The sequence below is a fragment of the Apium graveolens genome, unplaced genomic scaffold (assembly GCF_009905375.1).
Source record: "Apium graveolens cultivar Ventura unplaced genomic scaffold, ASM990537v1 ctg566, whole genome shotgun sequence".
Taxonomy (NCBI): Eukaryota; Viridiplantae; Streptophyta; class Magnoliopsida; order Apiales; family Apiaceae; genus Apium; species Apium graveolens.
The window spans coordinates 11,139-83,227 of NW_027419044.1; the positions used below are offsets into that span (position 1 = coordinate 11,139).

The 72,089-nt window shown below is 36.1% G+C and overlaps 1 non-coding gene across 1 annotated transcript; it reads left to right on the forward strand.

The window, feature by feature from the left end:
* The first annotated feature begins 30,705 nt into the window (after positions 1-30,705).
* Positions 30,706-30,812, forward strand: LOC141702760 (small nucleolar RNA R71). The gene has a single exon (XR_012567252.1). It is a non-coding gene; the product is annotated as a small nucleolar RNA R71 (small nucleolar RNA).
* Positions 30,813-72,089: the final 41,277 nt, after the last annotated feature.

Genomic DNA, 72,089 nt, shown 5'->3' on the forward strand with positions numbered 1-72,089 from the left:
TCCTTTTTGACTAGATCATTCATTGTCTTGAAATTCAAATGGGATAGCTTCTTGTGCCATAGCCAACTCTCAACTGAACTTGCTTTGCTGAAGAGACAAGTAATAGATTCTGCATCTGTAGAGTTGAAGTCAGCTAAGTACACATTCCCTTTTCTAACTCCAGTTAGAACCACTTTGTTGTCTTTCTTACTAGTGACAACACAGGCTTCAGAATTGAAGGAAACTGTATTCCCTCTATCACATAGTTGACTGATACTCAGTAAGTTGTGCTTGAGACCATCAACTAATGCAACTTCTTCAATGATGACATTCCTTGTTGAAATCAAGCCATATCCCATAGTAAACCCTTTGCTGTCATCTCCAAAGGTTATGCTAGGGCCAGCTCTCTCTTTAAACTCTGTGAGCAGGGAGAAATCTCCAGTCATGTGTCTTGAACAGCCACTGTCCAAGTACCATAGATTTCTTCTATTTTCCTGCACACCACAAAATCAATCAATTTGATTTTGGTACCCAAGTTTCCTTGGGTCCATTCTTGTTAGCCTTTCTCCTAGACTTCATTCCTCCTGCATCTTTAGACTTAGGTGAGTTTGAGTCAACCTTGGTCTTAGATGTGGTTGGTTGAGGTGTAGGGTTAGTCACAACATTATCCAGCACATTTATAGAATTATTAGGCATGGATTGTGCATACATGTTATTCCACATTGGCATATTGTATGGCAATTGAGGCATACTGAATGCAGCAAGATAAGGATTGTTAAAATATGGCATGTTTGCAAAATGTGCATAAGGATTTTGTTGAGACATAACAGGCATAGCATGTAGAGGTGATGCAGACATATTAGGCATAGAAGAGGGTACAGTTATGGGAGTCTTCTTAATGGATTTACAATTAGCAGATAGATGATTAACACTACTACAATGCACACAGCTTTTTCTAGGAGCATACCTATCAGGTGTGTAATTGTTATGTTTGTTAACTCCTACCTTCCCATTTCTGTTGGATTTCCTTTTGGATTCCTTTTTATCCTCAACCATCTTGAGCCTATTGTTTAACTGTTCTAAGGTCATGTGCCCTACATTCACCTTTCTGACATCTTTGGATGTGCTTGCTTCTTCTTTGACAAAGTTCTTTGAAGTTGAACCAAACTTTTTGTTGAGTTTCTTTAGATTTTCTCTTTTAGAAACATCTGCCTGTTTTAATTGAGGAACCTTCAACGGATGTTCCTTTCCTTCCTTCAACGGATAACTTTCATCATCCGTTGATTCCACATCCGTTGACAGTCCATCAATTAATTCCAGTTTCTTTTTATTTTTATCCCAGGCAGTTTCACAGAATGATTCAATTCCTTGGACTTTGGCAATTTGAGCACTTACATCCCTAGATGTTTTCCAGGCTTTAATCACCTCTTGCTCTTTCTCTAATTGATTGGAAAGTATTTCTACTTTCTTAACAGATTCAGCTAGTTCATTCTCAACAGATATACAATGCAATTTGGTTTTCTCTAGATCAATCAACTTATTTTCTAACACAGTATTTCTATTGCTTAAAAACAGATTGTTCTCTTTAATCCTACTATTTTCTTTAGAAAGAGATTTAAGAGACACACGCAAATGATACAATTCAGTAGACATGTCATTGAAAGCATCATTGCACTCTTCTTTAGTAAGCTGTGTTAAATCAGTAGTGATTACCTGATTGCTTGATGAACTAACTTCGTTTTCTTCAGAATCAGCCATGAGAGCAAGGTTGACATAATCCACATCTTCATCCTCTTCATCTCCATCAGCTGCCCAGTCCTTTTCTTGAGTAATGAAAGCCCTTTCCTTCTGTTTAAGCAGATCAAAATATTTCTTTTTGTAATCTACTTGTTCAAATTTCTTCTTTTCAGAGGTTGGCTTTCTGCACTCACCTGCAAAGTGTCCACTTATACCACAATTAAAACACTTGAACTTGGATTTGTCCACCATGTTCTTATAGGGTTTAGTGGCTCTAGTGTTTTTCCTGAACTTCATCTTTGCAAATCTCCTGGACAGAAATGCAAGATGCTCATCAATACCATCAGTGTCATCTTGACTGGAGTTGTCTTCATTTTCAGCAACTTGCCCTTTACCCTTGTCTGATTCTGGATTTCTTACACCATCTTTGGAGCTTGATGTAGATCTCACAGTTTCTTGTCTGCATTTCCTCTCATCTTCAGCTACCAATGCAACTGAACTTCCTTTCTTTCTCCCCTTCTCCAATAGCTCATCTTGTTCCAGCTCTAGTTCATAAGTCTTCAAAATTCCATACAATCTTTCAAGAGTGAAGTCCTTATAATCCTGAGAGTTTCTTAAGGAGACAGTCATGGGTTTCCATTCCTTTGGCAAGGATCTTAAAAATTTAAGATTTGAATCCTTCACCTGGTACACTCTTCCATACAGCTTCAGTCCATTCAACAGCTTTTGGAACCTATTGAATGTTTCATTTAAAGATTCATTTTCTTCAAAATGAAAGTATTCATACTGTTGAATGAGAAGCTGCATTTTGTTTTCTTTCACTTGTTCTGTACCTTCACACAGTAGTTGAACTGTGTCCCAAACCTCTTTGGCAGTTGTGCAATTTATCACATTATCAAACATATCCATGTTAAGACCATTAAACAAAATGTTCATAGCCTTCTTATCCTTGTGGACTTCTTCTGTGTCTTCCATTGTCCATTCTGCTCTAGGTTTTGGAATGGATTGACCAACAGCAACTGTGGCTGTAGCAACTGTTGCTACTTTGTGGGGAATGTGAGGACCATTCTCAATGCAGTTTACATAACCTTCATCTTGGGAGAGTAGATGAAGGTGCATTTTCACCTTCCAATGGTGATAACTGTCTTTGTCAAGAACTGGGATTTTTACTCCAATATCCTTCTTACTCATCTTTGTTAGATTCCAAGATCTTTAAACTCTTTGTATGTCAAGAGCCTGCTCTGATACCAATTGTTATTCCTAGTGGACTAACAATGAGATTTACAGAAGGGGGGTTGAATGTAAATCTCAAAACTTTTTCAAGTTTTGAGCAGTTTATGAAAGTTGTGTGTTCAAGACGAACAAGTGTGTGAATTGCTTTGAGCTAATGCAGACAGATATATATTCAAACACAAAATGTAAAGAACACAACACACTTTAAAAACTTTTCTGGTGGATTTGTTGTTCCACCAGAGATGGTATATTAGAAAATCTGTGTTCAACAATGTTGATCACAGCTGCATCCTAGTACAAACTAGATGAATTTTCTCTCAAGATATTTCTTAACAGCTCTGGAAAATCCTCTCTAATTACTAGCTTCTACTTGGTTTATATACTACCAAGTGTACAAGTGAAGAACAATATAAAATACAGTAAGATCTTCACTTGCTTCTTTTCCTGTTCACTCCAGTACTTTGTTGACTATTGCATCTTTGTACCAGAGAAGAACGGCTGCTTTTTCTGTTGATCCTGAAATTCGGCTACCACATCTCAGTTGTCTCTATCAACCCATGTGCCTCTGTCTGTAGGTACAACTACCTCTTATCAACGGCTAATCATCAGAACATCCGTTGAAACTTTCATCCGTTGATACACTCATCCGTTGAAGGATGTTATCCGTTGAAGGATGTTATCCGTTGATGACTTTATCCGTTGAAGCTTTAGAGACATCCGTTGAAGCTTAGCTTCTCATCCGTTGAAGGTCTTTAAGTCATCCGTTGATACCACTTCACTTATACAAAATTACAAGGCATGAAGTATTTACAATTGGCCTTCCTATCTGCATATCATCTGGTAGTCAACATGACTTATAGTTTCTCTCAACTTCCAAGAATTACATTTTAAATACAGAGACTGAAATATGCTACAACACTAGACTTATTTCTAAGTAAAGCTGCACCATCAACGGATAGCCAAAGTGGTCTTATCCGTTGAGGCTACAGACACTAAATTTCTACTTAAGTGTTTTGTTAAACATATCATCAAACTAATGCACATATATTCCTAACAAATCATATCTCTCAACTTCACAGACAGCTCAACCTTCATCCTCAACACCTACTATGAAGCCTTCATCTTCCAAGCCAAAGAGGACAAAGAATGTTCCTCAAACACCTCAGAAGAGAAGGAGGATTGTTTTGAGAGATGAGTCTGATAGTGAGGAATAGGTTTCTACATCAGAACCTGTTGTCAAAGAAGCTGAGAAAGTTTCTTCTCAGAAGGATTCTGGAACAGGGGGCTCTAAGCTTCTCAAAAGGCTTAGAAGAATGACGTCTGCCGAAACTCCCAAGGAATCCCCACCTTCAAAGAGATACAAGAAACAGAGAGCTAAAAGGCCAGTTTCAGATGATGAGGACGCAGCCGCTAAGGAAGGAGATCAGGAATCTCTGATCTTACAAGAACCAGAATCTGCTGAAGCCACTGCTTCTCCATTAACTCCACCTCAGGAAGCTGTTACTGAAATGGCAAACACACCATTTGTGTCTCTTGTTCAAAAGACTGTATCTTATGTTGATCCAGGCACAAGTGTTGAAATTGATATTCAGAACCTGGTTGTGCCTGAGGTACTTTACTTAGAAGCTCCAACATCAATTAATCCATCCATAACATCTGTTACTGATGCTACTCAAACTCCAGAATTATCTACTACACCTTCTCTGCATCTGGATGATGATGATCAGAATATAGGTGAGCATCAGGATATGGATGTTGATCAGAACTTGGAACCATATCAGCACTTAGAGGATGATGCTGAAGCCTCAATTGCTTCTCATACTGTTGTTTTATCAGAAGATGCTAATTCTGTAAGTTCTGATGCTGCAAATGCTGATAATACTGGTGATGCTGCTCTAACTGCAGATGCTGATGAAGCAGGTCCTTCAGGACATGCACCTCAACAAACTGTTCCTAAATTTGAACTAGTTAAGAAGTTTGTTACAAGAGAAGTACCAGTGCCTTGGAGTGAAACTCCTGCAGGACAGGAGTGGACTAAGGAATGGAACTCAGTTACCTGTGTTCCATCTGCAAAGAATCTTGCTGAGCACTTGATAAAAGCCGATGAGATGTTAATTACTGATGATTTCAAAACACAGCTTCGAGTCACTGCATTGAGTACTAAACATCTACAAGGTCTTCATTCAATTACTCATGCAGAGATACATAAAGTTCAGGAAGAATTGATCAAGCAAGAACAAGTTCAGAAACTTGACAAGAAAAAATTCTTCCAACCTACCTTTGACAGAGTTGCTTATATTGAGAAGACTCAAGAGAAACAACAATCTCAGATTGATGATATTTTGAAAAATCAAGCTTCTCAGCAATCTCAACTTAATGAAATCCAAGCCTCAATGGAATTGCTTGTCTCTCTTCTCTTACCTGCTGATGCCAAAAAGGGGGAGAAAGTAATTAAGTCCAAATGCAAAACTGATAAGACACTGAAGGGGAAGGATGATGAAAAAGATGACCAAGGAAACTATGGAATGGGTGGAGATCATAGTCAAGGTAGAGGTTTCTCATCAAGAAAAGCTGAAATCACAAGTCACAGGACAAGTTCTGATACTGGAAAAAGAATTACTTCTGCTACTGGTAAAAGGATAAGTTCTGATGAACTTTTAGATCTTGATGAAGAAATGTCAAGACAGTTATTTCTTCAGGAAAATCCAGGAATGGACTTGGAGAGTCTAATGGAAGAAGAAGCCAGACTTAAATCAGAAAAAGTCAAATCTAAATCTGAAGCTTCTGGTAAAAAGATACTTCCAACACTCAAAGGCATTGTGATAAAAGAAAGAACAAATCCTGAAGCAATCATGGCTAAATCACAACTGTAGATAGATCCAAGGTCCAAGGGCAAAGAGAAAGTTGGTGAACCTATCAAGGTTTATGTGCCTCCTGTGAATGAAGAAATTACTGATGAAGATGCTGATCTTGCTCTGACTTCAAGAAAAGTTTTTAAAACAACCTCTGACATGGCTCAAGTTGTTCAGAGTCAAGAAATAGTTAGTTCTGATAAATCAAAGACACTTCAACCAGGATTCACTAAAGCCAAACAGACTCAACCTTTGAAGACTGCTGTAAGTGGTTTTGAAGCAAGAGTGGTTACTGGAAAGGAAGCAAGAGATAAAACTGGATTGGTAAGTGCTGATGGAAAGAAGAATACAGAACACTACCAATGATCCAACTTCCTTAAGTGAACCAGGTATTGGAGCAACTCCTGAGAGATTGAATCAACTGGAATCTGTACAAATGGTTTACCATACCTACTTGAAAGAACACATTTTGTTGTACTTCATGATAGATGGTAGGGTTTATCATATAAGGGAAAATGCCATTCCACTGAAGTATTTTGAAGAACTGGAGCATGTATTATTCTTACTTCAAGTGAATGACAAAATAACAGAAAGTGCTGCAAACTATTTGAGGAATCAGATTTAGAGACAGAAAAGGCTTTATTCTGTTAAGTCTGACAGCACATATCTTCAAAAGTATAGAAATCACAAGGGTGATATAGTTGAGATGAAGCCCAACACTACCAAAATTATAACTACATTTCTGGGTTACAGGGCAGTGGAATTCAATCTTGAGTCTGACAAGGCATATTTGATCAGACTGGATCAGGATATAAAGAAATCTAGAATTAATGATCTCAGGGCTGCAATCTTTCAAATTGGTGAAGATACTGCAGAACTTAAAGATGCTAAAAAGAGGATGATTGATGAACTCAGATATGCTGAGAGATGTTGGTTGAAGAACTATCTCAGAACAACTCCTGACATCAGAGAGATCAGAAGATGAAGCCAAGTCAAGATTTACAACTGTTTAAATTCTGATATAAATACAGACTGAAGTTGTTATCAGAAGTTAGAGATTGGTAAAGCTTTAAGGACTGTAAGTTGTAGTTATCTAGTCAAATTCTCATGCATTTGTACTTAATGTTTTTGACATCATCAAATATCTGTTAAACTTGTATATTATGGTAATTTACAAGTTGGGGGAGATTGTTAGATATATTTGATAATGTCATGGCTAATGTGATTTATGTTTAGTTTTCAGATCTTACTTAAACAGGATAAATCAGTACTTACTGGAAGTCAGGACTTAAGGATATCAGTACTTATATTATCAGGAGATAATCATCAGAAGATGGATATCAGAACTTAAGTACTGAAGGACGTTCAGATAAGGAAGGCAGCTGGTTAAAGGAAAGAAGATCGAGACAAACATAAGAAGAGATATGCATGAAGATGGAATTCTATGAAGAATGGAATACTTGGAAGAAAAGATATCTGATTGATATATTTTAGGAAGCAGAATTATATTCCATATCAATTAGCGATTATCTTGTAACTGTGTAGTATATAAACACAGACATAGGGTTTACACTATAAGTGTTATCACAATCGAGAAGATTAATTATTGTAACCCTAGCAACTCTCGTGATATTTGTTCATCACTGAGAGAGAACAGTTCCATACTGTAACAGAGTTTATTGTTTCAATAAAGTTTGTTTTCTGTTACTTGAGTTAAAGTTCGATTTGATTGTACTATACACTGTATTCACCCCCTCTACAGTGTGTGTGTGACCTAACATACTAATTCCCATCAACAAAAACATCAAATAATCAACCAAATAAGAACCCCCAATTCGAGTATAAATCCAAAAATCATGAAATTAAAATCAAGAAATCAAACAACAAAACCGATTACATAATCAGAAACTACGATCAACAAGCTACAAAACGACTACTTACATGATCAATTTGGTTAACAGAATCACCTTCAAATCTGTGGTTTAATTCCTGCCCTGTTCTTCACCAACATTCTTGTTCTTGATCATTTTCTGATTTTTAATTAACTAATTAATTAATAATAAAACAGGTATTTATACTAATGAAAATAATACCCCTAAATAAAATTAAGGGGCTAATTACACATCTAATAAAAATATTTGGCCCCAATTTTTATAATTTTTGGGTATCAATTATGAATTTTTAAATATCCAATAAATACAAAATAAATGCCAAAAATTCCCAAAAATTGTGAATATTACAAAAAAGCAAAGAAAAATGACGCTTGATGATTCCATGATAATATAAAAGTAAAAATGTGATTTTTGTGGGGGTTTTTTACTCCCGAAGGGGTCCGGAAAAGTCGTTTTTCACGAAAAAGGTAAATTTGTAAAACGTCTAGGGGTTCAAAATAGCGATATGGTATAGGTCGTTCTTGACAAAATAGGGCCAATAATTTTGTTTGAAATATGGGCTTTTAAAAAACTGTTTGAGCTGTACGGATTTTGATATAAAACCTATAACTTATAATAAAACAATCAATAAATACCTGAAACACATTCCGATCAAAACAGATAACACGTAGCACATAGCAGTTAGGGTTTTATGATTCAACACACTTAATCACATAATATTACACATAATTATCTTTATTAGAGTATAATACAAGCGTAATTTTCTCAGTTGTTACAACATTGTCTTTAAAAATCAAGCCGTATCCCACAGTATACCCTTTGTTGTCATCTCCAAAAGTAATACTTGGGCCAGCTCCTTCCTTGAACTCAGTGAGCAGAGTAGAATCTCCAGTCATGTTCCTTGAACAACCACTCTCTAGATACTAAAGGTTCTTTCTGTTTCCCTGCACACCTTAAAATTAAATCATGTTGATTTTGGTACCCAAGTTTCCTTGGATCCTACCTTGTTAGCTTTCTTTCTAGGTTTCTTAGGCTTGTCCTCATTGGCTTAGGTAAATTAATTTCAACCTTGGCCATTAGAGTAGGGCTTTGAAAACCATTCATATTTGCACAATTATCATGCACAGGTTGATTAACATGAAATGGCATACTTTGTGTAAATATGTTATTCCAGTAAGGCATGTTAAATGAAATTTGAGGCATATTAAATGAAGCATAGTAGGGATTTTATGCAAATGGCATATTAGCAAATTATGCATTCAGATTCTATGCAGGCATGACATTCAAAGGCAATGTAGGCATGTTGGGAAATGAGGGAGGTGTAGAAATGGATGCAGGCATAACAGATTTGCAATTAACTAACAAGTGATTAACACTGCCACACTTAACACATATTTTTCTAGGAGTATATTTGTCAGGTGTGTAGTTGTTATGTTTGTTAATACCCACTTTTCCATTCCTATTATTTTTCCTTTTTGAGTCTTTTTTAACCTCAATTTTCTCCAATCTGTCATTCAATTGCTTAATTGACAGATATCCTACATTAGCTCTTTTGTTTTTCTTGACTTGACTTGTTTCTCCTGTAACAAAGTTCTTGGAAACTGATTCATATTTTCATTTAATTTAGCTAGCTTGACTTTGCTAGCTGGCTTTATTTCACTCGATGGATGTGGTTCTTTGTATTTCGACGGATAAATCTTTTTATCTTTCGACAGATAATATTCATTATCCGTTGAATCCACATCTGTTGAAAGTCCTTCTACCAAACTAGGATCCAGTTTCTCTTGATGAAAGACTCTATACCTTGAACTTTGATAATTTGAGTATGGACATCTCTTGATGATTTCCAAGCCTTAATTACCTCATGTTCTTGTTCAAGTTGTTTTCTTAAAATCTCCTCTTTCTTTAAGGATTCAGTCAGTTCTTCCTTAGCAATTCTACACTCTATTTTCAGTTTCTCAAACTCAACAAATTGAGTTTCCAACACAGAAATTTCACTTAAAAACAAATTATTTTCCTTAATTTTTGTGTTTTCCTTAGTGAGAGATTTGAGTGTAACACGCAAGTGATATAATTCTGTAGACATGTCATTTATAACATCATTACACTCATCTTTAAAAAGGTGTGCTAGATTAGTAGTGATTACCTGATTGCTTGAAGAACTAATTTCTGCTTCATATAATTTAGCCATCAGGGCTAGGTTGATATAGCTGGTTTCTTCATCTTCATCTATCCCATCAACAACCCAGTCATTTTCCTGAGTCAAGAAAGTCCTTTCCTTTTGTTTGAGCAGTTCAAAGTACTTCTTTTTGTAGTCCACAGGCTCAAACTTCTTTTTCTCAGAATCAGGGTTTCTGCATTCACTTGCAAAATGACCACTCAAGCCATATTTGAAACATTTGAATTTGGATTTATCCATCATGTTTCTATTTGGCTTGGTTGCTCCAAAATTCTTCCTGAATTTGATCTTGGCAAACCTTCTTGACTGGAAAGCTAGATGTTTATCTATATCTTCCATTTTATCTTGACTAAGATGATCTTCATGCTCAGCTACTAGCGCCTTTCCTTTGCCTTCACAAACCCTAGAGCTTGGTGCAGATTCTACAGCTTCAAACTTCATCTCTTTCCCTCTCTCTTGCTCAGCTACCCGTGCTATAGATCCTCCTTTCTTCCTTTCTTTCTCTATTTTCTCATCTTGGTCTAACTCAAGTTCATAAGTTTTTAGAATCTTATACAGTCTCTCCAAGGTGAACTCCTTGTAATCTTGTGAATTTTTGAGAGAGACAGTCATAGGCTTCCATTCCTTTAGTAGAGATCTAAGAAACTTCAAGTTTGAATCTTTTTTCTGATGGACCCTTTCATGCAGCTTTAGTGCATTCAATAGTTTTTGGAATATACTAAAGATGTCACTTAAGGATTCACTGTCTTCACAATGAAAGTGCTCATACTGCTGGATTAAAACTTGCATCTTGTTCTCCCTCACTTGTTTAGTTCCATCACATATGATTTGAATTGTATCCCAAATTTTTTTAGCAGTTTTGTAATTGATGACATTGTCAAACATATATCCAGATCATTGAACAGAATATTCATAGCCTTTTTATCTTTATGTACATGCACAATGTCTTCATTTAGTCCATTCTACTTCTGGCTTTGGAACAGTTTGCTCATTGCCTACAACACCATCAACATCTGTAGCAGCTCTTCGAGGAACATGAGGGCCTTTCTCAATGCAATCAACATACCTTTCATCTTGAGAGAGAAGATGCAGGTGCATTTTCACCTTCCAATTGTGATAATTGTCTTTATCACGTGATCTTTACTCCAACATCCTTCCTGCACATGTTGTTAGTTGCTTTGATCTTTAAACTCTTAGTGTGTCAAGAGCTTGCTCTGATACCAATTGTTATTCCCAAACAATCTAACAACTAGAATTACTGAAGAGGGTTGAATGTAATTCTTGGTTTCTTTTTGATTTTAAGAACTTCTCATAAATATAAATATATCAGTGTTTGAATATGCAAAAGTGCGGAATGAAAATATAGATGTATTCAAACACAAAGTAATTAAACACATGGATTAACAACTTTCTGGTTAATTGAAATTACCCACCATATATATATATATATGATGAGAACTCTATGATGCAAAAATGCACACAGCTACTTACAAGTATCATACACTTAGAATAAAGAAATTCTTAACAGATACAGATTTTTCTATTTCTCAGCTCTTGCTTGCATAATTTTCAACTTACTACACCTGGTTTATATATCACCAAGTTACATGATAAAAAGAAAAACTAATAAGACAAAAGTGTCTTAGTCTAATTACATGCTTCTATATTTCTCCATCCAGCATCTTTGTATTTCTTCAAGTTAGCATGGAAGTGGAAATGCTTCTTTGTTCTCTAAAACCTATTAATAGGCTTCCACATTCCATTTGCATACAATCAACCCATCTGACTGTCAAGTCACTGTCAACTGCTTTTTGAATTTGATCGTCCGTTGAAACTCTGTTGGATCATCTGTTGAGACTTTGTTGGATCATCCGTTGAAACTCTAGTTGATCATCCGTTGAAACCTTGTGGAACATCCGTTGAGAGTATTTTCATAGTAGTTAACTCTATTTCATATATGCAAGATTACAAGGCATCTAATATTTATAATTAGCCAACCTATTTTGCATATCAATCTAGCAGTCAACATGACTTAGAATATCCTATAAATTCTAGTTCTCTAAGGCATTACAATATGCAGGAATGTGCTACCAAAACTTATTTAAATATAAGCTACTCTTTCAACAGATGACAGAGTACATTATCAGTTAAAAGCTATAATTGCATTTAGTCAAATCTACTAAGGTGTTTTTGTAGCATATCATCAAGTCTACAACATATTCCTAACAAGGAACCAACTTCCAAACTTTATTTCTTTCAAACTGATTTAGCTTCTCTTGCATAGCAGATATCCAACCAGGATCAAGTAGAGCTTCCTCAGTTTTTTAGGCTCAATTTGAGATAGAAAGCATGCATATAGACATTCATTAGCAGTTGCACTTCTAGTCCTCACTCCAGTATTTGGATCACCAATAATTGCTTCTCTTTTATGATTTCTATCCCATTTCTTGGTGTGAGTTTGTTGACTTGAGTTTTCTGCATCTTCTTCATCATTGGCATGACTTGCTGAACTTTCTCCTCTTTCTCCCCTTGATTTTGTGCCATCAAATTCAGGTGTTTGAGATGAGCTTCAATTCTCATGATTCACTTGTTCAGTTGACTCTTCATCCATTCTGTTGCTTGTGTTGACTTCAGTTTCATCTTCAGAATCACTATCAATTTTGAAAATTTTCAAATTTAAGGGCCTCAACTTCATTTTCATAGAGTCATTCCAAGCCTGGACACTTGTTGTTAGGTAATGAATCACACACAGAGGGGGGGGGGGTGAATGTGTTTTTCTAATTTTAGGCTTTTCTTGAAAGTTAATGGTTGAACAAAGTAAATTAAATCTTGTATAGAAAAGTGTTCATGCAGAATATAAGCTTGCAGAAAATAAAGAACACAGATTTCAAAAATCACTTAATTTTTGTATTAAAAATTAAGATGTTTTGCTATAAAATTTCTAAGCTCTTTGAAGTTAAAGAGCTCAGCTTCTTCTCGAGAGTGTTACAAGAATTTTGATCTAAATTGTTACTTCTAACTAGTGGACCAGTGTTAACTTTATATCTCAATTAACTGCCGGTTTACACAATGGATAATAAACATGCTATTAACTTTTCTAAACTGTCACTTGTCATTTCTATTTATAGAAAAACAAATCTTCCATTTCTGGCTTAGCATATCTTTGGTATCCCGTGTTTACTTTAATCTTCCTCTGTCAGTTAATCTTTGCCATTGATCTTGCACACTCTTCAAGCTGCTTTTTGTAGACTTGTCAATCCAGCTGTTAGATTATTTGTTGATTGTTTAGCTTGGATATTAAACTGATCTGCAATTCTGTACTTTGAGACTGTACTTCGAGATCTTCAGTTTGAATTAATAGAACACTTGATATCTCGATAAGTACATAGGCTTATCGAGATCTCTAGCACTCCATAATGAGTTTGGCTTGTAGATGTCTTCAGCTTGTCGAGATCTCTAGTCTTCATATCTTTACTTTGACTTGTAGATATCTCTGAGTTCTCGAATGAATGTAGACTTGTCGATAACTCTGAGTTCTCTAGTGAAGGAATGACTTGTCGATATCTTCTTGAGTTCTCGAGTAGCTTTCTTGACTTCTCTACTCCCGGTGGATAATGCTTATCCGTCGAGTAGACATTGCTTATCCATCGAGTAGAAGTTGCTCATCCGTCGATTATACATTGCTCATCCGTCGAGTAGATGTTGCTGATCAATCGAGTAGACATTGCTCATCTATCGAGTAGAAATTGCTCATTCATCGAGTAGATATTGCTCATCCGTCGGTACTCTCCGGAGTTTAAATGACTTCTCGATAAGCCATTCGGGAGTTCTCCAATGACTTCTCTATAACATTAAATCTGTGACTTGTAGAGATATGGACTTAGAACATTTTTCTCCAAACAGATTTATTCAACTCCAAGCTTCTTCAAAATTCTTCTGAGGCATGATCTTCTTGATCTTCTTCCAGATAGAATCCTTAGGCTTGATACTATTTTAGGAAAAAGAATCCCATATGCTCCTTTGTATTTTTACAGACTTTAAGTGTTACAAGTACAAAATACAAATTTAGATAACAATACAACTTACTTAGGGTTGACAAGTTGTCTTAGTCTTGTTAAAGTACAGACATATCTTTTACAACAATCTCCCCCAATTTGTGAGAAGATTGCTTCACATAAATTCATGCCTGTTAACAAGACTAACCCCAAGTTTAAAACTGATGGAAGATAAGATTAAAATATTAAGCTTGATAGAATTACAACTTGTACAACATAAGATTCACCAGGTTCCAAGATTACAAGAATCAGGTAAAGACAGTTTTTACATCTGCTTCTTCTCTAAGTTTATCCTTCAAGTGATCAAGAATTTCAAGTTCTTTTATGATGAGTGTTCTACTTAGATCTTCCACAAGTTTTTGCCTTGCTGCCTTAGGGTACTCCTGGTCCAGATACTCTAAACTGAATCTTGAGAATCCACCAACTTTGATGTTTACTACCATCTTTAGAAATTATGTTCATTCCTTATGCTTTCAACTCTTCTGATCTTTTTATAAACATATCTATTTCTTCATCATGTTTCCTTAATCTTTCTTCAGCTTCAGCCTTATCTCTTTTCTTTGTTTCCTCCGTTTCAATCAACCATTCAGCCAAAGATGATCTCCAAGTCCTTGTAACAGTGTCCTTGCCTTTTTAACAAATTTAACACTCTCTTAATTTTTGCAGGAGTCAAAGAGTCCATTAAGTCTTTGTTTAGAAGAGTGAATGTACCATCCTTAAAATAGACTCTAACTTCTCTCATGGATATAACCCAGACTTCGACAATTTCCTCAGCTGGATTTTGGAAATGGTTTTCATCTGAGATGCACCAATTTAGAGGTAGAAAGTCAGATTCTTTAAAGGAATTACAGATGGACCTTTTAGTGACTTCCACTTCCTTTACAGGCTTGACTTTCTTAGGCTTTCTCCCCACAGATTTGAGTTTGAATTTTAGTGAAGGTTTGGCTAACGGTAGGGTTGTAATTTTCTTGAGATTTGTGAGGCTTGAGGTGATTGGAATTTTTAGGAAGGAGTTGGCAGTTTGTTTGTAAAGAAATTTTGGCTTAGGTGTTTGGGAAGATTTGAGGTTAGAGATAGTTGATGTTGTGGGTTGATCTAAGGTTTGAGGTGGTTGTGTTTGGATTTTTAGGTTTGTTTGAGTTCCTGAATCATAATGAGGTTTTCTGCTCTTCCTTTCCCCTCTTCTCCTCGTGTCTTCATCTTTCTTGTCATCCTCATTCTTCTTCTCTCCACCCCTGCTTTCAGATGGCTTAGTAGACTGACTTGAATTTAAGCCAGAAGGATTTTGATCATCTTTCTTCTACTCATCATCATCCAAATCATCTTTGTTGATTTTTGTTTTGGGAAAGTTTGCTTCTGCATTATCCTGATATCTTCTCAATAGTTTTATCATCTCCTCATCTTCAACAGTTTTGTTCCTTTTTACTTTCAGCTCAGTTTCAAGAGTCATAATGAGCCTTTTGTTTGCCATGACACACTGTTTAGGAACTTGAAAATGTTTTGAAATATTTGGTAGTAGAACAAATGTATGCCACTCCCTTGCTAGGCTGTAGATAAGCTTCTGGGAAAGCAGCTACTTGTGCATTCTTCAATTCTGTTAGCAAGAGAGTATCTTCATGAATCACAATTCTGACTTTGCTTATCAAAATGTCTAATTCAGATGCCCTCCTAGAGATAAGACAGTTAAGGGACACCTGCATATATCTGTCTACCCCCGAGTCATTGATGTTGACCACTATCCTTCTTTCCTTAAAATTGTCTTTAGCTACCAAGATCACTCTTATTGAGTTTATTGTCGTGTCCAATATTTTCTTGTAAGTGAAGAAATTTTCATTGAGAGAAACTCTGAGTGCCTTAAGCAGTTCATCAAATTCTCTGCTTAGACTGGGACCCTCAGTTGCTTTAAAAAGTCTCTCCATTCCAATATCAACTTTTCGACTTAAGCTCTCTTCAGGACTTTGGACTTGTTGTTGAGATGACCTTGACTGTGCCAACCTAGCCTCTATCTTCCCTTTAGTCTTGTTGACAGGTATGAGAAGGGGAGTATGGATTCCAGGTCTTACTTGTTCAGGCATAGAAGGTAGTGGTATGTTGAGTTTACCCATGATGGCTCCTAAAACTATGGAATTCTGTATTTGAAGATGCTTATGGGAGTCCACCAGAGTTTGGATGTCTGTTTGTTGGCTCTTGACAAGAGATGTCAAAGCCTGAACTTGTGCAGTGAGAGAGGAGTTGGAGTCTTGCAATGCTGTGACTTGATCCTGTAGAGACTGAATTTACAGATTTGTTGAGGTGGATCCAGCTGAGAAGAGCTGCTAGATTTGCCAAAGTATTTTTCTACAGCCTCTTTGATCCCTTCCATTAGCAATGCTGAAGGCTCATATCTGCTTTGGTGAAGTTGATCCAGCTGGACCTTTGTCTCATTTGAGTGAGTAATTTGTTGCTGGATCACTGTATGGAGATTTGTGAAGGATAGTTTGAGGTTTTTGACTTCCTTCTCAATAGAGGCAAGATCCATCCTAGCCATTTGCTCAGAAAAATGCTTGAATTTTGAAGAGATCTGCTCTTGAGATGGTATGATCTTGTCCATTTTCTCATTCACCAGTTTTCTGATTCTGTCTTCATGACCAGTGAGCTTGATTTCAAGAGCCTTACCAAACAAATGAAATGCTTTGAGCTGAGCTTTGTATACATCTGTAATGGCATCATAGACAGCTTCTAGACTCAAGTCTTTTGCATTGCTGCCCAGAATAGTAACATACTCTTCTCTAAATCTGGCCAAAACTTGATTCATCTCCAAGGCAAAGTCCTCAGACAGCCATGCATCCACATTCCCATCTGGCTTAGCATCATTGACAATTTTCTCCTTTTACACCTCAACTTCTTCATTATAGGCAAGCATAATGGCTTGATAATCTTGGTTGCTCATGTTTGAAGTTAGAAGATGCTGTGAGATGTTGGCCAGTCCAGAGATCTGCTCTACTAGTAGATCATCTACATGAGTTGATTGTTAGGAGGCAAATTCTTATAGCCACTGAGAGAGTATGTGAAGTTGTTGAGGTTGAGAGCTTGATGGTTCATCAGAAACTCTAGTGACTGAGATCACAGTTTGACTCACAGATTTCTCTGTGGTTATGATAGTGTGTTGTCCTCCACTTGTAGTGGGAACCTCCAATTGAATTGGAGGGGATTTGACTAGGTTACTGTCATGTGCACCAGCCTCAAATCCTTGTGTGTCTTGCAACACACTGGCACTTGAATGTGCTATGCTTGCCTCCCCTATGACAGGATCATGGGCAATTGTACTCCTAGCTTTAACTGCAGAGGCAATTTCTGCTAGGGTTATGAGGGGAGTTGTTCCTTCATAAGGAACCTCCAATTGAATTAGAGAGGATTTTGATAGCTCTGTTGGGAACCACGGACTTAGGGTGTTACTACGTTTTACGATAAAGATTGCGAAAAGAGGATTACCTTGTTAATGGTTGATTCCACGCTCTTCTATTGTATTCCCAAATTCCCTGGAGCGAAGTGTGGCCTCCGTCTTCTCAAGTTATCCTCTCTTCTTGCTCCTTGGTGGCTACGATATATTTTCACACAATTCCAAGCAAGAAGAGAATAAGAATATATATAGGCTACAATAGGGACCATGGATAATTAGGTTGGGCCTTCTAATTACATCTTGAGCCTAGCCCAATGTAATTAAATATTAATTCAATCCACTAAAGAATTAATATTTGCACTACCTTTCCTAATACCGTAATTTAATTAATTCGGTTCCAATATTATTTGCTTATTAAATTCTCCATGTTTAAAATATCATATGTCCAGTAATCAAATAAATTACTGATAATTTATTTAATTAATATCTTTTATCCTTGATCATCCACTCAACCTTTATTTAATTATGCCAGAATAAATTCCACCTGCAGGGTTTCACATAATTAAATCTTTTTGAGCTTTCAAGGGGACATCATTAACCCGAATATTATCAGGACATGGATTCCTTCAATAAATAATATCCACCATGTATATAATTCCATCACCCAAAATATAATGATATAATTCAAAAGAATTATTTCATATATAAATCAAAGCATGTAAATGAAAGGAATATGTCCTAAGTCCAATCATGTATTAGGATTTAGGAATAACTTTTATGTAATCTGTTTTGATTTCATTGATATTAATAAAGACTTGTTTTATTTTTATTACGGGCTTTATCTATTTAAGTGTTTAAATAAGATATACCATAGTTTAGAGTAAAGCTTTTTATGGATTATGATGAGATCATAATAGTGAGACCTAAAAAGATGATAACTCTAAACTTAAATAGTTCCTGGTCATAGGATTACTAACTGGTAATTAATAATCCGCAAAGATCGGTACATACTATGCTTGCTTCATTATGAAGGATGTCTGTTCTCATAGACATTTGTGTGGTGACACTATAGCTAGTATGTAGGTGCTTATTATGGAATAAGTTCACTGAACATGACTCGCACAGCTGAACAACTGATGGAGTTCACTCACGTGTCAGCAGTTGTTCACATAGTGATAGTTGTACAAGTATCCTTAGACTTGAGGTCATCATAGTCATCTTGTGTACACTGAACTATGCTTTGGTTTAGTTCTTAGTCTCCAGGGACAATTATTAGGGCTCTTCTGGGTATAGGAATTTGTACACGAAGATAGTGTATGATCAATAAAGGATCTACCCCTTCCACTGAAGGAAGCGAATGTTCAAGGCAGATCCACTTATGCTAGTTCAGGATTCTCTGGCCAGAGTAAATGAAATTAGAAAGGAGTTTCTAATTTGCATAGAACTACGCATAGTAAATGGTAAGTAAAGTGATTGAATTAGATAGGCTTGACACGAGATCCATGCCTTGTATTTAATCGGGACATTGTAGGGTAGAAGGAGTTTATTGTACGGTAACTATTCACTGAATAGGTTCTTGGTATTCTAAGCAGTGAATTCATATTATCCGGATAGTCGCGATATGCTGAGAAGTATCCCTCACGATGTAGAATAAATGTGATTAATTAATTAATCATATTTAATAAATTAGAGAATTTATATAAATAATGATAAAATAGTTTTATTATTTTTTATTTCTACTACCGGCTTAATATTGAACCTACAGGGTCACACCATAAAAAGAGAATGATTTAATGGTGGAGGAATTAATTAATAATGACTGATAATTATTTATTTATGAAATAAATAATTAATTGGAAAATTTAATAATTGATTGAATGAGATTTAATTGATTATAAATTAATTAAGAAAAGTTCTTAATATTATTAATTAAGGATTTAATTTTTGGAAATTAAATCAAGAGAGAGAATTATTTCTAAAGTGTTTAGAAAAAGGATTAATAATTAAAAGGTGTTTTAATTATTAAAGAGAATAATAAATGGGATAATAATAATAATATTTATGGGAAAATTTCAGCTGAAAATTTTGCCTATAAATACACTATTATAGACCCTATTTTATTCTAACCCACATCGAACCCGAAAACCCAAAAAGTTTGGAAAACCCAATTCTCTCCACCTCCTTCCTCCTCCTTAACATCGTTTTCTTGGTGGATACCGGTGGATTGCTTCACACTTGAGGAGCAACTGCTAAGGATCTCTGATCGTTGTCTCCGAATTATTTTAAAAGGTTAGATTCGATCCCTCGAATTTTTATTCACGATTTATATGCTTTTATTTGGATTTTTTATGTGTAAAAGTGTTTTGTCATGCCCCCGCTGCATTTAAAATCCAATAATGGTATCAGAGCATAGGTTGTATGAATATAGATCTATGGTAAAAATTTCAGAATTTTATGTGCTTGTATGAATTAATTATGATTTTTACAAGTTATATCATTGATTAATTTTGTCTGATGAGAAATCGTTTCTCAGAATAATTTTGAATGTTGATCTGGATTCTACAAGTGTTGTAGATCATTTGGGTATTTTTTCATAATTTTAGGATGTATAGATTTTTTATTATGAATTTTTGAAGTTCTTGTAATTAAAATTCATAATTAAATAAATCTTATATATATATATATGAATTGTATGTATGTATATATCTGTATCTGCTGTGCTGGTTTGTATTTGCTATCTGTGATTGCACGGGAGAAAGAGACAGAGAAAGTCAGATCAGGCGGCGGCACGGTTTCCGAGAGAAAAGGCGGCGGCTGCTGCAGAAAATAAAAAAAAATGGGTGTCACGCATTCCGGGAATGCGTTACACACCTGTGGCGCATTCACAGAATGCGTTACACCCTTTAATGGCTTAAAAGGGGTGTAACGCATCACCGGAATGCGTTACAGGGCTTGTAACGCGTTCCTGTAATGCGTTACAGCCCGTCTATTGATTTTAAAATTGATTTTCTTGGAGTTTCGTAACTCCGTTTTGGGCGTGCAATATACCGTTGGATTCGTTTTTCCGAGACGGATCTAATGGAGTGATCAATTTTAGTTTATATAAAATTTTTGAACTGTTTATATTTCATGAAGTGTTTTAAAGCTGTTTTTGATCGTTTGAATTGATTTTAAATGCTTCATGTGATACATAGAGATGTATAATGCTTAGACTAATATGCTAGATGATATAACATGCCTACCTTGATGTTTATTCATGTTGATATATGTGATATATGCTTAGTTTATCATGCGATGATAGATTTAGGTGAACTTAAATGAACATAAGGCGTTTGTTAGACAACCTAGTATAGTGAAATTGTTTCATAACCTTAATAATAATATTATGAATACAATCATGAGATTCTTGTGTTTGTGAAACACGTAATTGAATATGAATTTTCGATATGAGAGAAAGGATGATTCTGTCAACAACAGATTTCTATCTGTAAGAAAGGGTTATTAAGTGACACCTCTTGACAATGCTCCACCCGATCTGGGAATCATCTGATTATTGATTATTGATTTGAAATATTTAATTTAAAAGGAAGAATCTCTTTATAATATGATTATGATTGTAACGTAATATAATCCCTCTAAAATTAAATAATATCAAGCAGTAATTGGCCAATGATACAACGGGCTTGTGTCGGTCATAGCCTTCCAACATGATAGAAAGTAGTTCTTATTTTTGAATCATTGTCGGTTCGTGCTACAGCCGAGGGCTCTGATTTGGAAATAAGAAATACTTGTCTATTACATAGAGATGTGTACATTGAATAAGAATCTAAAGGTCGGTACGTGCTACAGCCGTGGGCCTTTGGGGACTGATTCAACTGTACGGAATGTTGGGTTAGACTTGACTTAGAATATTGAGTTTGTCGTGCTACAGCCGAGACTCAATTATTCAAAAGGCTAAAGTTTGATTAGGGAATAACATGAGATGTAATTGATAAGAGTTGTCTGCCTATTGAACATTACATGGTGGTTCGTGCTACAGCCGGGGTTGTGTAATGAAATGTAGGATCCCTATTCCCACTAGCATTATGAATGCTTAATTTTTTCACGTAGGGGGTTGAATAAATTAGATAAACTAGTGGAAGCCACTTATGAATAAAGACCCGATTCATATAGTGTTTTTAAAATGAAATCGAATATTTGCTAAGTGTTGTTATGTGTTTATCATTTACAGATTTACAATATACATTATGTCTTCTGCACTATCACTCAGGAGCATACTAGATTCTCATAAATTGATTGGTCCTAATTATGCTGACTGGCTTCGAAACTTGAGAATTGTTCTCAGGATTGAGAAGCTGGAATACGTGATTGACTCACTGTTAGGGCGAAAACATGCACTAATATTCACGCAAGTATACGCGTTCGCAAGTAATATAGAATACTTTCTAGTTCGTTCCCTCAGAGACTCAGACTAAGTTATTGTCTAATTAAACTCACTCACCAATGTATGATTACTTCTCAATGTTACGATAACACTTAAAATTGTTGATTAAATATTAACTATAATTAACGACTTAATTAACCACTTAACTAATACTTCAATTTATCAATAATAAAACACTCATGAGATCACAACTTCATTATTACTTCCTTCTATAGCCATTGTTATTACCTTTAGCATGTGACAGTGATGACATTAATCGAATAACACGAAACTGATAAAAGCCAACTTTCATTGTACTAATACCATTCTACCAAGCATTCACAATTAAGATAGAAGTTGAATAGTCATCAATTACGTTGAGTTCCTATATGTCTACAGAAATTGACAACACAACGATTTAAGCACAAGTTATTCCTTTTGATTACATAGGGCAAATAAAACTGTTAGAGTTACCCACTAATCATGCACAACGTACATGAACCTATGCTAGCATGGCAAGTTCTAAATCTCAAGATCCACCGTCGCTTCACAAGAGATTAACACCCTATCTTATATGTTCGCGACGCACATAAGACGAATACGCACAACCAATACTAGATATCATGCAATCATCACACACTAAAGTATTAAACAATTAACTAAAGAATTCCATAATAAATCCGTTGCAACCCCATGATCACGATTAGCCCATAATAGAACTTATCGCCATCATGGGTTCATATGAAATCATGATAAACAACACAAGAAAATAATAACTAAACTAATTATATTAAAACAAAGTACGTCACAAGAGTAAATAAGTCAAAGCAAGAAAACTATCATCCAACATTACAACGAAACAAGAATCACAAGAATATATGCCCCCCCTTCGTCGCGGTGTGCTAAATCGGTCTTCTTCCTTATCTCCTTTACTTCTTGCGCAAAAACACAATCTAAAACATAATCTCCTTCTTATTCTCTATGAAAACGTCTCAAATCTACTTATATAATAGTCCCATAAAACTCAGATTACATAGAAGTTGGAAGCCAAACAGAAGTAGAAGTCTAAAATAATTCAGCTTTTCCCCGACCCTGCGCGGCCGCTCAGAATTTCTGCGCGGGCGCGCAAGGCTGCTGCGCGGCCGCTCAGCATTGCTGCGCGGGCGCGCAGGACCCTACTAGAAAAATTCCAGGTTTGCTCCGTTTCTTCGCCGTAATCTGCCCGTTCTTTTCCTCTCTCAATGGTGAACACATGCCAAGGCTTATTCTTGATGATTCCTCCTCCGAAATGCAACTAATACCCTGAAATGCATAAACACTAGAAAAACGCATCAAATACACAAAATACTTGATTTCAAGACACCAATTTAAGCCATTTTAAGACATTCTAAGTGGTATAAAATGCCACTTATCACACCCCCAAACTTAAATCGATGCTTGTCCTCAAGCATCACAGACTCAAAAACAAATAAAAATATGTATGAATGCAATCTATATGAAAATGCAACGATCCCCCTTACTACAATTAACCAACCAAATTGTCACGTCTCAACGAATGCAGTTAGACACTAAAGATCAATTAACTCATGCAAACGGACATACAGCCAGAAACGTGGTGTGTGCAAATGCTTAACAGATATGCTTCAGAACTAGACCAATTACTATGACTAGACTATCCTCAAGGCAATCCTATGATTATACAAAGAATAAAAATTCTAGGCACAAAGTGATATACAACACTACAAGAACTCTGGAGCTTACTACGGAATCGTGCTTTTTATTTACAACTCAAATGCTTATTTGACCGTGCAATGAGTGAGGTCCACAAAAGACTTATACAATGCTATCCATGTAACGAGCGTTAGGTTAGCGGATCCCAGACTCTAAAAGCCTTAGGTCACTAGGCACAAAGTCCCCTAAGAACTTAATAACTCGAATACCAAAGAGCCCACTCTTGATCAATTATGCAAAAAAAAAATTTTTTTTTTTTTTTTTTTTTCTGAGCAAGTGCGTTTCGCTCCATCTTGCTCAACCCTAGACTACTCGCATAACATGCGAGCCGGCTACTAGCCATTTGACGCCTAGCCACAACTAGCAACAAATTCCATTTTTACTCCATTTTTTTTTCTTTTTCATGCCTTTACCACTAAGAACCTATTATCAAATTCTAAGCATAATAAATAGATTATCCTCGAAAATAATCAGATCATAACAACAATCTAGCCCTTAAGCATTCTCTAAGACTTAGTGAAAATACAAGTGCTTCTAGCATGTATATCAACCTACACAACTTAATATCACTTTAATGCTATCACTACACTCGCATCAATATCACAATTCAGTCGATAAATCATTGCAAAAGGGATCATGGTATATGCGTGAGCTATATGATATGACAAACAAATAAAGCTATATAAAAAAAACTATATGGCAAAAATTATGCAACTATATGAACTAACTATCATGAATATGCAGCTATATGACACACATAAAATATTCCTTAACTACCACCCCCAAACTTAAAATCTTCACTGTCCCCAGTGAAGGTAGTAGAAAGGAACACAGGGTATACCTACTCAGAGTCATCATCATCATCACCCTCAGTGGGTGGAGTATCAGGCGGCGGGTATGCAGAGTCCTCACGAAAAACTGGCTACTGGATATCAGCTCCAAGGCCTCGAAAAGCAGTCCCTAACGCAAGGGTGAGCTCCTGAGCAAACCTGCTCTGCGTCTCATACATGGCATCCATCCGCCGTGAAAGCCTCCTATACTGGGCATCACCCATCCCAGCACCCTCCTGAGCTCTCGAAGAACCAGCCTCACCACGCCCTGGCCTAGCCATAGTAGCACCTCGTGTTGGACGCCCTCCTGGAAGATGATAACCCAGCCCATGCTCCTCAGGCTCACCACCGGTCCACTCCTGCATCCCATTCAGAGTGCCGGAATCTATCGGAGCTGCTGGCAACTGCAACTGCTCATGAGCCGGCTAGTTCACTCCTACTGCTCGGCATAGCTTCGTAACCGTGGATGCATAAGGGATGTTCATATGCTTTGCTCCCCTCAAAAACTTCAGAATTCCTTGGTAGATAAACTCACCAAGGTCCACATAGTATTCCTCATTCAGAATTCCCCATAACAACTGTGCTCTCTCAACTGTGACCTCGTGTGCATGTGAAGAAGGCAAAATATTAGCACATATAAATACATTCCATGCACGGGCATACCTGTTCATGGCGATCACCGGAAAGTGACGATACTCATTATTGGCTGGACTGCGGTTCCAAACTGTGCCCGGTCGACAGAGAGTCGCACAAATCAAATCCAAGTCAAAATCCTCAGCAGTCTTTTCATTCCAGTTCTCCTCATCGGGCTTCCTCTCTCGCTGTCCAATCACACGGCGAATCGCCGCAGGATGATAATCAACCGTAAGCCCACGAACTACAGAAAACCCATTCTTTTCAGCCTTCACATTCGCGTAGAACTCGCGAACAACACTCATCGGTACTGCTTCGGGTGACTCACAAAAAGCTATCCACCCCTTCTCTGCAATCATGGGTAACAACTCACCATCCCTCCCTGATGGTAAAAACCACCTCTCCTTCAGAATCGGCTTCCCCAACAGCCTAGTGTACTCCTCCTCCGCAGCTCTGTCAGTTAACCGAGGCCTTGCAGCAGTACCCCTTGATGAATCAGCAGTAGGAACTGTGCTGCTGCTGTCAATAGTGCGTGCTCTCTTGGGTGCCATTGATTTGTGAATAAAAGTGTGTAAGAACTGATTTTTGATGTTTATGAGAGGGTTTAAGTGTAGGAAGTTTGTGGGAGATATGTGGGATAAGTGTATGTATATATAGGGTGTGGAGTAGGTTAAATTAGATTAGGAGTGGGGTTGGGGGATAAAATCATGGGGTAATGGGAAAAGAATTCGTGGGTTTATGGGCTGTGATGGGTTTTTGTGTTTTTGTTTTTTTTTTCTGAACTGTAAAAAAATTTTCTGGAACTCGACCCCTGCGCGGCCGCTCAGCATTTCTGCGCGGGCGAGCAGCAAGCTGTGCGGCCGCTCAGCATAGCTGCGCGGGCGCGCAGAGGGTCTCTGGAAAAAAAAATTTTCAGCCCCTTTTTTCTGATTTTTTTGTGTTTTTGGATAGGTTATTAACTTCTAAGGGTTCCTGTAACAACAATTCATGGGTTGCCTCCCACACAGCGCTTCTTTTTCGTCATTAGCTTGACGTTCCGTACCTTTCTCAAGTAGTCAACAACATGGCACTAACCACCTCTCGGTTTGCCATGTCCCTATAGTAGTGCTTCAACCGCTGACCGTTAACCTTGAATGCTTGGTCCGAATCATTCTCAAAAATTTCCACCGCTCCATGTGGAAACACAGTTTTGACAATAAAAGGTCCAGACCACCTTGATTTCAACTTCCCAGGAAAAAGTCGGAGCCGAGAGTTGAATAACAGAACTTGTTGCCCTGGCATAAATAACTTAGGATGTAGCTTCCTATTGTGCCACCTCTTCACCTTTTCCTTATACATTTTGTTATTCTCGTACGCTTGAAGTCGAAATTCATCAAGTTCATTAAGCTGAAGCATTCTTTTCTTACCAGCTGCATCTAAATCCAGGTTCAATTTCTTCAATGCCCAGTAGGCCTTATGCTCAAGCTCCGCCGGTAGATGACATCCCTTACCGTACACCAACTGAAACGGTGACATCCCAAGTGGAGTTTTGTATGCTGTTCTGTAAGCCCAAATAGCTTCATCGAGCTTTAAAGACCAATCCTTCCTTGACGGACAAACAACCTTCTCTAGAATGCGCTTTATCTCTCTGTTAGACACTTCCGCTTGACCATTTGTTTGCGGATGATAGGCAGTAGCTACTCGATGATTCACATTATAATGCTGCATCATAGAAGTGAACTTACGGTTGCAAAAATGCGATCCTTCATCACTTATGATTACCCGAGGCGTTCCAAACCTTGTGAAAATTTGCTTATGAAGAAAATTTAGCACTGCCTTTGCATCATTTGTCGGTAAAGCTTTAACTTCGACCCATTTTGAGACATAATCGACTGCCAGCAAGATGTACTGATTATTGCAAGATGAGATAAAAGGCCCCATGAAATCGATTCCCCATACATCAAAGACCTCGACTTCAAGCATCACATTTAATGGCATCTCATCCTTCCTTGACAAATTTCCCACTCTTTGGCAACGATCACACCTTAAAACAAACTGATGAGCATCCTTGAACAAAGTAGGCCAGAAAAAACCTGCTTGCAGAATACGAGCTGCCGTCTTCTCACCTCCATAGTGTCCACCATAAACCGTGGAATGGCAGTCTCGTAATATCCCCTCCGTCTCACAGAACGGGATACATCTCCTGATGATCTGGTCAGCTCCCTGTCTAAACAAATATGGTTTATCCCACATATACCACTTCACCTCATGCAGAAACTTCTTCTTTTGAGCGGATGTCAAATTAAGCGGCATTATATTGATGACAAGATAGTTTACAATATCTGCAAACCATGGTTCTTCCTCCTGAACTGCAAACAACTGCTCATCCGGAAAAGATTCATTGATTAACGTCCTATCTTGTGAAGTAGAATCGGGATTCTCCAACCTAGAGAGATGGTCAGCTACTTGATTCTCAGTACCTTTTCTATCTTTGATCTCTAACTCAAATTCCTGAAGTAAAAGCACCCAACGAATGAGTCTCGGCTTCGAATCCTTCTTAGAAACCAGATAGCGAATAGCTGCATGATCAGTGAATACTGTCACTTTCGTACCAAGCAGATAAGATCGAAATTTCTCAGAGCCAAAGACTATAGCCAAAAGCTCCTTCTCAGTAGTGGTGTAGTTCAATTGGGCCCCATTTAAAGTCTTACTCGCATAGTAGACCACATGGAAGAGATTTTTCTTGCGCTGTCCCAGAACTGCACCTACCGCATAATCACTCGCATCACACATCATCTCAAACGGTTCTGTCCAATCTGGTGCTGTAATAACTGGTGCCGTGATCAAACTCTCCTTGAGAGTCTCGAATGCTGCCAAACATTCATCATCAAATTTAAAAGGCACATCTTTCTCAAGCAAATTGCACAATGGCTTAGATATCTTTGAAAAGTCCTTGATGAATCGCCGATAAAAACCCGAATGACCGAGAAAACTACGGATTCCTTTCACAGAATTGGGTGGGGGAAGATTTTCAATGACTCCCACCTTGGCCTTGTCCACCTCCAGACCCTTGCTAGAGACCTTATGCCCAAGGATAATGCCTTCACGCACCATAAAATGACATTTCTCCCAATTAAGCACCAAATTAGTTTCCACGCATCTTTTGAGTACGGCGCGCAGATTATTCAAACATTCATCATATGAGTGTCCAAAGACGGAGAAGTCATCCATGAACACTTCGACGTTATTTCCAATCATGTCAGAGAATATAGCCATCATACATCTCTGAAAGGTGGCCGGGGCGCCACATAACTCAAACGAAACTCTACGAAAAGCAAATATGCCAAATGGACAAGTGAAGGTAGTCTTTTCCTGATCCTCTGGTGCAATACAAATCTGATTATACCCGGAATAACCATCCAGAAGACAAAAATACTCATGTCCCGCCAATCTGTCAAGCATTTGATCAATGAATGGGAGAGGGAAGTGATCCTTCCTTGTGGCTTTGTTCAATTTTCTATAATCCATGCATACTCTCCATCCTGTAACTGTTCGAGTAGGGATGAGCTCATTCTTTTCATTTGCGACCACAGTGATACCTCCTTTCTTAGGTACACATTGCACGGGGCTCACCCACGAGCTGTCAGAAATAGGATAAATGATGCCTGCATCTAGCCATTTCAGAATTTCTTTCTTCACCACCTCCTTCATGATCGGGTTCAGTCTTCACTGCTGTTCCACAGTTGGCTTACTACCTTCCTCTAACAGAATTTTATGCATACAATATGAAGGACTTATCCCCTTGATGTCTGCTATGGTCCATCCTATAGCCGATTTGAATTCTCTCAAAATCCTTAAGAGCTTGTCTTCCTCACTACCTGAAAGGTCAGCTGAAATAATAACAGGTAACGTAGATGAATCACCTAAAAAAGCATACCTCAAGTGTTCAGGTAATGGTTTGAGCTCCAAGGTAGGTGCTTCCTCTATTGATGGTTTGAGCTTCCCTTCAGCATTCTTAAGGTCAGAAGTACCAAGAGATTCAAATGGTATGTCGAGCTTTCGCTTCCATGGAGAAGCGTTCAGATATTGTAATTGCTCGTTGCTATCTTCATCATCGCTGTCAAAATCCCCCACTAAGGCCTTTTCCAATGCATCAGACATTAGCATGTGATCGAGTTCCGAAGTAACCGCAAAATCAATCACATCCACTTTTAAGCACTCCTCATCTTCTGTAGGGAATTTCATTGCCTTGAATATGTTGAAGGTCATATCCTGATCTTGGACCCGCATAGTAAGTTCCCCTTTTTGCACAACTATCAAGGTACGGCCAGTAGCCAAGAAAGGCCTCCCCAAGATTATGGGAATCTTCTTATCTTCCTCAAAATCCAGAATAACAAAATCAGCAGGAAAGAAGAGCTTATCCACCTTGACGAGCACATCCTCAACTATGCCCCTTGGGTAAGTAATGGAACGGTCCGCCAATTGTAGCGACATGTATGTGGGTTTTGGATCAGGCAGATCCAGCTTTTTAAAGATCGACAACGGCATCAGATTAATGCTTGCTCCCAAATCACAAAGGCACTTGTCAAAAGTTAGATTGCCAATGGTGCAAGGAATGGTGAAGCTTCCTGGATCTTTCAGTTTTGGTGGTAACTTTTGCTGCAGAACAGCGCTGCATTCTTCCGTGAGAGCAACGGTTTCAAGGTCATCCAGTTTCACCTTCCTTGAAAGAATAGTCTTCATAAACTTCGCATAACTAGGCATTTGTTCCAGCGCCTCAGCGAAAGGTATATTGATGTGAAGTTTCTTGAACACCTCCAGAAACTTCCCGAACTGTCTATCCAGCTTTTGTTGCTGCAATCTCTTAGGAAAAGGTGGTGGAGGATAGAGCTGTTTCTCCCCTGTATTAGCCTCAGGCAGAGTGTGTTCAACAGTAGTCTTCTTTGGTTCCGCCGCTTTCTCCTTTTGCTTAGATTCTTCATCTCTAACTTCAGCTTCGACTTCTTTTGCCTTTTCAGCATCAGCTACTTTTCCAGACCTTAAGGTAATAGCCTTGACTTGCTCTTTAGCTTCCTTCCTGCCTGGTACTTCCGTGTCACTGGGAAGAGTGCCAGGTTGACGATTGAGCACTGCATTGGCTAATTGACCGATTTGATTTTCCAAGGTCTTGATAGAAACCGCCTGACTCTTGCACAACAGCTTAAGTTCCTCAAAATCAGCACTAGTAGGTGCAGCTGCACTTCCCTGTTGAGGATATGATTGCCTTGTAGCATACTGCTGTGGTTGCTGGAATCCAGGTGGGTTAAACTGTTTACTTACTCCTTGCTGATATGTTGGCTGAATAGCATTCTGATTATTCCCCCAGCTGAAATTTGGATGATTTCTGTTGTTAGGATGATAGGTCGCTGGCACAGGCTGCTGTTGTCACTGATAATTATTCACATACTGAACAGATTCGTTGACAAGAGAACACTGATCCGTAGCATGAGAACCTGCACAAAGCTCACAAACCATAGCTATTTGATTAACTCCATACGTAGCCAAAGAATCAACCTTCATTGATAGCGCTTAGAGCTGGGCTGCAATAGTGGTGGCTGCATCAACTTCCAGAATACCTGCTACCTTGCCTGACGTCATCCTCTGAGTTGGGTTTTGATGCTCATTTGCAGCCATCGTCTCGATAAGATTATACGCCTCAGTATAGCTTTTAGCCCATAAGGCGCCTCCAGCTGCTGCATCGAGCATGGGCCGAGATTGGGCCCCCAACCCATTATAAAAACCAGTGATTACCATCCAATCCGGCATTCCATGATGTGGACATTTTCTCAACATTTCCTTGTAGCGTTCCCAAGCCTCGCACATAGATTCTGTAGGTTGCTGCGCAAACTGAGTAAGAGCACTCCTCATAGCAGCAGTCTTTGCCATTGGATAAAACTTCACCAGAAACTTTTGCGCAAGATCTTGCCACGTAGTGATGGACCCAACTGGTTCAGAATGTAACCAGTCTTTAGCTTTATCCCTCAGTGAGAATGGGAAAAGCCTCAACTTGATAGCCTCATCAGTCACGCCATTATACTTAAAAGTGCTGCAGATCTCGACAAAATTCCTTATGTGCATGTTGGGGTCTTCAGTTGCCGCTCCTCCAAAAGAAACAGAATTCTGCACCATCTGAATAGTGCCCGGCTTGATTTCAAAGGTGTTAGCTTGAATAGCCGGATGAAGGATGCTTGACTGAATGTCATCAATTTTAGGCCGAGAAAAATCCATAAGAGCTGGATCAGCTTGAACAATACGATCTCCCATGTTTACTGGTTCTTTCTGCTTAGTTCCTGAATCCGAATCCTCAAAATCTAACTTCTCCGGAGTATCAAGAACTTCGTCTTTCTCCTCAGCTGTATCTAAGGTCCTCTTGCGAGCACGAGAACGAGTTTGCATAAACGCTTGCTAAAGTACCTGAAACACAACCGAAAAGAGTAATTAACTACTACGTCCTAATCACTGAGTCCTAATGACCAATGATGGTAAGTACATAAACTAAACAAATACGCCGAGTCCCCGGCAGCGGCGCCAAAAACTTGTTAGGGCGAAAACATGCACTAATATTCACGCAAGTATACGCGTTCGCAAGTAATATAGAATACTTTCTAGTTCGTTCCCTCAGAGACTCAGACTAAGTTATTGTCTAATTAAACTCACTCACCAATGTATGATTACTTCTCAATGTTAAGATAACACTTAAAATTGTTGATTAAATATTAACTATAATTAATGACTTAATTAACTACTTAACTAATACTTCAATTTATCAATAATAAAACACTCATGAGATCACAACTTCATTATTACTTCCTTCTATAGCCATTGTTATTACCTTTAGCATGTGACAGTGATGACATTAATCGAATAACACGAAACTGATAAAAGCCAACTTTCATTGTACTAATACCATTCTACCAAGCATCCACAATTAAGATAGAAGTTGAATAGTCATCAATTATGTTGAGTTCCTATATGTCTACAGAAATTGACAACACAACGATTTAAGCACAAATTATTCCTTTTGATTACATAGGGTAAATAAAACTGTTAGAGTTACCCACTAATCATGCACAACGTACATGAACCTATGCTAGCATGGCAAGTTCTAAATCTCAAGATCCACCGTCGCTTCACAAGAGATTAACACCCTATCTTATATGTTCGCGACGCACATAAGACGAATACGCACAACCAATACTAGATATCATGCAATCATCACACACTAAAGTATTAAACAATTAACTAAAGAATTCCATAATAAATCCGTTGCAACCCCATGATCACGATTAGCCCATAATAGAACTTATCGCCATCATGGGTTCATATAAAATCATGATAAACAACACAAGAAAATAATAACTAAACTAATTATATTAAAACAAAGTACGTCACAAGAGTAAATAAGTCAAAGCAAGAAAACTAGCATCCAACGTTACAACGAAACAAGAATCACAAGAATATATGCTCCCCCTTCGTCGCGGTGTGCTAAATCGGTCTTCTTCCTTATCTCCTTTGCTTCTTGCGCAAAAACACAATCTAAAACATAATCTCCTTCTTATTCTCTATGAAAACGTCTCAAATCTACTTATATAATAGTCCCATAAAACTCAGATTACATAGAAGTTGGAAGCCAAACAGAAGTAGAAGTCTAAAATAATTCAGCTTTTCCCCGACCCTGCGCGGCCGCTCAGAATTTCTGCGCGGGCGCGCAAGGCTGCTGCGCGGCCGCTCAGCATTGCTGCGCGGTCGCGCAGGACCCTACTGGAAAAATTCCAGGTTTGCTCCGTTTCTTCGCCGTAATCTACCCGTTCTTTTCCTCTCTCAATGGTGAACACATGCCAAGGCTTATTCTTGATGATTCCTCCTCCGAAATGCAACTAATACCCTGAAATGCATAAACACTAGAAAAACACATCAAATACACAAAATACTTGATTTCAAGACACCAATTTAAGCCATTTTAAGACGTTCTAAGTGGTATAAAATGCCACTTATCACTCACCTAAGTCTACTGAACCTGCTGGTGATGCACATAATGATGAACATGTTGTGTATCGTAAGTGGATAGATGATGCAAATGTTGCTCAATGCATCATGCTAGCTTCCATAAACATTGAGCTACAGAAGCAACATGAGCATATGGATGCTCACACTATCCTCATGCATCTACAAGAGTTGTATGATGTGGCAGGGAGGACAGCTCGATATGAGATATCGAAGGAGCTGTTCGGTTGTAGGATGTCTGAGGGATCATCTGTGAATGACCATGTACTTAAGATGATCAATTTGATTGAACGTCTTGGACAACTTGGTTTTGTCATGGATGGGGAGCTGAGCCAAGACTTGGTCTTGTAATCGCTTCCGAGTTCGTTCTCGCAGTTTGTTATGAACTTTCACATGAATAAGTTGGATGTCAGCCTGCCTGAACTCCACAACATGTTAAAGACTGTGGAATCGAATTTTCCCCCTAAGAAGAGTTCTGTTCTTCTAATTGGTGAAGGTTCCAATCCTAAGAAAAGGAAGAGGAACCCTTCCAAGAAGAAGAAAGTAGGTGAGAAAACGCCGGTTCCACCAAAAGCTGAAGACCCCAAGAGCAAAGTTGTTTGCTTTCACTGTAATAAGGTGGGGCACTGGAAGAGGAACTGCAAGGTTTACCTTGCAGAATAGAAGAAGAAGGGTAGTGAGACTACCGCTTCTGATTCAGGTATGTTCATAATAGAAGTGAATATGTCATTAAATCAAATTTCTACGTGGGTATTAGATACCGCCTGTGGTTCTCAAATCTGCAATTGTTGCAGGGACCAAGGAGAAGTAGGACTCTTGAGGAAGAGGAGATGATTCTACTGATGGAAATGGAGCAAGAGTTGCTGCTGAAGATGTAGAATCATTTTATTTACATAGGCCTACGGGTAAGACTATTGTTTGAAATAATTGTTATTTTGTTCCCTCGATTGTGAGGAATATTATTCCCATGTTAGACTTGGCTGGATTTTCATTTATTATTGAGAATAATGAATATTCTATTCTTAGAGATAATATTCTTTATGAACGTGGTACTTTAAATAATGGTCTGTATAAATGTGACATAATTTACTTCAGATTGAACAAACTAATAAAAGAAAATGGATGATGAAAATCTCACTTTATAGTGGCACTGCAGTCTCCATTTAGTAGACATGGAGAGAGGGCTGCAAATTTGCTAGGAATGGTACACACAGATGTATGTGGACCAATGTCTAAGCAAGGCATGGGTGGATTTTCATACTTCATTACTTTCATAGATGATAGATCTGGATTCAGATATGTGTTTAATGAAACACAAGTCTGAGGCCTTTGAAAAGTTCAAAGAATATAAGTATGAAGTGGAGAAACAACCAAACATAGTATTATAACTCTTCGATCAGATCGAGGTGGTGAATACTTTAATGGAGTGTTTCTAGATTATCTCAAAGTAAATGGTATAGTCTCCCAGTAGACTCCTCCAGATTGGTATCTGAAAGGAGAAATCGAACTTTGTTAGACATAGTTCGGTCCATGATGAGCTATGCAAATCTTCCAGTAATCCTATGGGGTTATGCATTAGAAACCTCAGCATATTTACTGAATAAGGTGCTTTCCAAATCTGTTCCTCAAACTCCGTATGAGATATGGAAAGAAAGGAAACCGAGTCTTAAACACGTTAAGATTTGGGGATGTCCAGCTTATGTCAAGTAAGTTGACCCAGATAAGCTGGAATATCGATCCGTAAGATGTAGTTTTGTGGGATATCCTAAAGAGACTTTAGGGTATTACTTTTACACCGATCATCGGGTGTTTGTCTCCAGACATGCTACCTTCTTGGAAAAGGAGTTTATCCTTGAAGGAAACAGTGGGAGCAAAATTAAACTTGATGAAGTTCAAGAAGCACAAACTACTACGGATCAAGTGGAAACACCTGTTCTGACTAAACAACCTTTTGTGGAACAGCCCATTCATAGATTAGGGAGAGTGTCTCGCCAACCTGAGAGGTAATATGGCCTTGTCATTGAGAATGACAATGAGTTGTCTATCATTGATGATGACGACCATGTGACCTATAATGAGGCTATGAGTAGTGTTGACTCAGAGAAATGGCATAGTGCCATAAATCCAGAATGGAATCTATGTATACGGTATACAAAAGATAGATTATAGTAGATGGCCAGGTGGAGACCTTTAAGGCCAGGCTTGTGGCAAAAGGATTCAAACAAAGGCAATGGATTGACTTTGATGAAACCTTTTACCTGTAGCCCTGTTATAATCAGTTCGGATTTTGCTTGCGATTGCTGCTTACTATGACTATGAGATCTGGCAAATAGCCAGATGGTTTTCTTTCCAAGAGAAATGAAAACCTAGTGTGTAAGCTGCTGTGAACCATATGTGGTTTAAAGCAAGCTTCTCGTAGATGGAATATCCATTTTGATGAGACAATCAAAGAGTTTGATTTTATCAAAAACGCAGATGAACCATGCGTCTACAAAAGGGTTAGTGGGAGCGCGGTAACATTTCTTGTATTGTATTGAAATAGAGTTGACATACATAACAACATAGCAGACCCACTCACAAAGCTACTTTATGAAAGTCACTTTGATCGTCATAAAGACAAGATGAATATTAGATACCAGAGTGATTGGCTTTAGTACAAGTGGGAGATTGAAAGGAATATGTCCTAAGTCCAATCATGTATTAGGATTTAGGAATAACTTTTATGTAATCTGTTTTGATTTCATTGATATTAATAAAGACTTGTTTTATTTTTATTACGGGCTTTATCTATTTAAGTGTTTAAATAAGATATACCATAGTTTAGAGTAAAGCTTTTTATGGATTATGATGAGATCATAATAGTGAGACCTAAAAAGATGATAACTCTAAACTTAAATAGTTCCTGGTCATAGGATTACTAACTGGTAATTAATAATCCACAAAGATCGGTACATACTATGCTTGCTTCATTATGAAGGATGTCTGTTCTCATAGACATTTGTGTGGTGACACTATAGCTAGTATGTAGGTGCTTATTATGGAATAAGTTCACTGAACATGACTCGCACAGCTGAACAACTGATGGAGTTCACTCACGTGTCAGCAGTTGTTCACATAGTGATAGTTGTACAAGTATTCTTAGACTTGAGGTCATCATAGTCATCTTGTGTACACTGAACTATGCTTTGGTTTAGTTCTTAGTCTCCAGGGACAATTATTAGGGCTCTTCTGGGTATAGGAATTTGTACACGAAGATAGTGTATGATCAATAAAGGATCTACCCCTTCCAGTGAAGGAAGCGAATGTTCAAGGCTGATCCACTTATGCTAGTTCAGGAATCTCTGGTCAGAGTAAATGAAATTAGAAAGAAGTTTCTAATTTGCATAGAACTACGCATAGTAAATGGTAAGCAAAGTGATTGAATTAGATAGGCTTGACATGAGATCCATGCCTTGTATTTAATCGGGACATTGTAGGGTAGAAGAAGTTTATTGTACGGTAACTATTCACTGAATAGGTTCTTGGTATTCTAAGCAGTGAATTCATATTATCCGGATAGTCGCGATATGCTGAGAAGTATCCCTCACGATGTAGAATAAATGTGATTAATTAATTAATCATATTTAATAAATTAGAGAATTTATATAAATAATGATAAAATAGTTTTATTATTATTTATTTTTACTACCGGCTTAATATTGAACCTACAGGGTCATACCATAAAAAGAGAATGATTTAATGGTGGAGGAATTAATTAATAATGGCTGATAATTATTTATTTATGAAATAAATAATTAATTGGCAAATTTAATAATTGATTGAATGAGATTTAATTGATTATAAATTAATTAAGAAAAGTTCTTAATATTATTAATTAAGGATTTAATTTTTGGAAATTAAATCAAGAGAGAGAATTATTTCTAAAGTATTTAGAAAAAGGATTAATAATTAAAAGGTGTTTTAATTATTAAAGAGAATAATAAATGGGATAATAATAATAATATTTATGGGAAAATTTCAGCTGAAAATTTTGCCTATAAATACACTATTATAGACCCTATTTTATTCTAACCCACATCGAACCCGAAAACCCAAAAAGTTTGGAAAACCCAATTCTCTCCACCTCCTTCCTCCTCCTTAACATCGTTTTCTTGGTGGATACCGGTGGAGTGCTTCATACTTGAGGAGCAACTGCTAAGGATCTCTGATCGTTGTCTCCGAATTATTTTAAAAGGTTAGATTCGATCCCTCGAATTTTTATTCACGATTTATATGCTTTTATTTGGATTTTATATGTGTAAAAGTGTTTTGCCATGCCCCCGCTGCGTTTAAAATGCAACAGTAAATAATATACACGTGTCAATTACTATTTCCGGATTAAGAACCTAAGCATTAATAATAACATAGAATCTTAGTTCTCCTTCTTAATCAGTATTAAGGGAACAATTCTAAATTTTATCCTGTTCAATATACACAAAGTATACTAGTATTATTTATTAGTCAATATAAACTAATCTAAATAATACTACAGCCATACCAGTGGATTGTCCAACACCACCTGTGTTGTGAACCTTATTATATTATATAACCGTATTTAACAATCTAATATTCTGTATCCCATTTGTTACTAGATTGTTCAAAATATATAATATTAGACAACATGTAAACATTCAAATGATTCTCAAATAAACTGGCCAGAAATAAATGTACATACTTCAAATAAATATTTTCAGTATACACTAACAAGCTCCCCCTCACGAGTACTACCCTCAAACCTTTCAGTCTGTGAGGACTATTTTGCACATAAAAGTGCATTAGAGATATCCATGGGGTCTTCAGTAAAGACTGATGAACCCCCCATGTTTGTGATGGTATCATCAAGGTCTACCCCAGCATGTAGCCTCTCACCATCTAAATGAGGTGTCTGGGTGGTGTGTAAAGCTTCTTGAGCTAAGTCACTTGATTTTTGGTGCACTTGAGAAATAGAGTCAAGTGGAATTGGAATAGAAGAAATATTAGATAGAAGAGATTGTTGCTCAGTTGTGAGTGTTGGCAGCTCCCCCTTGAATAGATGAGGTAGTTTCAAGAGATGTGCTCTCACAGTGAGTGCCTTCCTTATTTCTCCTACCATATACTTGAATTGCTTCTTGTGCAGGCTGTGTAGACTCACTCCTGGTTGTTTTTACAACTACATCTTGTTGGGAGGATGTAGAGGAAGATAGAGGGGTCAGCTCAGTTTGTTTACTTCTTTTGGATCTTTTGACCAGAGGTGGTACTCTTTCAGCTTTCTCCTCACCACTCTCATTTAACACATCCAGGTTTATCCCCTTTCTCTTCTTTTTATTGACCTCGCCTTTTTGAAAAGATGAGGTAGTTGGTTACCTAGCTTCTAAAGGTTGTAAAAGAATGGTTGTAGCTTGGGAAGATCCCTGTTGGTGATCCTGTGTTTGTACTTCCACAGGTTCAGGAATCATAGTTGTACTAGATTGTGCATTAGATCTCATGTCAGGCATAGGATAATGATAAGTCCTAAATCTTTCCAACATAAATGGAGTGATTTTCAGAATTACATTGACCTTATTCTTTGTAGTAAGTGAGCCAAATATTATCTTGGACACTTGCTTACAATTGCCTATCTTAGTACTATCTATACCATTCAACAGATGTATATCAGCTACTTTATTATTTAAAGTGGAAACAATAAATCTTAGGAAGAAAATTTCCTTTACCTCTAGCTGTTAGAGGCATAACCATCCTGGTTGCAAGTTCTTCCAGGATCAGTAGACTAACATTTAGGTGTCTATTGTGGGCAATTGAATACACCAGCTTTTGCACAACACTTGAGATGTTGTAATATCCTGTTTTTCTGCAAGTAAAGGCCCTGAATATAGAGTCAAAGATGAATGACCACTCCTTCCTTAGATTGGTTCCGTTTAAGCTTGACAGGTTAATTCTCCCACCATAATTGATGAAATCCATAAACTCAGTCAGCTCATCAGGAGTTGGTACCTCCACCAGATTCTCAGTTGGCAGCCCCAAAGCTCTATTCACATCTTGGTCATTGAATTCTACGCGTTGGCCTCCAATTGTGCATGTCACCACCAGAGAGAGAGAGAGTTGTTGTTAACATCGGTCCTCACTACAGCTGTAGTCCATAAATCATGCAGCACATCTAGATACAGTACTGGATTTGTAGTCAAAGCACCTGCAAGATATGATTTAGATAGTAGCTTCACAAACCCCTTGAAACTATCAGGAGCTTGGTTTGTATCAGTGAAAGCAAGATAGTTGGTTCCTTTCTCCGGGATAGATGCCCTAACAACATTTTGAGCCATAGTTGATTGATGAGAATGAATGGGTAGGAAAAATCTTTGAAAAAGGATGAAAAACGAGAGAGAAACGGTTATGAATTGAAAGCTAGGTCACTTTAGATCTCGAAAGCTGTAAGTATAAGTATGTATCGAGAAGTCTGGGTATTTATAGTAAAAGAAAATGACTTGTCGAGAACTCAAAAATAGATATTTGGAGTTTGTCTATCGAGAAGTCATTCAGAGATGTGAAGTATATGTTGAGAAGTCATTGTAAATTACTCTTAGAGAACTCAAACTTGACTTATCAAAATGTCAAATAAATACCCAGTTTGTCCAAAAATTGGACTGAACTAATTCTAACTTTTATTTGAATAAATTCAAAATAAAATTAAAATAGATTTTCCAGAAGTATTTTACCAAAATAATTTATCAATTTAAATTATCCCAGTTCTGAGTTATTGATAAGTCAATAATTGTACTTGTAGAGAACTCTGTGAATGAAGACTATTAGAGAACTCTAGAAGGACTTATCGATAAGTCATTTTAGACCTATCGAGAAGTCACTCGAGAAGTCAGTAAGTTGACTTATCGAGGACTCATTCGAGAAGTCCTAAAATGACTTATCGAGAAGTCAACTTATACTTATCGAGAACTCAGTTCTCTAGATACTTTTGGTTATTGTAATTCCGCCTAGTGTTAATCTTACATATCAAGAATGTAATTTAACAACTGAGTAGTTTACTTAGAATTTTGAAAAATTCCAAGTTAATTGAATTTGAAGAATAAATATGCAGAGATTTCTGAAATATTTATAATTCATATTTCAGTTAATTTCTAATTTAATCAAATTAATTTTGATTTACTGGAGATTAATCTGCTACAAAACATTAGCTGAGTTCTTGCCTTAAGATGAAGAATTGAGCATTCTAATTTCACTTACAAGTCTAGTGAAAGTTGCTTCATCCAAAGGTTTAGTAAAAATGTCAGCTAGTTGTTTTTCTGTTGGTACAAAAATAAGTTTAATGCTAAATCAGGATACAGGTCTTAGAAAGACAAAATTGACATTTTCCGCTGGAACTCTTTCTATCAACTCTCCATCCAGTAGAATCTGTATCTGTGAAACCAACAGCTCCAAAACTGATTCCCTTGGAATGTCATAATCCCAAGTTGAGCTTCTTTCCAGTATCTGAAGATCCTCTTTCTCCCCCTGAGGTTGTGCAAGCAAACTCAGGTGTATGAGATGAGCTTCCATTTCCATGATTCTCTTGTTGAGTAGTTTCTTCATTTCCTTAGTCTGACAAACTTTACAAACTTCAACTTGAGCAAGCTCCATCTTAGGCATGTCTCTTACCAACTCTTTTTCATAAGGTATTAATTTTCTTGAAAATCAAGGAAGACATATTTTTAGGCCAGAGCTTATTTCTTTCTCCCGATACCTTGGTGTAGAAGCAGCGAATACCATCCTTATTTGTTGAGTCCAAGTCTGCAACAAACAAGCTTCCTTTCCTTGCTCCTTTCAGAGCAATTTCACCAGTTTTCTTGCTGATAAAGGTGCATCCTTCTTTATTGAATAAAACTTCAAAGCCTTTGTGTGCAAATTGGCTAACACTGAGAAGATTCACCTCAAGACCAGCTACTAGTGCTACATCATCAATGACAACATTTTCAGAAATAATCTTGCCATATCCCATTGTGAATCCTTTGCCGTTGTCTCCAAAGGTCACCAATGGGCCAGCTTTCTCCTCAAACTGTAATAGTAGGGCCTTTTCACCAGTCATATGCCTGGAACATCCACTGTCTATGATCCAGATGACTTTCTTCACTTGCCCTACACACAATGAGTCTTAAGTGTGTTTGGAAACCCAAGCAGTGTTGGGTAGTTTCGTCTTGGTAACTTTTTCAGGAGAAGTAAAATGAGTAATTTTAGAAGAAACAGAATTCAGTGATTGTTGTGCATGTTTTCCTTTTAATGTAGACTCATTTCTTGATTCTTTAAGGTCTACTCTTAGTTTATAGCAACTCTTCATTACCTTCATGTTGCTAGGAATGCAGTCAAACTTGTCACAGAATGAATAGGGATCATTAGAATTAGCTTCATTGTATTTGCAAGCTCCTTCAGCTGGCTTGCTAACAACCTTTTTACAAAGGTGAGTTAGATGATTTGAAGAGCCACATTTTTCACACTTCTTTCTAGGAGCATTTGTAACATAAGCAAAATTATTGCTTTTGTTTATCCCTATTTTTCCATTTCTATTTCTCTTTTTCTTTCTGGCATCTTCAGCTTTGGTTTCTTGAACATGAGTCTTGGGACTGTGTTTGTTCATGAGCTTCTCTTCAGTTTTTGAAGACTGAACTGATTCTTCAGTTTTCTTTTCTTTATCTACTTCAACAATTTCTTTCTTGATTATCAATTCTTCTTCACTGAAGTTGACTACACATGCTTTGAATGTAGGTGCATTAACCTCTTTCAAAAAGGTTGGAGCATTCTCAGTCTTCTTGGCTTTCCCTTTGTCACAGTCATCTTTTTGTCACTCATGTCTTCATAGTCAAGTCCAATAGCAATGTTTGCACATGGCTTATTCTTCTCATGATACTGTTCAACCAGTTCAGATGCATTTCTGAAAGATTTCATCTTTACTTCATTCTTTTCTAGATTCTCCCGTAACACTGCTTTAATTTCATTTGTGCACTTGAGCTTATTCTTGAGATATGCATTTTCTTGTTTTAAAGCTTCAAGCTCAACCAACAACAATTCAGTTTGTTATTTCTCACTCTCGAGCTTCTTATTTATCTTTGTTAATCTGCTAACTTCTTCATTAGCAGCAACCATGCTCGTATGAATGTGAAACATTTTTGTGATCATCTTTTCAACAGTTTCCTTGTATTGATTCACGTTTAAATCAATAGTGGTAAGAATTGGTGTTTGTCCTTTTGATGAGGATGACTCACCTTGCTCTAAATCCATTAGAGCATAGTTTCCAACTTCCTCATCTTCATTATTATCTTAATCATGCCAACTCTTTCCCTCTGTAATGTAAGCTTTGCTTTGTTGCTTTTTCAGAAGAGCTTCATACTTTGCTTCCAGTTCAAGACAAGCTTTGTCTTTCTTTTCCTTCTTGTGTTTCCTGCATTCTGTAGCAAAGTGGCCTAGTTCATCATAATTGAAGCACCTTATATTAGATCTGTCAACAGATCCAGTTTTGTAACCACTCTTGCTGTCGAATTATACTTCTCTTTCTCTTTCCAACTGTTGTCTTTATTGAAGGATTGTCCTTTATTCCTAAAGTACCTTGGCTTCTTTACTCTAATGTTAGAGAATTTTCTAGCTAGATAGGCCATAGACTGATCTAGCTCATCCAGTTCTTCAAGAGTGTAAAACTCATCCTTTTCCAACTCTAATATCACTTGCTCATGTGAATCATTTGTTCTCTGCTCACTTGTTGAGGCAACTAAAGTTTGGGATCTTAGTTCATTATTGAATGAGTGGCTTTCATTGATAATTAAAGCACTTGAGCCATCCACAACATGTCCTTGACCAGACCTCATCGATTGCCTTTGAATCATCTCTAGTTAATATATTTTGAGAATCCCATATAGAACTTCCAGAGTAATTCTGCTCAAGTCTCTTCCTTCCCTGATTGCTGAGATTTTCTGTTCCAAATGGTCAGGGAGAGTAAGCAAGAACTTTAGATTCACCTCTTCAGCTTCATAGTATTTGTCATGAAGCTGCAAGTCATTTATCAGCTTGTTGAATCTTTCAAACACATCAATAATGCTTTCCTCAGGCTTAGCCATGAAACCCTCATACTGTGAAATCAATATCCTTCTTTGATTAGATCTAACCTCCTCAGTTCCTTCACATAGTATCTCAATATTTTCCCATATCTGCTTGGCAGTGTCACAGTTAACAATATTGTTGTACATCATATTGTCAAGTGACTCAATCAATATCATTTACAAGCTGTTATCCAGGAAAACTTTCTCCTTTTCAGGATCAGAATACTCAACAGGATCTTTTGGAGCATAATGAGCTAGTATGACCATGTCTCCATCTGTAGATTCCTCAACTCTTACCATAGGAATGAAGGGTCCATTCTTGAGGATCTGAATGTAGAATGGATTGGCCATCCTGATAAACAGCATCATTTTCTTTTTTCAAAGAGTGTAGTTAGCTTTGTCAAAGGTTGGAATTTTGATGCTACTGATTTTCTGTGTATTCATCCTTCCAAGATCTTGAATCTATTTACTTTCAGATTTGGCTCTGATACCACTTGTTAGGTAATGAATCACACACAGAGGGGGGTGAATGTGTTTTTCTGATTTTTGGCTTTTCTTGAAAGTTAATGGTTGAACAAAGTAAATTAAATATTGTATAGAAAAGTGTTCATGCAGAATATAAGCTTGCAGAAAATAAAGAACACAGATATTCAAAACCCACTTAATTTCTGTATTAAAAATTAAGATGTTTTGCTATAAAATTTCTAAGATCTTTGAAATTAAAGAGCTCGGCTTCTTCTCGAGAGTGTTACAAGAATTTTGATCTAAATTGTTACTTCTAACTAGAGGACCAGTGTTAACTTTATATCTCAGTTAACTGCTGGTTTACACAATGGATAATAAACATGCTATTAACTTTTCTAAACTGTCATTTGTCATTTCTATTTATAGAAAAATAAATCTTCCATTTATGGCTTAGCATATCTTTGGCATCCCGTATTTACTTTAATCTTCCTCTGTAGTTAATATTTGCCATTGATCTTGCATACTCTTCAAGCTGCTCTTTGTAGACTTGTCAATCCAGCTGTTGGATTGTTTATCTTGGATATTGAACTGATCTGCAATTCTATACTTTGAGACTGTACTTCGAGATCTCCAGTTTGAATTAATAGAACACTTGACATCTTGATAAGTACATAGGCTTATCGAGATCTCTAGCAATCCATAATGAGTTTGGCTTGTAGAGGTCTTCAGCTTGTCGAGATCTCTAGTCTTCATATCTTCACCTTGACTTGTAGATATCTCTGAGTTCACGAATGAATGTAGACTTGTCGATAACTCTGAGTTCTCTGGTGAAGGAATGACTTGTCGATATCTTCTTGAGTTCTTGAGTAGCTTTCTTGACTTCTACACTCCCGGTGGATAATGCTTATCCGTCGAGTAGACATTGCTTATCCATCAAGTAGAAGTTGCTCATCCGTCAAGTAGATATTGCTCATCTGTCGAGTAGATGTTGCTGATCAATCGAGTAGACACTGCTCATCCATCGAGTAGAAGTTGCTCATCCATCGAGTAGATATTGCTCATCCGTCGGTACTCTCTGGAGTTTTGAATGACTTCTCGATAAGCCATTCTGGAGTTCTCTAATGACTTCTCTATAACATTAAATCTGTGACTTGTAGAGATCTTGACTTGGAACATTTTTCTCCAAATAGATTTATTCAACTCCAAGCTTCTTCAAAATTCTTCTGAGGCATGATCTTCTTGATCTTCTTCCAGATAGAATCCTTAGGCTTGATACTGTTTTAGGAAAAAGACTCTAGTCTGCTCCTTTGCATTTTTATAGACTTTAAGTGTTACAAGTACAAAATACAAATTTAGATAATAATATAACTTACTTAGGGTTGACAGGTTGTCTTAGTCTTGTTAAAGTACAGGCATGTCTTTTACAATACTTGTCATCATCAAAAGTCACACATGTGCTTTCCTTAATTTCTTTTGTTCAAACACATAGACTTTGTAGGAAGTTTTCTCTAACGAATATCCCAAAAAAATTAATTCAAAAACCTTAGAGTCAAATTTTCCCACATATTCAGAGTTGTCTTTTAAAACATAGCACTTGCTTCCAAACACATGAAGATGCTTCATAGTAGGTGTAACACCCCCAAATCCGGGGTCGGGGATCCGGGTTGTCACGAGTTCCATTTCCCTTAATAACACCCAATCTTAATAAACAATCAACTACTCTGTACTGTGACCCCATAATAAACACACACACACCACAAGTTATAGTCTCAGAGATGAATATCTAAAAATAACACGAGTCATTTTATTCCAAAATTATATGCCATTACACCTTAAAAGGGTTTCTGAATAAATTTACATTTCTTTGCCATTATTACAATTGATAGAGATACATAAGTCTGGTACATCAAAAGTTGAAAGCCTAGCCTATTGGTAGTTCCTACCTCAGCTACAACGACATCAACGCCTATAGGAAACTGCGGAACGTTTCCTATCCGCTCGCGAATTGGGAGCTTGGTCCTGTTCATCTTGTCTATCTGATGTTGTGTGATGAAAGAAGAAAGCAAGGGTGAGAAACAAGCCCACCGAAATAATATGTATAATAATTAACAATATATGAGTATTCTCATAGTACTCATGAAAGTCTTGGTCAAGAAGAAATGAAACAAGCTGATATCTTAACGCGACCAAGTCACAAAATATTCAGTATATATATACATATATACTTTTCACAATCTTTGAAATCCTCTGACATGTATAATATACATAGAGTTCCAGTTTATAACTGTATAAAATATCGTTGCAAGGTGATCTCCTATATCTAACCTTGTCTCAACGTTTTTCCGAAAATCCTTGACATGCACAAGATAATCATTTACTAGATATAAGTTTAAAAGATGAAGTTACAAGATACTCCAATATACTTATATCTGAATACTGCTTGAACTACCACCGTTCAAGTTATAATCAGTTTCAAAAGTTCATCACCCAGATGAGACTACAAGATAAGACTTGAATAGATTCAATCCTTGAAATATCATTATAAATAATGAAGTTACGAGATACTTCATTAAGTCCCGATATATATATACACCTATATATATACATTTCATACACTCCTTGAAAACCTCTGTTATGAAAATTATAAACAGAGTTGCAATATCCAATGAATTTTGGAAAGGAGAAAACCTTGGCATAAACCTGATATCTTGTTGATCAGGCAAATATACCAATAAGTAACATTTTCTACTAGTAGACGGACGAATTCCCCACTGGTCATCACCCTGGTCGCAATAGGACCTTATGCTGGACTGCCACTCAGCCACTTACGCATTTGATGGACTCCCACTGAGCCACTTACACTTTCATGGACGCCCACTGAGCCCATGTTGCTTATGTCGACTCAAATAGATGGACTTACTTCCCGAATGTTGGGTAAGTAATCAATTCATTTACCAAAACCGCAACCTTGTTGCGAATATAAAATACACCACAGAGCCGGATCCCTCTGGTTTTGAGCGAGTATTTAAATCCCCTTTAAAAGGAAGATCTTAAATATATAAAAAATGAGTTTTGGGATCCGCTCTAACTTTTAAAAATCATTTTAAAGACTCGAAAACACTTTAAAGAGTGTTTGGAGTAATGCTGATTTAATAAAGTAAATCAGTCCCAATATATTAGAAAATATCTGAATATTATTATTTAAATAATATTCCCATAAAGAATAATCTTTATACAAATAATTGAAGTAGAAGTTGTAAAACTTATACTTGAAATGAGTATTAAATAACCAAAGATATACTTATACGAAAGTACTATCTTTATTTGAATAATCAAAAATAAGTTTGATTATCGACACCTTATTCTTTAATAAAATAAAGAATATATTTCAGTAAATAATCGGAGTCATAGGTCCTCAAATGGATATTCAAATAATATTCATTAAATAATATAAACGGAGTCATAAGTCCCCGAATGAATATTCAAATAATATTCAGTTAATAAAATAAACTGAGTCATAAGCCCTCGAATGAATATTCGAAATAATATTCATTAAATAAAATAAAAGGAGTCATAAGCCCTCGAATGAATATTCGAATAATATTCAATAAAAAAAGGAGTCATAAGCCCCCGAATGAATATTCGAAATAATATTCATTAAATAAAATAAAAGGAGTCATAAGCCCCCGAATGAATATTCGAAATAATATTCATTAAATAATATAAAGGAGTCATAAGCCCCCGAATGAATATTCGAAATAGTATTCATTAAATAATATAAAGTTATCGAATAAACCTTATTCGATTAATAGTTTTGAAAACTACATCAATATATATATATATGTAAATATATATATAATATATATATATATATATATGTAAATATATATATAATATACTCGGAAACATCTACTCCCGGTTTTAGAAAAGGGTTCACCTTTGGGTCCCCTACACTCAGGGTATACGTAACTACTGCTTATCTCTAGTATAGGTATTATGCAACTAATAAGCATTTGAACCAACAGATATATAAATCAAGAATACGAAACAGGCATGCATATATATCAAATCAACATGCTCCAATATATCGCAAGAATTTGCTAATAACAATCATGCACTTATCACAAGATAATGCATATACATATATACATCACAACAACAATATAACGGGTAGAAAACTTGCCTGAGTGCTCCCGGATAGACTTAAGCTTAAAGTGGGTCCGATAACCTATGAACAACAATATAAGTCGGAATTAAACCCCAGTCGCTTAAGAAACTAGACTTTAACCATTTAGAGTCCTAACGTTCGCTTTCGCGCTTAACGATTCACTTAAGTCGCTCGAGTACCCTCGGCTCCACCATTTTTAATAAATTAGCCATTAAGAGTTTTAAGGCGATTCTTTCGCGAGCACCTTACCAACTGACTAATCCACTTTACATAAATGTTTCATACCCCAAATAGTCATTTAAAGTCCTTAACCAAGGTTTCAAAGTAAGGCGAGGGGTAATGGTTCGGTCACGAAAAGCCGTTACATAAAACGGTCGTTTCTCCTAAACCGTACATCGGATTCAAACGAACCATATATCAAAACGAAGCTCGTAACATGAAATATCTAATCATAGCAATGGTCAAAACCTAACAAGGAGTTCTCGGGTCCTGATGTTAAGAGCAAAAACAGTCTAAAGTAAATCGGACATTACGACGGCTATGTTTACGCGATTTTCCAAATTTTTACCATTCCAAATCATATCAGTCCAACTACCAATCAACAACAACTCAAGATACACATCAATTCTAATGATTTCAGTCATTATAAGCTCAAGGATCTCAATCCAATCATATATTATAACATCTCCAAATTCAACTAAACTACTTAACAATTAAGCTCGAATCATGCTTATCATTCAAATTACTACTCATCCATCCAAACCATCTCCAAACTTCAACATTCAAACTTATTACTAAAGGGTGTGAAGATTTATACCTTTTTTGGAGGGTGGAAAGTTACTAGGAAGCCTTATGGAGCCTCCTACAAGCTTGATCTTTCCAAAGAAATCAAGAACACAAAGTTAGGCTTTAAAGTTTCTAAAAGTCCGATTGAAAGAACTGTAAAAATGAGGGTCTTACCATGCTTATTTGGACGAGACTTGTGAACAAGAGTTATAGGCCATCTCAATACCTTTCCAACGAGTTATAGAACACAACATTTGAGTGAGTATTGAAGGAGATATGGCAGTTTGAAGTTACTGTGTTTATTTTGGCCGAGAGCTTGATGAAGAAAAGGGAAGAGCTTTTGTGTTTTTTGTGATTTGTTTTGATTTGCCTTTGTTGGTTGACTTTTGTTTTGTTTTAATCATTTTTAACCATGAAAAAAAAATTGTGTGGTTATAAATCAACCACACTTCTTTCCCTTATGTCATGCTTTGGTCATCATGTGATGTCACCCTCCACACTTGTCCTCTTCTTGTTGGTTTGATGACATCATCATCCCTAACCTCCTTGATTAACTCTTAATTGCTTGCCTAATGATCGTTGATCTGTTATACGGTTCGCTTAACTTTAGTTTTCATTTATTGTTTGAGGGATCATACCCGGGATCTTATTACTTAGGTTTCTTTAACCTTTCTCAATACATCATATTCCTTTCATGATCCTCTCTTTTAATCCTTGAATTTAAATCCTTTTTATTCTGTTACCTTGTACTCAATTCTTTCTGTATTTGGTAGATTTTCGGGAAAAATTAAAGTGTTCGAATTTGGATTCTGACGATCTTTACATATACTTATTTATCATATAGAGTACTAATAATATCCCAGAAGATCAATAAAAGAGCCCCTACATAGTGTGGCATGAAAAGTTTTCTTATTCAGCATAATCAGCAAAATACTATTCATAAGGGTTTCAAAAATTCCAAAAATTGGGGTTATTACAGTAGGCTTCCATTTAGATAAGATTGAGTAGGGTGATTTGCCAAGGTTCTTGTTGATGAGATATCTATTTTGAGTATAGCGTGCAGTGTTGACAGCTTCTTCCCAAAAACTTGTTGGCAGTTTGGTATCTTGCAACATTATTCTAGCAGCCTCTACCAGTGTTCTATTCTTTCTCTCAACTACCCCATTTTGCTGAAGTGTTCTAGCAGCTGAGGATTCTTGAAAAATGCCTTTATCTTTGCAGAATTCAATTAAAGTTATATTTCTGAATTCTGTGCCATTGTAACTCCTCAATCTTTTTACACAATTGTGATCTTTAGCTTGCTTCTCAATCTTCTTAATGTGTTCAATTATGATGTGTGGAGTTTCATGCTTGGAGTACATAAATTCTACCCATGTATATCTTGAGTAGTCATCCACCATCACAAGTGCATATTTCTTCCTTGAAATTGATAAGACATTAACTGGTCCAAATAAGTCCATGTGAATAAGTTGCAAATGTGCACTTACGGAATTCACAGTTTTACTCTTGTGGCTTGACTTATTCATTTTTCCTTTTTGACAAGCCTCACAAACTTCATTTTGAGCAAACTCCAGATATGGCATGTCTCTCACTAAATCTTTTTTCACCAGGGTGTTAATTTCCTTGTCATTTAGGTGAGAGAGCTTTTTCTACCATAGTTTTCTTTGCTCTACAGATGGCTTGGTGTAAAAGTAACAGATTCCTTCCTTATTTGCTGAGTGTAAATTTGTAACAAACAGGCTTTCCTTTCTTACTCCTTTTAGAGAAACTTCACTAGTCTTTTTGCTGATGATTAAGCATTCTCCTTTGTCAAATGAAACATTGAATCCTCTATCTGCGAATTGACTAACACTTAGGAGATTCACTTACAAACCAACAACCAGTGCTACATCTTCAATGACAATATTTCCAGAAACTAATTTGTCATATCTCATTGTGAAACCTTTACTGTTGTATCCAAAAGTTACTAACGGGCCATCCATCTCCTCAAACTGTGAAAACAGGGCCTTATCACCTGTCATATGTCTTGAGTATCCACTTTCTATGATCCATATGACTTTTTTCATTTTGCCCTGCACACAATAAGGATTAAGTGTGTTTAGCTACCCAAGCAGTGTTGGGTACTTTCTTCTTGTTAACAGAATTTGGAGAATTCGAATGAGTTGATTCAGAAAGAATGGCATTCATTAATTGATTTGCATGTTCCCTTTTAGCTGCAGACCCAATATTAACTTCTTTGAGGTCTACTCTCAGCTTGTGGCAACTTGTCATCACTTTCATGTTACAAGGAATGCAATCAAACTTATCACAAAAGGAATAGGGATCTTCAGTTTTTGCTTCATTATACTTGCATGCTCCTAATCTTGGCTCACTAACAGCCTTTTTACAAAGGTGAGTTAGATGATTTGTATAGCCACTTTTCTGGCACTGTTTTCTAGGAGCATCTGCAACAAATGTAAAGTTATTGCTCTTATTTATCCCAACCTTCCCATTTCTATTTTTCTTCTTCCTTCCTGCATTCTTAGTCTTAACCTCCTTGATTGGTTTCTTGGGGGTTTGATCCATCATGGGCTTTTTTTTAGTTTAAAAAATTGGAGTTGTTTTTGTGCATTTCTTCTCATTGTCTTCATCAACAAGCTCTTGCTTTATCACCAACTCAACTTCACTAAAATTGGCTTCACACGCCTTGAACAGAGGTGCATCCACTTTCCTCAACATAACCGTGACGTCTTCATTTACAATTGTTTTTCCTCTGTCACCTTCAACTTTCATGTTATTGTTCAATGCATCATAATCCAAGCCAATAACTATGTTAGCACATGGATTATTCTTCTCATGGTACTGACCAACTAGCAGAGATATATTTCTGAATGATTTCAGTTTCACCTCATTTTTCTCTAGATTCTCCCTCAACACAACTTCTATCTCAGTAGCACACTTTATCTAGTTCTTTAGATATTCATTTTCTTGTTTGATAGTTTCAAGCTCAACAAGCTACAGTTCCAGATCTTTTTCTCAATCTCAAGCTTCTCATTTAATTTTGACAGCCTGCTCACTTTCTCAGTAGCTACCACCATGCTTGTGTGTATGTGAAACATCTCTACACTCGTCTTTTCAACTGTCTCCTTATTTGACTAGCATTTATATAAATAGAAGTAATAGTTGGTACCTCTATTTTTGATGCGGATGACTCTCCATTCTCCAAGTCCATGAGTGCACAGTTTCCAACCTCCTCATCTTTATCATTATCAGAACCATCCCAACTCTTTCCTTCTACAATATAGGCTTTTCCAGACTGTTTCTTCAAGAGAGCTTCATAATTAACTTTCAACTCCAAATATGCCTTTTCCTTTTTCACTTTCTTTTGCTTTCTACATTCTGTGGCAAAGTAGCCCAAGTCATCACAGTTAAAGCACCTGATATTTGACCTGTCAATAGATCCTGTCTTGTAGCCACTTTTGCTATCGGAATTACATTGAGCTTTTGCCTTCCAGCTATTGTCCTTGTTGGATGTATGTCCCTTGCTTTTGAAGAACTTTGGATTCTTTACTCTAATGTTAGAGAATTTTCTTACTAAGTAAGCCATGAATTGATCTAACTCATCCAGTTCATCCAAGGTATATAATTCATCTTCTTCAAGTTCTAGAATAACTTGCTTATGTGGCTCCTTTTTCTTTTGCTCAACATTTGAGGTAGTTGGAGTCTGGATTTCTTGTTCATCATCAGATGAATTACAATCATTAACAACCAGTGCACTTGATCCATCAACAATGTGCCCTTTACCAACTCTTAAAGATTTTCTTTGAATCATTTCCAGTTCATAGGTTTTTAAAATACCATACAAAACCTCCAATGTCATTCTACTCAAGTCTTTTCCTTCTCTTATAGCTGAGATTTTCTGTTCAAGATGGTCAAGAAGGGTGAACAAAAATTTCAAGTTAACCTCCTCAGCTTCTTAATACTTGTTATGAAGCTGCAAGTCATTTATTAGTTATACTTTCCTTTGGTTTATCCATGAAACCCTCGTACCGAGACACAAGTATTCTCCTTTGATTTGACCTAACTTCCTCTGTACCTTCACACAGTATCTCAATCTTCTCCCAGATTTGTTTGGTTGTGTGACAGTTGACAATATTGTTGTACTTAACATTGTCAAGTGACTCTATTGGAATTAATTGTAAACCACTATAAATAAAGACTTTTTCTTTCTCAATTTCTATGTATTTTGAAGGATCTTTAGGATCATAATGAGCTAGGATGACCATGTCTCTATCGGTAGACTCTTCAATCCTTTCCATAGGAGTAAAAGGTTCATTCTTCAGAATCTGGATGTACAAGGGGTTGGCCATCCTTAGAAACAAGATCATCTTTTTCTTCCATAGTATGTAGTTGATCTTATCAAAGGCTGGTATCTTTATACTTCTTATCTTTTATGTATTCATTATTCCAAGATCTTTATCTGTTTACTCTCAGATTTTTCTCTGATACCACTTGTTAGATATTGAATACAACACAGAGGGGGGGGGGGAGGGGGTGAATGTGTTTTAGATATTTTTAGGATTTTTCAAAACTACTTGGAAATGGTGAACAAATAAGTTTAAATTGTAGAGATATTATGTTTATCATAATAAATAAAACATGCACAACAAACACAGTATTTTCAAAATTCCTTAACTTTGTATTAAAATTAAGTATGTCTTGCTACAAATTTCTGGGTTCTTTGTAATTAAAGATCTCAGCTTCTATCTTGAGAGAATACTAGACAATCTAGATCTGTTTGTTGCAACTAAAACAAAGAACCAATGTTTACTTTATAGATTAGTAAACACAGGTTTACACATCATGCAATAAGATGTACTAAACCCTACTTTAAGTTATCTCTAAAGCTTTCCATTTCTGGCTTAGTAAATCCTTGCAAATCTTGTTGATCTGTGACTTTCCTTTGTCAGTTAATCTTGGTCTTTGATCTTGCACTCTTCAAGCTACTTTTGTAGACTTTTTAATATAAGTGATTAGATCATTTATTGATTGATAATCTTGAATATTTAACTTGTCCGCATTCTGTACTTGAGGTTCATATTGAGATATCTAGTTTGTTGTATAGAGAACTGACATCTCAATAAGTAAGATTATTATCGAGATCTCTGAGTTCTCTATAAGTGTTTTGACTTGTCGAGGTCTCTGAGTTCTCTATAAGTGAACTTGGCTTGTCGAGGTCTCGATAACTCTGTATGTAGAAATGACTGTCGATATCTTTGAGATCTCTATATGCATTTTGACTTGTCGAGGTCTCTGAGATCTTTAATAAGAAATTGACTTGGTGATATCCAATCTTTATATCTACATTTTGACTTGTAGATATCTCTGAGTTCTCTATATACAAAGTTGACTTGTCGATATCTCAGAGATATCTATATACATTTTGACTTGTAGATATCTCTAAGATCTCTAATGATAATTTGACTTGTCGATATCTCCATTCTTCATATCTTCATTTGACTTGTCGATATCTCTGGGACTTCTCTATTAGCCATTTTAGACTTCTCGATAAGTCATTCCGAAGTTCTTTAATGACTTCTCTATATGACTTGATCTGTGACTTGTAGATTTCTTGACTTAGAATATTTTTCCTAAAATAAATTTATTCAACTCCAAGCTTCTTCACCTTTTCTTTGAGGCATGATCTTGTTGATCTTCTTCCAGTGTTTATTCTAAGGCTTGAGACTGTTCACAGAAAAATACTCCAGTCTAATCTTTAATATATTTACAAACTCAAGTAATACAATACAAAATACAGATTTAGACTATCATACAACTGAATCTTAGGATTGTCAATGTGATCTAGTCTTGTTATGATACAGGCACGTCTTGCACAACAAATTGTAAATATAATTTTTCAATATTGAAGAATCGAGCATAATTGCAACTCTATACCATGCGATTAATGAATCAATATAATACTAAAACAAAAATAAATCAAGCCTCACAAGAAAAGATAACATAACCCAATATATGATTAGAAAAAAAGCCTCGTATGGGGTACTATTACTCTCAATAAAGAGATAATTAATAAAAAATAAAGAAAATTCAAGGAAAAATAAGTAAAAAGGGCGTTTCATCAACTAAAAATATGATGATAACCCTTAAACTGATAACAAAATTTAGGGTGTTTTGAGATAAGTGAGTGTTTTGGTGAGAGCAGCTATGTTATTTATATTAGTTGATCATCCTTAGCTTATCACTACTAGCGCACAAGTAGGGATGGCAACGGGTCGGATTGAATCGGGTTTCATAAGACCCAAAACCGATCCATTATATTTCGGTTTGGATCGAGTTCGGGTTCAGATATTAAAAACAAAGATCCAAATGTAATCCATCGGGTTTGTTCAGTTTTCGGATCGGTTCAGATACTTTAAAAGTAATTAATTTAAAATAAATAAATTTATATTATTATACATATATGTTAGGTAACACGTTTTTTTGAATGCTAAGAATAAAAAAAATAGTATTTTATATATTATTAACATATGGTTGGTGTAGTGGTCGAGATCTTACTTTTTTAAATGTAGGTTAAAAATTCGACTCACTCATGCGTGTGTGTTTGTTTAACTAAAAGAACAGAATTATACATATTTAGATAATTCAATATAAGTGTCAAATATAATAAATTTAATTATCGATAATTATCCAACGTCTGGATTGTAAATATTAGATTTGAATATTTGATCTATATAAATCATGTATTATTATTAAATTATGTAAGATATGAACATACTACCAATTTTTTTCAGGTTTCGGGTTCGGATCGGGTTTGGAACGGATTCGGGTTTCAGGTTGGGTATCGGTTCGGTTTACCTAATATCCAAATCCAGATCCAAACTCTTTCGGGTCTAAAAATAAGATCCAGATCCAAATCCAAAAAAATGGATTTGGGTAAATCTAAACATGTCAAAACAGGTCGGGCATCCGTCGGGTCGGGTAAAATTGACATCCCTACGTACAAGGGACGTTCATCGATATATTCATTAATGGACGTTTGATTTATCTAACACCCATTTAAAAAAATTATTATAAGGAAATTTGGTAACATTTTTTTTAATTGAAGTGACAATCAAAATTTTTAAATATGTGTTTATACATGTGTATATATTTGTGGGTGTGTTTGATAATTTTTAACCTTGAGGCGAAATATCCTCCTTATTCCAAATTTATAATCCGATTTAAACTTTATTATTAATATATTTTTAATATAATATATTTCCTCCGTCCCATCCATTTCTTTACACTTTACTTTTCTAGACGTCTCATTCAAATCTTTACATTTCAAAATTTTACAAAAATAGTAAAATTTTGTAATAAAAAGATTAACTACGTTTGTACTATTTTCATTCACTATTTTTACTATGTAAAATAAATATTGACTGATTCCATCATTTTACTCATTTTCCTTATTTTTCTATATTAGTAATTTATATATTTTCTTAATATCCTTGCTCAATCTCAAAATAAACTATTTGGTGGGACCAAGGGAGTGTATGTTTGGGTTACCCTCTTACAATCACATTTGACTTGTTAGACCATCATTTTTAAAATTTTAATTATAATGAAAATTCACTAACAAGTTTTACGATATTAGTTAGCAAAAAAATTGAGAAATACTAAATTGAGAAATATTTTTGGCTAACTTTTTTTAAGTAAATCATGAATTATATTATATATATATATATCGACTTTCTCCATTTTTTCGGTTCTAATAAATTGAATTAGTGTTTATTTTATTTTAAAGATTCGATTGTATTATAACAATATATCTTTAACTCAGATATGATTAACTTTTTTTTATTAAAATATATAAACCAACCAGCTAAATCCACTTCAACAAATACCTTGAACATAACCCAATATATTAAACAGCATTTTCATTTTAGCGAGCAATAAATTATGCAAGAACAATAACTACCTTTTAAGTATTAAATAGAAATATATAAATAATTAGTTAAAATTAAAATTTTAAAATTATCATTCTTATGATTTATAAGCCCCTAACAGTTTATCGACAAATATTTCTACCTGTTTGGCTAACCATTTTTCCAACTTAAATGTTTGAACATAAGCAATTTACTATTTATAAAATGTTTGGGTATTCTGCCTAATGGACTGTAGTGTGACTAAAATGATGAAAAATTGAAAGTTAGCTATGTTATACTTTCCTAATTTTGCTTATTGTAATCTCGTCATTCATCAGTTTTATTTTGTTATCAGTATCGTCTTATTAGATAAATAGTTAGATTAATTACCATAAGTATTATATAATAATTTGTATTTTAATATTTTAATTTTAAATTTTATCTTTCAAATATTATATTCATGTATTAAATTATTATATTAAAATTTTGATTTTTTTTAGAAAAATTATTACTTATAAGTTACGATTTACTAAACACATTAGCAATTTATAACTAACTTATACGTAAAATTATTCAAACACCTAAATAACTTGTAAGTTACAATGTTCATATCACGTATATGACATTTTTCAATTTTAAGTCATAAGTTAGATATTTTAAAAAATCCCAAACGGGCCTTTTGTCTACCCAACTATAAGCTGATGTTGACTATTGGTAAAAATGTTTTTTTTTCTCGATTTATTTTGATATTTCACTTTTTTATTTACTTTAGTTTTAAGACATATGTTTTTACATGTTAATCTAATTTAAAAATTCCTAATTAAGATAATTATTATTAAAAATTATTTATTTAGTTCATTTAAGTAAGAAAAATACGACTTATAAGTAAAATTATCCAAATATTTATATAAATTATAAGTATTCATTCACTTATTACTTATAAGTAAATTATTGATTTTAGGTAATAAATTATTTATTTTTAGATTTTTCAAATGGGCACAATAAATATATTTTTAAGGATATTGAGGCACCCAAACCACTGTAAGAAGGGACGACAATATGTCAAGACAGTTTGCCTTTCTTGCTTGTTTCTGTTAGGTCCAAATGTACATACAGAGGGGGTGAATGTATGTTCTTCGTTTTCTAAAATTAATTGCAGCAAAAAATAAACCTCGAAAATTAAATAAACAAACACTAAGAGATTAACAGAGTAATTCTTATTATTAAGAAATTAAACCGTAAAGGTTTGCTTACAACTCCGAATATAAATAATTCGAAACAACAAATATAGAGAGAACCAAAATAATAGCTATCAATTCAGGGTTCTATCTATCACTCTAAGAATTTAAAGTTTCTATCAAAAGATATTATATACAATCAAGAGAGCTTTAAATAATGAGTGTTACAAGTTTGTAAGGCTTTAATTGGTGTGGAACAAATTGGGAAGCACTTCTCTCCTTAATTTCAATAAATAAAATCACCCAACTCTCCAAGAAAAAGTTCTAGAGAGCTTCAATAGAGTTTTTGTTGAGTCGTGTTTAATCTGCTGCAATTCTTTGGTTTTGTAGATTGTAGAAGGTAGGAGAGATAAGGACTAGATATGTGGCTTAAACATGTCCAAATATTTTAATTATACATATCACAAGAATAGGTTGTATGGCAACCAAGAGTGTCTGTGGCGACTTAGAATAATATTTTGTGGCGATCTAGTGTGATTAGAGCGCTGTCTTTGCCTTGAAAGATTAATTCGCCTATGGCGACTTAGAGTAGTACAAGCAAAAAATATCATGTATTTGATTTTCTATCGCTCAATAGGTTCAAAACAGCACAAGAGAGGTTTCGTGTGATTCACATGGCAACAACATAGGAGAGGTGGTCTCCAGACGTGCATGCCACGCGCGAGAGGCTCAACCTGATTTAAACAGCAACAACTTTCAAATTTTCAGTCTGTTTTCTGTGATTCTTTTGCTAGGGGCCCACCACGTGCTCTTTTCAATGAACCAATTCGTAACTTCATTTCCATACCTCTATTTGATTCACAGAGAAATGAAGTGCGTATTTTAGTTTATAGCAAACACAGTTCTTCCATTTCCTTTGTTTATTTACCAGCTAAGTTCATTTCTTTTCTTCTTGCGGGACCCGCTAGATTTTATAAATAAAGAAATAAAACACCCGGAAGAAGCTGCCAATTCCTTTAGATCAGATTGCATTCTTTATTTCTTAGAAATCAAGCACAAATGTACTTCCCATATTCTGAATTCTCTTCTTTGCATCAAGTACATAGGGTCCCATCATGAATAAACAAATCAAATAACTAAGCTGCCATTCCCTTTATTTCACAACCTGTATTCATGACTGGTTTCTTTTATCCTTTTGTTCAAAAAATAAACTGGTTGACTGAATTAAAAAATAAGTGAACATTTTGATATTTAGAAAATAAATAAACAAATGAATGATTAAATTTCATTTATTTATTTAAATTAAAAATCAAATGTTACTTTATTTATTTAAATTGATGATATACTAATTAAATAAATAAATGAATTGATTTTCATTTATTCATTTAATAGAAAAATCAACCATTGATTAAAAAATAAATCCTGTAAATCCTCGGGCTGTACTCCTCTGTATCTGCATGCCTTCTAATCTCCGGGATTTTGTACCTCAACATATTTCCAGACTCCTCGAGTACAAAAACCAACTTAACAGTATTTCTAAAAAATAATACTCCGTTTCCTTTCACGGATCACTGACGTCTAGTCCACGAGTCTGGTTCACAGTCGACTAGTTCCGCTCTCAGGCTTTCGTATTATACCCGTATAAGCCACTGTTAAGATTTCTACCAAATATAACCAACTTTACTAGGAATCCTTGAGGTCTTCACACTGATTCTGATAACTGCTTCGTATGACTCCAACCTTATTCCTTCGATGCCTGAACATATTAATGAATATCATACGGATCACTGTTGACGTCTTCTTGTTGTGTATATGTTGTGGACTTGATAATTTCATTAACAAAACACTTTAGTAGATTTAACTTAGTGAAAAATGTAACACTCGACGGATAAGGAATATAGTCCCGACGGATGACTCAATATAGTCCTGACGGATGATGATTTGTTATCCATCGAGTGAGTAGCTTATGTAATAATAAGTCATGAAGCACATTTCTGCAAACACCTTTGTTTAGATTCTGTAGTAGCATATAAGTCATGTTGACTTTAATTAGATATGCAGAATAGGTTGATTAATTGTACATAAATGATGTCTTGTAATTCTGCATAAATGAAATGAAGTCAAGTGTCAAATAGCTACCCGAAGGATGATCAACAAAGCTACTCGACGGATGATCAACAAGGCAACCCGACGGATGATCATATACCCGACGATTAATCAATTCAAACATATGTTGACAGTGACAACACAGTCACATGCGTCGAGTGTATGCAAAAGGAATGTGGAAGCCTATTCAACTGGGTTTTTGAGAACAACGAATCATTGCTATTTCAATGCTATTATGAAGATATTCAAAGATGCTGGAATAGAGTAATGAAGTAGCATATTATTAGACTTGATAGGTTTTGTTTTATTATCTTGTCTTATTACTGTGTAATCTTGGTGATATATAAACCATGAGTAGCAATTAGAACAACAAGAAGACTAAGCAAGTAAATTCTCAGAGAAACATTTGTAAGCTGTATCCTTAGCATTTCTTTGTAAGTTTAGTTGTTCTTATTTGTAAGCAGCTGTGAGCTATTCAAGCTTCACAGAGTTCTCTCGATATATATATATATACATATATATATATCTGGTGGATACTTTCTAGTCCACCAGAAAGTTTTAAAGACTTATATTTTTATTACTTTGTGTTTTGATTCATATTTAACTTGTTATTCCGCACTTTGCAAATCAAAACACTATCATATATATCTGAAGTTAGAACATTTTATATTTCTGAAAAAGGTTCAAGAATTCCATTCAATCCCCTTCTATAATTCTTGTTGTATTGTTAGGGACTAACAATTGGTATCAGAGCAAGCTCTTGAAGAACAAAGAGTTTAAAGATCACAGCAAATAGCAAGATGAACAAGAAGGATATTGGAGTCAAGATTTCTTTTCTAGACAAAGATAATTACCATCACTGGAAGGTAAAAATGCATTTTCATTTACATTCTCAAGATGAGGCCTATGTAGATTACATAGAGAGAGACCCTCATGTACCAATGAGAGCTGCAATTGGAAATGAGCCATCAGTTCCCAAGCCAAGGCATGAATGGTCGATTCCTGATATTGAACAAGTCAGGAAGGACAAGAAGACCATGAATATTCTGTTTAATGGAGTTGATGGTGACATGTTTGACAACATCATCAATTGCAAAATTGCCAAGGAAGTTTGGGATACTATTCAGATAATCTGTGATGGCACTGAACAAGTTAGAGAAAACAAGATGCAGCTACTAATTCAGAAATATGAGCATTTCCATTTTGAAGAAGGTGAAACTCTCACTGATATCTTTAGTAGATTTCAAAAGCTACTAAATGCTCTAAAGCTACATGGAAGAGTCTACTAAACCAAAGATTCTAACCTCAAATTTCTGAGATCCCTACCAAAGGAATGGAAACCAATGACAGTCTCCTTGAGAAACTCACAAGAATACAAGGAGTTTACATTAGAGAGACTGTATGGCATTCTAAAGACTTATGAGCTTGAAATAGAGAAAGATGAAAGATTGGAGAAAGGGAGAAAGAAAGGAGGGTCCATTGCACTAGTTGCTGAGTTAGAGAAAGAGATGGAGATAAAGATCGAAGCTGTTGAGTCTACTTCAAAGGTCTGCATAAATATTTTGAGTTGCTCAAACAAAAAGAAAGGGCTTTCATTACACAAGAAAATGACTGGGCAGCAGATGGTCTGGATGAGGATGAGGATGTCAGCTATGTCAATCTAGCCTTAATGGCCAAGTTTGATGAAACAGAGACAAGTTCTTTAAGTAATTAGGTAATCACCACTAACCTTGCACATTAATCTAAAGCTGAGTGTAATGATGCAATAAATGACATGTCTACAGAATTATATCATTTGCGTGTTACACTTAAGTCCCTAACTAAGGAAAATACTAAAATCAAAGAAAATAATTTGTTTTTAAGTGAGAGGAATAATGTGCTAGAATCTCAGTTTATTGAATTTGAAAAATTGAGAATTGAGTGTAAAATTGCTAAGGATGAATTAACTGAGTCCTTGAAGAAAGAAGAGATCTTGAAGAAGCAGCTTGAATGAGAACAGAAAGTGATTAAGGCATGTAAAACATCTAGAGATGTTCATGCTCAAATCACCAAGTTCAAGGTATTGAGTCCTTTTGTGATGCAGCCTGGAAGAAGAATAAGGATAAGCTGGAATCCAATTTGGTTGAAGGAGTGCTAACAGATGTGGACTCGACGGATGATGAGAGTCATCCGTCGGATAATCTGAGAATGGATCGGATTGCACCGGATAATCAAAAGGATTATCCGTCGAGTGATATAAATCCTCATCCGTCTGCTGTGAGCAAACTTGTGAGTAAAGCCAAACTTGCCATGTTAAATGAAAAATATGGATCAGTTTCCAAAAACTTCATTTCAGGAGAATCTAGTCAAGTGAAGAAGGAAAAGAAAGTGAATGTTGGTCATCTGTCTATCAAGCAATTGAATGACAGACTAGAAAAGATTGAGGTTAAAACAGAGGCTAAAAGGAAAAACAATAGAAATGGTAAAGTAAGGATTAACAAGTATAACGACTACACCTGATAAGTATGCTCTAAGAAAAATATGTGTTAAGTGTGCTAGTGTAAATCATCTGTCTGTTAATTACAAAACTGCCATGCCTACTTTCATATTTGTGCCACCTCCTTTTCCCAACATGAATACCATGCCTTCTATGCCTATGAATACTATGTCTACACAGAATATTAATGCACAATTTGCTAATATGCCATTTGCACCTAATCCTTATTATGCTGCATTTAGCATGCCTCAAATACCATTTAGCATGCCCTACTGGAATGACATGTTCACTAATAGCATGCCATTTCCTGTTAATCAAAATGTGCATGATAATTCTGTTGTAATGAATGGTTTCAAAGGTCCAACTCAAATGACTACGGATGAATCTAATATCCTCAAGTCAAATGAGATCAAAACTAAGAAACAAAAAAAGAAAGCTAACAAGGCAGGACCCAAGGAAACTTGGGTACCAAAATCAACTTGATTTGATTTTAATGTGTGTAGGGAAACATAAAAAATCTATGGTACTTGGATAGTGGTTATTCAAGACACATGATTGGTGATTCTACCCTGCTCACAGAGTTCAAGGAGAGAGCTGGCCCAAGTATTACTTTTGGAGATGACAACAAGGGTTATACTGTGGGATATGGCTTGATTTCAAAAGACAATGTCATCATTGAGGGGGTTGCCTTAGTGGATGGTCTCAAGCATAATTTGTTAAGCATCAGCCAGCTGTGTGACAAAGGCAATTCAGTAACCTTTAACTCAGAGGCCCGTGTTGTGACAAACAAGAGAAGCAACAAAGTGGTTCTCACTGGTGTGAGAAAAGGAAATGTGTACATAGCTGACTTTAACTCATCAAATGTAGAATCTGTTACTTATCTTCTCAGTAAAGCAAGTCAAGATGAAAGTTGGCTTTGGCACAAGAAGCTATCCCATCTAAACTTCAAGACCATGAATGAACTTGTAAAGAAAGAAATGGTTAGAGGCATTCCTCAAGTGGAGTTTTCTAAGGATGGACTGTATGATGCTTGCCAAAAGGAAAAGCAAATTAATGCATCATTCAGAAAGAAGCTTGATTCAACAATTGAAGAACCTTTGCAACTGCTACACATGGCTTTGTTTGGACCAGTCAATGTGTTGTCCATCTCAAGGAAAAGATTTTTCCTAGTAATTGTAGATGATTTCTCAAAGTTCTCTTGGTCATATTTCCTTAAGTCCAAAGATGAGGCTAGTGAAATCATCATAAATCACATAAGGCAAGTCAACAATCATCCTGATTTCAAAGTTAGAAGAATCAGGAGTGGCAATGGAACTGAGTTCAAGAATTCTGTCATGAGAGCATTTTGTGAAGAAAATGGGATTTTGCATGAGTTTTCAGCAACAAGAACTCCACAACAAAATGGAGTAGTGGAAAGAAAGAATAGATCACTTATTGAAACTGCAAGGACAATGCTTGAAGAATCTAAGTTACCAACGTATTTTTGGGCTGAAGCTGTAAATACTGCATGCTACACTCAGAATATTTCTCTGGTTAATCAAGCAAAATACATGACTATATATTTTTCACAACCTTGAATTTTAATTTAGGCGAACTAGAATAGTTAATTTGAAGTAAAATTTTTTTTACTTAAAAGAAATGTACGAGTTTAATTTAAACACTAGAACTACAAAGAACCGAAACAAAAGCTAAACACGTAAACTATGTTTAATAGCACTACGGGCAGAAAGTAAAAACTAGTACAAGTGATTTGGTCATTTAAATTAATACTAATAAAAGAGACAGTAAGAAAGAAGCATGCTAGGAAAATAAAACAAGAGAAATGGGCCACTTATAATTAAACAAAACTATAATAGAAAGGAAATTGGGCCAGAAATGATATAACATGGGCTATATATTAGAATGGGCCAAATAGGCATTACAATTACAACTATAAAGCTGATAATGCTCACTAACACCACCTAAAAGAACATTGTAAATCGTGAGCAAATGTGTAAGTACTGATTAACTTGGAGTGATTTATATTTACTAATGAGAGTTAATGGGTAGTATTTAACACATTAATAACATGTAGTAATGCTAGAAATGGGAAATACCAAAAAGCCGAATGCAAGAATGGAGAGGAAAAGAATTATAAAGGCAACCAATGATAAATGTAATTAGTCCTAATAATACTTACACTTTATTAATGTATGAATTAATTAACCATAATAAATAAACAACAAAAGTTATAAACGGGCCAAAGTAAAGGAAATGGGCTAAAACAATTAACTGACTAAAATAACAATTGGACCATAATTCAATCACAAACCCAACTTTGTTTACTAAGAATGTGTGCGAATAACATGATACTTAAATGGGTGAGATTTAATTCTAAAAGCAAATAAAATCAAGTGTTGTCCAGTGAAATTGGTAGCGAGACAAACAACAAAGAAAAATAAAAAAAAATGAAAATTATAATAGCAAGGTTACAAATATTGGTGACCGAGAGAGAGAGAAAAACGAAACAAGACCTCAAAACTCAAAACAAGTTCGAGGCGAAGTAATGTTTCACCGGAAAATCAGTTAACACACATAAGCACTAATAACGGCTCTATAAATTAAACTACTAATCTCAACATAACTCTAGAGTAAATTTAGAACACCAAATCAATAAAAAAATTAAATTTAAAATTAAAGGGCTCCTTTCCAATCTCCAAATATGCAACTTGTGTGATTTTAAAAGATATCATAACCCGACATAAAAATAACAAGGCATGAAAGTAGAAGAGAAGATGTAATAAAAAGACTGAATTATATTAATTGAAGAGAGTGTTTACAAGAGAGCAACTATAAAAGAAATGAAAACTAGATCTAGAAATTGAAAAGAGAGGCTACTACTAAATTTAGGGTAAACTAAGATAAAGCTAAGGTGATGAATACAAGGGGGAAGGAGGGGTATTTATAGCTAAAAAGTAGGGTTTAGGGGTAGAGTTGGGTGAATCTTGGGCATCCAAGTGAGGGGTGTGTTTTGTTGATCTTGACCCTTGATTTCCACCAACTCTTTCTTTAAGTTGCTTGGTGACATTATATTTCTTCCATTTTTGCCCTTTTCTCCTTTTTTTCTTCACATTTCTCATTTTTCCAAATATCTACAAAATGATGAGAATGCAACAAATTAATTTATTTAAATATGAAAGCAAGCAATAAATAGGTATGAAATTATGTAAAAATATGAGATTATCAAATGCCCCCATACCTATCTTTTGCTCATCCTCGAGTAAAATTAAAGATAAAAATGCTAACAATGAAAAATCATATACTCCTTTTCGTAGGCGTGACGGGAAATTTTAGGTTTACCAACCCGTTAAACCCATGGACGATCTCCATAGGAGGAGTGTTGTCTCCTAAAGGTTTACAGAAGATATACCCATAAAATCTTTGAGACAATTTAACAAGCATCTACTCCTATTTTACTCTAATGTTCATTGGTGTCAAAAAAAAATTTATAAGGAAAATATGTGCCTTAAAGAATATTCTAATAATAGCCAAGATGTAGGTGACTCAAATCTGCTTATGTCGACTTAGAATTTTTACAAAAGATCCCAAGCTGTGTAGTGAATTTAAGGCCTTTGATGGATTTAACTGTCTAAGAACATTTTCTCTTTTTCAACTAATATTGAACTGACCCATTCTCTATCAAAACAAGTATCTAGCCAAACTTCACAAAATTATTATTTTTTTCTTCCCTTTTTTTTTCAATTGACTTTATAATGTCTGTTTTCTTAGGCTTTCAATGTTACCCATGTAGCGAGCTTTAGGTCAGTGACTCCCAAACTGAATGGTTTTAGGGCACTAGGTTTTGAAATCTCCGGACGAACTTAATAACTCGAGTAACAAAGGCCACAAAACAAGACTAGTCAATTCTACTTGTGCCCATTATCTAAAGATTTTTGTTTATAAGAACAATGGGTATTGAAGTAGTTTATTCATCTTTTTTTCTACTTTTTTTTGCTTGTTTTTTTTTCTTTTCGCAAAGGCTTGATTCGACATTGTTTCAACATGTGGGTTCTCTCTCAAGTATCGAATAACATCCCTAAACAATCTCTCCAAAAAAGGTTTTGTGCAAATGTGCCGTCTTGGAATCTAGAGTGAAAATCAATCGACACAAGATTCAAAAAGACAACTTACTGAACTACGTTTAAATAATCTAAAAGGCACTATATGTATAAGTTTTTGAAAACATGCTAACACCAACTGTTACTAAATTTCAAGAGAGAGTAAGACAACTTAGATAAAAATGTCTCTATTTTTTTTGAATTTTTTGATTTTTTGATTTTTTTTGGATTTTCTGCTTTTTTAAGAATTACACTAAAACCCTCCCCCATACCTAAATCATGCATTGTCCTCAATGTATGCAAAAGAGGGAAATAAGCAAGGAAAATGATGAGAATAAACCTGATAAGGGATGAAGAGAGTTAAAACTACCTACTGAAAGAGACTTACTTGATCATGGGTCAAAGAGGTGGATGACCTCTTCCTCGGAATCGACTGGCAACTCTAAAAATGGTTTGAGACGCTGTCCATTAACTTTGAATATTTCACCATTTTTAGGATTTTCAATTTCTATAGCACCATGAGGAAAAACTACTTTAACAATGTAAGGTCCCTCCCATCTAGATCTCAATTTTCCGGGAAATAAATGAAGCCTAGAATTGTACAAAAGAACCTTTTGACCGGGAGAAAAGGATTTTCTCAAAATTGATTTATCATGAAAAACTTTGGTTCTTTCTTTATAGATTTTAGCATTTTCATAAGCATCATTTCTCATTTCCTCTAACTCAGACAATTGCAACTTCCTATGACTACCGGCAGTGGGTAAATCAAAATTCAACTCCCTAATAGCCCACAAGGCTCGATGTTCAAGTTCAACCGGCAAATGACAAGCTTTACCAAACACAAGCCGATAAGGGGACATACCTAAGATAGTCTTATACGCAGTCCTATAGACCCATAAAGCATCTATCAACTTAGTTAACCAATCCTTCCTATTCGAGTTGACAGTCTTTTCCAAAATCTGTTTGATTTGCCTATTTGAGACTTCAACTTGACCACTAGTTTGAGGATGATAAGGGGTGGCCAATTTATGAGTGATCGAGTACTTTTTTAAGGGAGACTCAAAATGATGGTTCTTGAAATGTTTGCCTTGATCACTAATGATAGCTCTAGGTGTACCGAATCGAGAAAAGATATTCTTTTTTAAGAATTTAAGAACGACCTTGTTATCATTAGACTTAGTTGGAATGTCCTCAACCCACTTAGACACATAATCGACCGCTAAGAGAATGTAGAGGTTTCCAAATGAGCAAGGAAATGGGCCCATAAAATCTATCCCCCAAACATCGAAAATTTCGATAATTAGGATCAGATTCATTGGCATCATATTACGTCTTGTGATCTTTCCTAAATGTTGACACCTATTACAAGCGACACAGAATTCCGCGGAATCCTTAAACAAACTAGGCCAATAGAAACCACTTTGGAGTATCTTATCCGCCGTCTTTTTGGCACTAAAATGACCTCCACAAGCTTGATCATGACAAAAGGAAAGGACACTTCTAAACTCGTGATTTGGGACACACCTTCTAATGATTTGATCCGGGCAATACTTGAAGAGATAAGGGTCATCCCAAAAGAAGTATTTGACTTGTGAAAAGAATTTGGATTTATCTTGCTTGGACCAATGAGTCGGAATGTTGCCGGTGACAAGGTAATTAACAATGTCGGCAAACCAAGGGAGGGTAAAGATAGAAAGAAGGTGTTCATCTGGAAAAGATTCATTCAAAGGCAAGTCAACGGTTGACTCTACTACCAATCGAGAAAGATGATCGGCAATGACATTTTCAGACCCCTTCTTATCCCTAATTTCTAGGTCAAATTCTTGGAGCAACAAGATCCACCTAATCAAACGAGCTTTTGAGTCCTTTTTCGAGAAAAGATATCGAAGGGCGGCATGATCGGTGTAAACAATGATTTTCGAACCAATAAGATAAGACCTAAACTTCTCGAGGGCAAATACTACGGCTAGAAGCTCTTTTTCGGTGGTTGAGTAATTAAGTTGGGCATCATTTAAGGTCTTGCTAGCGTAGTATATGACATGTTATTCCTAGTGGACTAACAATGAGATTTACAGAAGGGGGGTTGAATGTAAATCTCAAAACTTTTTCAAGTTTTGAGCAGTTTATGAAAGTTGTGTGTTCAAGAAGAACAAGTGTGTGAATTGCTTTGAGCTAATGCAGACAGATATATATTCAAACACAAAATGTAAAGAACACAACACACTTTAAAAACTTTTCTGGTGGATTTGTTGTTCCACCAGAGATGGTATATTAGAAAATCTGTGTTCAACAATGTTGATCACAGCTGCATCCTAGTACAAACTAGATGAATTTTCTCTCAAGATATTTCTTAACAGCTCTGGAAAATCCTTTCTAATTACTAGCTTCTACTTGGTTTATATACTACCAAGTGTACAAGTGAAGAACAATATAAAATACAGTAAGATCTTCACTTGCTTCTTTTCCTGTTCACTCCAGTACTTTGTTGACTATTGCATCTTTGTACCAGAGAAGAACGACTGCTTTTTCTGTTGTTCCTGAAATTCGGCTACCACATCTCAGTTGTCTCTATCAACCCATGTGCCTCTGTCTGTAGGTACAACTACCTCTTATCAACGGCTAATCATCAGAACATCCGTTGAAACTTTCATCCGTTGATACACTCATCCGTTGAAGGATGTTATCCGTTGAAGGATGTTATCCGTTGATGACTTTATCCGTTGAAGCTTTAGAGACACCCGTTGAAGCTTAGCTTCTCATCCGTTGAAGGTCTTTAAGTCATCCGTTGATACCACTTCACTTATACAAAATTACAAGGCATGAAGTATTTACAATTGGCCTTCCTATCTGCATATCATCTGGTAGTCAACATGACTCATAGTTTCTCTCAACTTCCAAGAATTACATTTTAAATACAGAGACTGAAATATGCTACAACACTAGACTTATTTCTAAGTAAAGCTGCACCATCAACGGATAGCCAAAGTGGTCTTATCCGTTGAGGCTACAGACACTAAATTTCTACTTAAGTGTTTTGTTAAACATATCATCAAACTAATGCACATATATTCCTAACAATCTCCCCCTATTTATGTCTATAAGAATTGTAGGCATAAATTCAGGGTTAACTTGATGATAACAAAACACTTAACAAATATTTGAATTGAAACTAAGTAGAAATATAAAAGTGCTGCAAAAGTGTATGTACTAGGAGGTAATTGAAGATTTACAGTATTTCCAAGGGTGCTCCTCTAGCCTGAGCAAATCATCATTTTCTTCTTTGTTCCCTGGTTTTCTTTCCTAGCCCTTTGTCATTTTCCTCAAATTGGAATTGGAGTTGTCTGAAGAATTCAGCTTCATCTTCATCACTGATATCCAACTTAGATTGCATTTCCTTGAGAGTTTCATTGCTGGCAATCTTGAGTTGGTCTTCAAGTCTGAAAAATCTTCTGACTCCTTTGTCATCTCTAAACTCCATCAACCAATGAGGTGATTTGTGAATTTTAGTTCCCCTTTCTTGTATGAGTAAGGTTCTGGGCAAAGCATTTGGTTCCCTCCAAGTCTTCCTTATGTTGGCAATCTTGTTGAGAATTTCAGTCTTGGCTGTTCTGGTAAAGCCAGAATCCTTTTTGATGGCTGAAAAGACTCTGATCAAGGTAGAGTAGCCTTCATTTAGAATCCTGTAGAGAGGCCATGTTCTTTCCCCAGCTCCCTTATATCTGAAAACCAATCTCTCTGGTAGCTGTCTGTAGGCAGCTATTCCCCTTACTTCCTCCAGCTCATCCAGATAGAGATTAATGTCTGAAGCTTCTTTTATGTCACAGATGTGAACATAATCATCTTTAGAAATGGGTGGCTTAGGGTTAGGTTTTTGTTTTTGAGTGAATTTCTTAGAGGTTAGGGGAGGTGTAGATTTAGATTTTCTTTTCTGTTTCTTTGGTGGTGGAAGAGTGGTTAGAAAGGTAGGCAATTTGATAGTGTCCCAATCAATAGGTTCCTCTTTTAGAATGATTGGTTCACCATGGATGTTTATTGTGGGATCAGCAACAAGGGGTTCAGGTATGGAAAGTAGTGGTTTAGATATAGATTTGGTTACTTCAGTGTTATCTCCACTCCTTCTTTGTGCCTTGACCTTTCTTCTGTTTCCCTTCTGCCATTCCTCTCTTTCTTCCACACTCTCACCAAATAAACTCCCTAGAACCTCATCTAAGTTAGCAATCTTTTCTTCACCCCTGACTTCAATTCCTTTCATTTCTTCAACTTGGCTTGACTTTAGCTGTTTTTCAAGCTTTGCTTGTGCTCTTTTGTCAGCCTTTAATTTCTTGTCTTCTTCATTCTTGGCTATTGAGAATTTGGGATGTCCTTGCATTACACATATGCTCTTTCCCTCTCTAATGATAATAGCTCTATTTCTCCTTACAGCCTCATCCATGGACTTTTTGAGATAGGCAATACTCCTGCCTAAAATCTTGTTCTTATCATCTTTTGGAGGAGGAAAGTCCACTTCTTTTAAAGGATTCTTTGTTGAGTCCTTATTGGATCTTTCATTGGGCTTGAGGATTATAGCTTGTAGTTCTTTGGAAGAAGCTTCTCCATCCTTATGACTCCCTACTGGCATGAGCTCCATGTTGATTGGTTCAATTTTTGTGCTGTGTTTCACAGATGTTGATTTGTCTTGTGTAGAACCAAACAACAGTTGCAACCTTTCATCAATTCTCCTCCTTTGTTCTTTCACTTGAATTTCAGCTGCTGCTAGCTGAATCAAATCAATTCCATCAGGTTTTCCCTTGATTTGAATGATTGGAGAGGTAGTGATGGCAGGAACTAGCACTTTAGATATCTGAATCTTTGTAGAGGGCTCTCCTTCCCCTTCCCTTTTATTCTCCCCCTTTTTGTTATCATCAAGGAGAGGGGTCAAGCCTTGTGCTTTTGCCAGCTGCATTAGGAGATTGGTTTGAGATTGTTGGTTGAGAAGAAGGGTGGCCACAGAATCTTCAATTCCTTGAACTCTGTCTTCCAACTTGGCCAGCCTTTGTTCAGTAACTGATTCCTTTTTCAATCTCGAAACCAAGTCCTGCAAAGTACCATAGGGCATGACTGAATCCAATTTTTCTGAAGTGAAGGATTTCAAGTCAGCAATATCTTTCCTGAGATCATCTAGACTCATATTTTGCTTTACTTGCTGCAACTTCATGAGATGCAGTGAGTCCAGGTGAGCTTGGAGGATAGCCTTGATACTTGCATGTGAAGTATTCTGAATGGCCTGTTGAATAGTGTTGATTTGTTTGACTAAAGAGACATTGAATTCCCCTGATCTATACTCCTTAGTCAAGGCCCATTCAGGTAGATTTGGAATTGAACTAGGGCCTTCATCTCCCCCTAAGTTCAAGCTTCCATCAAAAGAAATAGAGTCATCATCATCAGAATTTGCTCCAAATTCCTCAGATGGCTCACCAGCTGTAGAAGGCATTTTGTGAATGGCAGCTTTATCCCTTTGAAGAGATTGTGTTGTGTGCACTAGATGTAGTGACCTTTCTGCCTCCTCATTGCCCTGAGCAGCCAACAGTTGATAGGCTGTCACAGGATGAGTAAAAGTGTCAGCATCCAAGGAAATGTTATCAATTACAGCTTTGTAATGTTGCTGAAATTGTCTTTCCTTTTCAGCATCATCCACAATCATTGACTCATTAGCAATGGCTGGTTCCACCCTTGTATCTACTGTACCTGCTTTTCTCTCTTTTTCTCTATGTTCTTGCATCGGGGGCTCCCCCTGGCTCACACATCTCACTCCCTCACCTTCACCTACTAAGGTGGTACTCCACTCACTTACTTTTGCCATGCTGGAAGAAATAGCATGCATTTTTGAGCTCTCA